This window comes from Rhipicephalus microplus, chromosome 2 (assembly GCF_043290135.1).
Source record: "Rhipicephalus microplus isolate Deutch F79 chromosome 2, USDA_Rmic, whole genome shotgun sequence".
Taxonomy (NCBI): Eukaryota; Metazoa; Arthropoda; class Arachnida; order Ixodida; family Ixodidae; genus Rhipicephalus; species Rhipicephalus microplus.
In genome coordinates, this window is record NC_134701.1 from 120421217 (window position 1) to 120493305 (window position 72089).

The 72089-nt window shown below is 46.8% G+C and overlaps 1 long non-coding RNA gene across 1 annotated transcript; it reads left to right on the forward strand.

The window, feature by feature from the left end:
- Positions 1-6121: 6121 nt before the first annotated feature.
- LOC119170769 (uncharacterized) lies at positions 6122-41636 on the forward strand. The gene is made up of 4 exons (XR_005109733.2): positions 6122-6247; positions 28710-28837; positions 31380-31491; positions 41298-41636. It is a non-coding gene; the product is annotated as an uncharacterized LOC119170769 (long non-coding RNA).
- The last annotated feature ends 30453 nt before the right edge of the window (positions 41637-72089 follow it).

The window sequence follows — 72089 nt, forward strand, 5'->3', positions numbered from 1 at the left end:
GATGGCTTGAAGTACAGCTTCAAGGCGCCGAAGGTGCTCGTCGGAACTCGAGGAAAACACGACGACGTCGTCCAAGTACACAAGGCAAGTCTGCCACTTCAATCCTGCCAGTACTGTATCCATAACGCGTTGAAACGTTGCAGGCGCTCAGCAAAGGCCGAAGGGCATCACCTTAAACTCGAAGAGGCCGTCCGGTGTTATGAACGCCGTCTTCTCTCGGTCTCTTTCGTCGACTTCGATTTGCCAATAGCCAGTCTTAAGGTCCATTGACGAAAAGTACATGGCGTTATGGAGCCGATCAAGTGCGTCGTCTATTCGTGGGAGGGGATACACGTCCTTTCTTGTGATTTTGTTCAGGCGGCGATAATCGACGCAGAAACGTAGGGTCCCATCCTTTTTCTTCACTAACACCACGGGGGATGCCCATGGACTCTTGGACGGCTGGATAATGTCATCCCGCAGCATTTCATCAACTTGTCTCTTCATGGCCTCACGTTCTCGCGTCGAAACCCTGTACGGACTCTGACGGAGTGGTCTGGCATTTTCTTCGGTTATGATGCGATGTTTCGTGATTGGGGTCTGCCGAATTTTCGATGACGACGAAAAGCAATCCTCGTATTGCAGGAGCAGGGCCTTGAGCTGTTCTTGCTTATCGTTCGGAAGTCTGGGATTGACGTCGAAAGCTATGGGAGGGGCTTGGTTCCTCTGAGCAGGTTCCGCAGAATCGGCGAGGGCGAAAGCACTGGTGGCTTCGACAATTTCTTCGATATATGCGACCGTTGTTCCTTTGTTCACATGTTTGTACTCATTGCTGAAATTCGTGAGCAAAACCGTTGCTTTGCCTCCCCGCAGCTCTGCAATTCCTCTTGCGACGCAAATATTTCGGGTGACCAACAGATGCTGACTGCCTTCAACGACGCCTTCCAAGTCAGGTGATTTAAGAGCGCCGACTGAAATAATGACGCTTGAGCGAGGCGGAATGGTGACTTGTTCTTCCAGCACATTCAAGGCATGGTGTCCTGATGGCGTGCGCGGCGGTAGTGCTTCTTCTGTGGATAACGTTATCGACTTTGTTTTTAGGTTGATGACAGCACCATGGAGGCATAAGAAGTCCATGCCAAGGATGACATCTCTCGAGCAACGCTGTAGGACTACGAAGTCTGTAGGATAAATACGGCCGTTAATGGTGACTCTCGCTGTGCAGATTCCTGCAGGCGTTACGAGATGACCTCCGGCTGTGCGGATTTCAGGGCCTTTCCAAGCTGTCCTAACTTTCTTTAACTTCGCGGCGAACGACCCACTGATGACAGAATAGTCGGCTCCAGTATCGACGAGAGCAGTCACACTGTGGCCGTCGATAAGAACGTCGAGGTCGCTAGTTCGCCGTCTCGCATTACAGTTAGGGCGTGGCGTCGGGTCACGGCTGCGTCGGCTTGTTCCGCTGCTTCCATGCTGCGTCGTCAGGCCACCTTCGGTAAATGAGCTTTCGCCGTCAGGGCTTTGCCTGGCTGGCGTTGTGTTCGGAAAGCTCCGTCGCGGCGTCGTCGTCGTCGTCGGATCTTCGGTAGTTCGTCGCACAGCAACCGCACCTCCACCGGTTGCTGCCCTTAGTTTCCTGGATACGGGCTAGGAGACCGGCCCCGCGTTGGGCCAGAGTACTGCCGGTGGTGCGGTGACGTACGGCGGCTGGGCGACGGCGAACGCGAAGGGCTTCGTGGTGTCCACCGAGTTCCTGTCAGGTAGTCGGCGATGTCACGTGGTCGTTCTCCTGGCTGTGGATGCGGTGCATTGACGGCGAAGCCACGCAGTCCCATCTGTCGGTACTGGCAACGGCGGTATGTGTGTCCGGCCTCGCCGCAGTGGTAGCAGAGCGGGCGATGGTCAGGGGTGCGCCAGACGTCAGTCTTCCTCGGTGCACTGCGCTGGGCCGCTGGCGAACGGTATGACGTCGGTGGGGGTGGTGGCGGCGGTGGCGTCTGTCGACGGAAGTGCGATGGGGCGGCGTTTTGGCGTGGACGGGGAGGAGCGTTGTGGCGCAGTGCAGCGGCGTAGCTCATAGCTTCCGGCTCGGGTAGCGGTGCGTGGGGAATTTGAAGCGATTGCCGAACTTCTTCTCGCACAATGTCGGCAATTGAATCCACTTGAGGCTGGACCGAAGGCAACAGCTTGCGCAGCTCTTCCCGCACGATCGCTCGGATCGTTTCACGCAGGTCTCCGGAGTTACTGGCTTGAGCAGCAGCGCAGTCTGCAGTCAGGCGACGATTATACTGTCTGGTGCGCATGTCCAGGGTCTTTTCGATAGTGGTCGCTTCTGCTACAAATTCTTGGACGGTTATCGGTGGGTTTCTGATCAGTCCCGCGAAGAGCTCCTGTTTGACCCCTCGCATGAGGAAACGAAATTTTTTCTCCTCAGGCATGTCTGGATCAGCGTGACGAAATAGTCGGGTCATTTCTTCTGTGAAAATGGCGACATTTTCATTTGGTAGCTGAACCCGAGTCTCTAATAAAGCAGCGGCCCTCTCTTTGCGAGCGACGCTCGCGAACGTTTGAAGGAATGCGCCGCAGAAAACATCCCACGTTCGGAGCGTGGACTCCCGATTTTCAAACCAAGTCCTTGCGGTGTCTTCCTAATAAAAGAACACACGACGCAGCTTTTCGTCATGGTCCCAGTGGTTGAGGGCGGCCACACGGTCGTATGTCTCCAGCCAGGACTCCGGGTCTTCGAACGATGACCCATGGAAAATTGGTGGTTCCCTGGGTTGATGCATGACCATCGTGGGCTGGGACGCTGCGGTTGTCGTTGTCGCTGCAGTCGCCGTCATGGCCTTTGTCTTCCGCGGCTTGTCTGGTAGAAGCCCGTACTCCGGTGGTAGCCCTTGCTGTCGGCGGCTTGTTCGCTGCTCCTGGTTGGTGTCGGTGTCTTCTCCGCGACGTGGGCTGGGTTCACGGCTTGACGGGGGCGTCCGGTACATGAACGAAGCAGCACCTCCACCAGATGTCACGGGGTCGTGACGTGGCCGAAGACAGGAGACTTCGTGTTAGGATATAACTGTTTATTTGGGCGAACCTGTGCCCGGTAAACTGAAAGTCCAATTACAGCAGCAGTCTCGCACAGATAGCAGTCTCGGACTGATAGCGGCGAACGGAGCGTCAGCCTTCGATCAACTACTGACAAGCGGCGAAGCGCGTCGGCATTTAAACTCTTGCCGTCGAATGTTCTAGCGTTATCGCTGGCGGTGGCGTAGCTTCTAGAACAATCTGTACCGTTCGCACAGTGGGCGTGATCTTATCGAAATGATCTACTACAGTCCGGAACCTTCTAGAAAACTGCAGGCGCGGTTTGCGCTGAGAATCGTGCGGTGTTTTCGGATGATAACAAAAACTTGGGAAATGGAACGTGGCAATATTTTATGTCCTGCAGTCTGTCCACATCGAATGTGGTTAGAAATAGTATGTATGCCACAATAACTGTAAATACCAAGGTGTCCATCTTCACTGTCACTACATCATATTCATTGAATGCGTCAGCTGATATGTGGTGAACATTGAAAGGTAAATTGTTGCGAACAGCTAAAACAACTCTCCTGAAATTCGTTCCTGTTGATGAGACTGTGATGGTGTATCCTGCAAGAGGTATGCCGCTGCGCAATGGGACTCTTCGATGGCGATCATCAGAAACCGGTGCTTGTATACAATATTTCTGAAGTTGGAAAGACGACGACGGAGACTGCAGGCGTTCCATTTAAATATGGTTACCTTGTCTCTAATATTCTTCAGACTGGGTGGCTGGGACGTTAACGCCATTGTGCCAGAACAGGAGACAGAATATCAAGCAGTGTCAGTATACTCTTAGCTATCGGGGAGGACATCGGAGCGAGGAAGCTGCGTACGGCGTCGACAAGGGCAGAGAGCAATGGGTATATGTTTCTATTGTCTTGTCGAGTGCTGTACTCGCGTGGTATAGTCCAAGAAGTTGACGCCTGCGACTCGTTCGACTGGCTAGACGTACGCTTCTGAGCACTTCGTGTGGAAAGAGCGGGATCTGATTGACGTACCGGTAGAAACGGGAACTCAGTTGTGTCGTCTGACCCGTGGAGGATTTTCTGATGTTCGTTTGTCTACTGTGGGCATCATTGCTTGGCCACCACTTCAACGATTCTGTTGATGGCGTATCGCATCCTTTGCCATTCAGTACACAACGTTGTTTTCCACCTTGTAGTTGTGAATGCGCTTCTCTTTGCGTAGAATGGGGCAGTGAGTAGACGTAGATTCATGCTTTTTCTTGCAGTTAGGACACTGTGGCTTCTCATTTGCACATGCAGATAGATCGTGGTTTCCACCGCAGTGAGAGCACCATGCCTGTAGCCTGCAGCCACCAGTAACATGGCTGAAACACTGACACTTGGAAACTGTCTCGGAGTCCCAATGTACTTGTACACTCGGTATCGTGTATAGCGTAAAAGTACGTGTTCAGGAGCACTTTTCGTGACAAACACAATTAGGATGTTTTCTAACGCTTCTAGCCGCCTTACAGACCTGACGGGAGCTCTTTGAAAAAGGGCAGCGAGGATGTCTGCTTGATCAAGGTCTACTGGGACTCCCTTGATGATGCCTACTGCGCAGTTGCTCGGTCGTGGCTCGTAGGCTCGTACAAGTACTTCTGCAATGCTTGAGATTTTCAGTAGACGTTCGGAAGCGATTACCTTACAATTATCTATACCTAGAAGATTCTGATGTTCATTTTGCCGTACATGCAGTACTCCATCTGCAGCTGCTTATTCGACGGCTGCTTTCAACGCAAGTGGATTGAATCGTGTGATAACATGCTCTGGGTTTTTTTGGTTTGAATATAATGGTCAAGTTCGGCTCAGGTATGTTTTCTGCTGGCAAAGAATTAGGCGGCATGTGCGATTTCTTCGATACGCGGCAGCGTTTGGTAGGTGGTACATCGACGTGTTTTCCGAGCCATTGGAAGAAGGCACGGTAGCATCCATGTACGTAATAGTGGCAGAGGATTCAGACGTGTCAGAAAAGTCATCATCTGCACCCTTAGGCAGATTTCATGGGAGGGCTTTGGCCAGGTTGTAGCAAGAGATTTGCAGAATAAGAAGTAGATCTCTCGACTGTAGCCGTTGGAGGCTGCTTCCCAGCGCCAGAGGTTGTCCCGATACGGAGTGCCACCACTTTTGTTTGATGTGCTTGGTCTGGCGTGGTACCAGGCTGAAGCTCAGGAGGCTTCGGCAGGTGCGGCCTCTGGGGCACCGCACCCATTGCTTGGATCATGTCCGACGCTCAGAAATTCAGTGTGCAGGAAGCTCAGTGGGGCAGAAAAAATGAGAAAAACAACGCCAAGACGAACGAAGCAGAACCACCACCATGCAGCTTGTTCTTAACAATCAGGGTGAAACACCTTTTTAATTACTGCAGTCCAACTCGTTTATAAAATATGTTGTATATTAAAATACCAAAACCAGCATATGATTATCAGATACGCCATAGTGCAAGGCTTTGGAAATCTCTATCACCTGGGGTATTTTAACGTGCACCTAATCCTAAGCACATGGGCCTCAACAGTCACGCCTCCAATGAAATTGCGGTGCGACCTGTGGGTCCGCAGCCGAGTGCATTGGTCATTAGACCACCGTGGTGGGGGCTGTTTCCTTGGTTGACAACAATATCAGGCTTTTATTTTTCTTGGTGATCACTTACTCTCAGTACATCTAATCACGTCTTGAGAACCCTCATTCAACAGAATAAATTTGTATTGCTAATCATCGTGATAAGGTAATGTGAAATATTACTCATTGAAAATTCCCATTCTTAATTTTAAAACCGTTATCATCACCTAACCTTCATGCGATTTTGCTTTCGGACGAACTTTTTATGCGATGTCATTAGGGGTATAACTGCTATTTTAAATCCTACTGCTCAATCACTTCCAGCTCGAGAAAGTGGAATAGCAAAAGGTTTTCTCTCCGGGGCTGCAATAATTATCCATTCTTTTTCGTTTTCCAGCTGTCAAGCCATCTCCCCGTTTTTAATGGGCAATATTAGAAGCCTCTTTCTGACGTGAAAAGCAATGATCTAATTTATCACATAGGCCTAGTATTAACGTTATGGCCTAATTGAACATAGAACTTTTGTGGCTTCTCTTGCACATCTTTCTGATGAGACACCACCAAATAATTTAAATAGCGAGCCTAGTAACCTTTGTTACAATTTGATTTTTGTAAGCTAAATATATTGGGTAAGTAACTACGTTCTCACTTGCTTTACGTAGTAGTTGCATATGAGAGGTGTTACAATGCGTGAAACCTTCATTTTCTCCACTACTTTGCGGCATCTTGCTTTGATATATCTTCTAGTGAGATCGGCCCACCCAAATATGGCCTGCAGACAACTCCGAGCGAATGTAGGCCTATAGCGTACTTGCCGAGCCGGTCATACGTGTTATCAGCGCTTCTCGGCTTAATAATTTGCAATCGCAATAAGTATAACTGACTGCACAGTACATTCCTCAATAGGTTCAACGAATAAACTATTGTTTCCTGCATAGGCGTTCGTATGCGGAGTGATGACCGTCGATGCGACGCGCTTTCAGCCAGCACATACAGGCCGCCACCAAAAACAGCCGGGTGCACTCGCCGGCATTTCGCTTACTTACACGTGAGAACATGGGGTTTTCAATACGTAAGTGCTAATAAAGTATTATGATGAGATATTATGAAAACATTCAATTGGATGGTTAACAATCAACCTTGAAGTTGCAAGTGCATATGCGAATCATTGCACTCTGACACGGCCGCATCGCTAGCATATTGTTGCGCGTAGAAGAAAATACACAAAACCAGTTGACACCCTTCCTTTTTCGCAATTTTTGGTTTAACCACAACAGGATGCACAGGAGCGTTCGTTATGATAGCTACTACGCATTTCGCGCGATCAATTTGTATTGTAGCACGTGACCAAATAGTCACAACTTACCATCAAGACATCAAAACAAACCTTCGATAACAGTCGAAATACGGCTGTTCTCCCACTCTTCGAGTGAGAAAAGTATGTAAAAAAAGGTATGCGATACCTTGTATTTCTTGAAGTACGTGCGAATAAGAAGCACCTAGAGCAAATTGCAACTCAGCAAGGACAAGGGGCGCAGCCATGTTGCCAGAAATCGCCACACTGGCTTCCGGGTGACAAGAGATCTTTTCGGGTTTTCCAGAAACGCGTGATGCAATAAGCGCTGGCTACAATTGGGCCTCCTCAACAGCAAATCTGGTTGCTTATCGCTGTTGTTTGTCGCTGTCATGAGAAAATTACGTGCGTGGGGTTAGGGCTTCACAGAGACTTCTCACAGGAGGACTCCTAGTTTTCACCGTTGGTTCAGTTTTGAACTATGGTCCAGCCGTGGCCGCCTAGGTTGTTCCCTAGCTGGAGCTTCACATCAGTGCCTCCTCATCTGTGAGACTTCATCGACGATCACAGAACTCGCTGCACTTGACCTCACCGCCGATGCCCTCCTTCAACTGAAAGTTCCGTTCGCTGCCGTACTCTCTGACTTGCGTGCTGCTCCCCAACTGCTCACGCGGGACTCCGCAAGACCTTCTATTGCCTCGCGCATCGCGTGGAAGCTCGAAGCTGCGCAAGACCTCAAGTGTGGTCTTGTGTTGCAATGAATACTAGTGCACGTCGGGATTTCTGGCATCAAAGCGGCCGACTAGCTCGCCAAGGATGCGCACTCTCCCGAGACCCCTTCGAAAACAGCGCGGCTTCGCACACGCCAATGCGTCATTGCTTGGCAGGGCAACCTCCACGTGCAATTCCTTCAATGACATTTTCAAGAGAGAGAAAAAAAAAGTTTTTTTTATAACTAAAGCATTTACGAGGACGTCGCTACAACGTTTCGACAAATAAACGATAATTCGTCCTCCCTCTTCTACTTCCCAAGGAAGATATATGAGACCAAGCGGGCTCCTTGAACCAAGTCCTGGTGGACCTCTGGAGGCCCATTCCAGAGGGCATCGTAGCAAAGTTCTTTGGTGTGGAAGGACGCAGGATAGCGGGACGAGGAGGAAATAACTGTGGAACACTTCACCATGAGATGAATTACTGTTGGAGAGGTGACACAGCCCAGGAAACAGTCTCCGTTGCAGTCAGGGTAGCTTTTGGGTGTAGAAAGAAAGCTGTAGAACGCATGTGCTTGGAGTTGGCGGAGTGCCGCCTCCTCATCTCGCGAGAACGACGGTGGAGGCGGGTGCATGGTGTGTCTAGCTGTAATGTAATATGCAAATATGTCTCAATGTGTGAGGGGAAGGCCCAGTTGATCTAGGCTCTCGGTCTCGCCATACTGCGCAGCTCGGTGGGTATACTCTCGAGTGACCACGTGAGCGTGATCATTACCCGGTAGGGAGGCGTGAACAGTCCAGATCAATTGAATACGTTGGGGCTGGATGTCTCGGTGCTTGTGGCTTTGATTATGATGTGGTTGGCCGCCCTATAAAAGCCACGTCTCGTCAAAAAGACTCGGCATGCATGGTGTGAATCAGTTGATATGTAAACCTCCCGATGAATGTGAAGAGTGTCTCGAACAGCAAGCGCAACAGCAAGGACTTGAACATCTGCAGGAGTAGAACTCTGCGAAGAGGCAGCCATAAGTAATGTTGCAATGCCATGCAGCACTACCGGGTTATACCCACAGCGGCTTCGTGTAGAATCAGTGTATGCTATATTGGTTTCAAAGATGTCTCACAGCATGCACACGCGGTACCCAGCACGGGCTCACCGGTGTCCCACGTCAAGCTCAGGAATCAAGTCCTGGGGCAGTGAATGCACCTTTAAGGCTTGATTTACTCAAAGTGAGACACTGATGGCGCTCTCCATGGGACACTGCGCACGCTCCACCAGAGGATGGCAGCGCCATCCACGTGCACAGGAATCTGAGGTGGCGGCGTGATCCGACAAGCCCAGATAATAACAAGCTCAGTCTTTTTGAGGGGAGAAGGTCAAGCCGCACTGTCACGCGCAGGCGGTAAATATGTCGGCTGACTGCTACAGGCGATTCTAAACAGCTCCGTCTGAGCCTCGGTCTGGTCATGCGACGGAGGTGAAAGAGCCCCGTTCATGAGATGTAGAACCCTTTCTTGCGTAGAGAGATGTTCTCAACATCCAAACTTTTAGTGCGAAAAGATTGTATGTCACTCAAAAAAGGCTGCAAATGCCATAAAAAACGTGTTCCATTGATTGTTTAACACATGAGATAAAGGAAATCGGCTATAGTTGTTCTATGACTATGGGATTGTCTGGTTTAATTATTAAAGAAGTGTTGGCATGAGGCCATGCCTTTGGTAGTGTACCTTTAAGGGAATGGTATTTGAAGAGATTCCTTATACGAATAAGATTTGAGTCACTGAAATTACGAAGGGCAGAATATCAAATTTGAGCAGCACCTGGTCAGCAGCATCTTGAACTACGCCAACTTCATCAACCGTTATGTTCGTGTCGAGTCCCTCGTTAGATTGCACCTCGTGTGGGTAGTCGGGATACTTTAGGATGGGGCCGATAGTGATAAAACGTCGTTCAAACTCTTTGAGGAGACCGGGTGGATTGGTTCCGTAGATATGTGTTAGGCGATATAGTTGGTGAAAAGTTCACGCTTTGCTAGAGGTTGGATTTATAAGAGCACCAAGTATCGACCATCTTTCGCAGTGCCCCGGGTGCCTGAAAGACGCTCGCAGAAACGCCGCCACTTGTTCCGGACGAGGTGATGCGCGTATTCTTAAGCCTCATGCGAGAGTTGGTCGATACGTTGGCGAAGCTTAGAATTGTGGCACTTCAAACGACACGAGAGCCCTCAAAGCGCCTCGCACTGACGCAGAAGCTTAGGGTTCACGTCCGGGTTTGCGGTTGGGGTAACGATTGAGCGTGTACACACATTTAGGTCAGCAGAAAGAGGCTATAGCCATCTCTGATTTTTTGGGAAGGTTCTGTCGACGCTCTCTGAACTACATGCCACCCATGATACGCACCTGCCACTCGGGACAGAATACATTGTGTAGTGTTACTATAGTGGACACTATACTGCGGTAACTGCCAAGATATTTGTCGAGAAGACCATGCGCTATTACTGGTCCTACGTTTTTCTAAAAGGTGAGGCCGGGACATGCGCTCCATGAGACACTGTTCAATATGCGAGTAGGGTGTCCGATATCTGAATGCAAGGTATATCGCAAGTTGCATATATAGTCATAGAGCCTAATTCTCTTAGTTTCACTTTTGAAGTACCCCCCAATATTGTGACTGCGCACAATATTGTGCGCAGTCTCCGCACGCAAAATGGGTGCACCCAACGCTCGAATTCAACTAGGAGTTGATGAAATTAATGTGTGCGTGAGTGGACACAGCTATAGACGCTGAGTTTGTAAAAGCGGCAGATTTTTAACCTTGGAGATTATTTGAAGGATCTGATGAGAAATATTGATAATTGTAGCGTGGGTGCTGCGTGAAGTGTATTTGGAACCTGAGACTCCAACGAGCGGAGAGTTAGCTGCAAACGAGTTGAAACCAGATGGAGCCTGCTCCTTCGGGATAGTTATATCAGGGGAGTAGCTGGTTATAGCAATGTACTGTGGTAGGGATCCCCTCTTTTGTAGGTATATTTGGTAGTACCGTTGTCATGCCACGATTTGCTGCTGGTTAGGGACGCCATCATTATCGTGAGAGGAAGTGGTCAGGCGTGTGTATGCGTGCGTCCGCCTTGCACTTGTGAGGGGTGGCTGTGGCCACACAACTTTAAAATTGGCAAGGGACGAACTCGAATCAGCCTTTGAGTTTAACTACGTTCTTTTTTATCTTCTCTTATAAAAGGAGCCCTTGAGTGGGAAGTTTGCACTGCGCGCCCACTTGAACTAGAAGAAAAGCACATCTTTGAATTCTTTGTACGCCGTCGTTCTCATCGGCATTGTATCCGTGACGACAGGAGAATAACTAAATGAATAGGGAGTACGTGCGCTCTTATGGTGTTTGTATGATTGCGATGATCTCCTGCAGAAGTGCTAGATACCCCTGTCTCGCACTTTTTATAGCTGCTTGAATTTCAGCGTTTGTACGCTTTCTTGCTGACTGAAACTGCACATGCATCTGTGCGTATTGTGCTTCCGTTGTCACTTCGTAGCTGTGTGAAATCGGGGAAAGGATTGGCGTTCAGAGGTGGAAGGGTACGGGACATGTTATGGGTTGAAGGTTGAGATGTATTGAGCTGTCCGGTACTCTGCCCTCAACTTACCTCCCCCTACTTACCTCCCTCCTTTACTTACTTACTGCCTTGGCATTGCTGGTCCCCGAAACCTGTGGTTGCTGATGCTCTGTGGTGCAGTTCTAGTTGCTGGCTTGCATATCAGTGCCTTTTTGTAAAGTGACGGGGGTGCCTGTGATGCCGGGATAGCAAGACGCTTCACTTGGAATGCTTCGTGAAGTTCACTGGGAGCGGGATCGAGACTTTGATCTCGTCCGTGCTTTGGAGCATAGAGTGAATAGTGCCATCGATCGGGACCACCCAGTATTTGTCAGCGGTGTTGCAGAAGCATCAGTTGTGGACAACTGTGTAGAAGCCTCATCAGTGGAATTCATCAATTGTCGCTGTTCCTCGTCTATGGCTTTTTAACGGAGTATCTGTGGCAGGTTCTTGCTGGCGTCGCGGGAACTGTGGATCAGTACTGGCATGATCACCTCAAAAGGATTCTCACCGTGGAAAGCACGGGTGCGATGGCAATCGATAATTGATGCCGAACTACTCAAAAACGGTGACATCCATAAATGGGCAATGGTCAGCTCGTCCCGATTTGAGGCGCGTTTTGCAGAGCTGGCGTGTGGGCGGGGGAGGGGGGGAGGGGTAGTGGCAAAGCTGTGCTCCAAGGAAGCGGAGAAGTAAGGCACACGAAGGACTTCGAAAATTACCAGTGCAATATTTGTCTCACCCGTCATCAGAGCCTGTGGTATTTGGATTCCAGTCCCCTAAATTTTTTATACCATTCTATGTGAAGTGGTACCTGGTTCTAGTCCTGGAACACTACCTTTGCAAGAATCGCCGAGGCTGCCAACTATGCAGATACAGGGTAGGTTTGCTGACCGAGTGTGAGCTCTAGGACCTTCAGGAGGGCGTGGGCGACGTGTTATGAGGAAGTGCTTATGACGGTCCAGTTTTTTTGTGGTCGGGTTCGTAAAGTCAGGTTTCTGTGGTCATTCAGACTCACTCTATTGGCTGCCCAAAGTGTGGTGGCCAATGTTGGTCTGGGCCATACATCCGTTCTGAAGCCTCTGAGCAGACGCAGGAGAACCTTTCCATCTCTGAATGGAAGAGAAGATAGGCGCTTTGCTGCACTCAGCCTCGGCTTGGCTTGAGAGTTCTCCGATTTGGTTGAAAGAGGTGACGCTGCTTCGAGAGCTGCAGCGTCGTGGGCACATTGCTTGTTGTAGATCAGCTTTCAGCAGCCACGAATTGTACACGTCGTCTTTGCCGTGTTCGGAACGACAGTGAGAGCGGTGGAATTTTCATCCATGCCTTTCCCAAATCGCTGCCCATTTTTATGTACTGCGATAGGAAGAATAGTAGCATTAGTGCCGGGTGATGGCCCGATAGCACCTGCCTTGTCGGTGTCAGTGAGCGTCTCCTCGGCATCACTGAGCATCATTGGCGTCGTTTGATCACAGTTGCTAGCAGAGACTGTGAAAAATAGTGGTAATTAATTCAGATGCTGCCTGCCCAAAAGGTAGCGGCGGCTGTCTCCAAGAGTGCGAGATTAAACGGTGCCCACTGCAAACGGCATGCATCAGCACCACCGCGCCTAGGCGGTACCCATACAAACTCCGTTTGTCTAAACAGCGCGTTCGCTACCTAGGGATTCTGAAGGCGTGTTATTCAGCTAGAAATTTGCTCACATTATCCACAGAGGCCTTCGGGAGTTTTGGTAGCTAGGTTTGTCAAACTGTGCTGTCGAATCGGATGCCACACTGGACTGTCATCGGAAAAAGAAGGTTCCAACAGGAGCCCGTGCGAAACACGTATACACTGTGGTATCGTGGTAGCGGATTTTTTAGAAAATAGCCCACCCCACCTCCTCCACCTGAGCATTGGCTGGTATCGCATGGCGCAGCGGTTACATCATAAGTCAGTACGGGGAGACCCAAACGGTTGCCTTTGCCCGCCACTCGAAATACTCCCTCCCATTATCTTCGAGTATGAGGAGTATTCATATGCGCGCAGATCCCTCTTCAGCGCCTACCGCAAACTGGAACTCATGATCACAAATGTTATTGCAATTCTCTTTCCCCGTGCGCACGCATGCCTGGTCAAGCGCGCGCGCACGCTGCCCTTACCATCATCTTCAAGACATTTGTGCTCTTTGAGCGCTTGTGACCATGAAAAACTTAAGCGCCTCCTCCTCTTCGAGGTCTGTAACACTCCTACTAGTTAACGCTCAGTACCTCAATTGTCGGTACAAGCACCCTGGTTGGTACATCAAGCGCTCTCTGCAATGCGCCATTCCGGCAATGTTTTCTTTGTTTTGGTGACGATACTGTTCCAGCCTACTTGGGAGTTGTCCTGGTTGGCTGCGTGTGGTGCACGGTGGCTTGTGCATTCGTTGCGAGAGGCAGATCGAATGACTGTCACCTTTGTTTTCTCTCTTGTCTATTATCATCCTTCATAGATCTCTTATTCCCCATACCCCATTCCTGTGCCGAACTGTTAAGGTGTTCTCATTGGTGTGCATATTAGAAAGAACTTTGTTGAATATTTGAATTACAAGTGACTGTGCAAAGTAAATACATCACCAGACAGGGAAAATTTGGAGCCATCATCCCAAGCAGGCCCTCCTATATTTTATAGCAGAAGACACGGAGTTGCTCCCAACGCGGCCCGCATGGCCCCGGCACCGGGCAAAGTTCAGTGTAAAGACTGTGTGCACCGCCGGGGCAGAAAGAAACTCTCCTTTCCTGCAATTGCCACCTGATAAAATCTCGAAATAGGGCCGTGATATTTCGACGAAGCTGACCTTGAGGATGAGGCGGTCGAACCTTGGCTCGGGCGAGAGGACGACGCACGCCTACTCCATCTGTACAGAACCCACATCGGCAACGCTCCGGTCTCTGGTATCAGGTCACTACCCCGGCTAGGCCTCGAGGGCTCCAGCAAATGTCAAGTGCTACTCTGGACCCCAACTGCCACAGACAAAAGTATATTCAGACTTAATTTTTTTAACGAATAGCAAAAATAGGATTTTGATTTGGACTCTAAATAAATATGTCGAATTCGAAGCAGCCACTAGAGTTGTAACATAGTTGTCATAACCTTATTTGAGTGATTTTTATTTTTTTGTTTGACTGAAACTAAATAGTTAAAGCGAAACGTGTCCGTGTGCATTCCTCTGGTCTCCATCACTTTACTGGCAGCAATCATCATCACTTTGCTGGCAACATTTTGGCAACAACACAAGCATCACTTTAGCAGCAGTATTTTGGCAAGCCTGCCACGATCCTATCTAAACAGTCACTTTGTCTTTAGGTGAATGGTGGTACGCTTCCTCTCGTATTGAGGTCAGAGTCATGGAGTTTGAAATTTTGATTATGATGTCCGGTAGTTTGAGAGTAAGCAAATAAGTGACGCTTAAGCTATGTGAGCAGGAATCACAGTGGCCTAAAGACGAGAGAGCATCAGAGCTTGAAGATGCCCGAAAAGCAGAGGAGAGAGCCGTATGAATGGCGGCATTAGAAAAAGAGAAATAAGTGTCGGAAACAGATAAGGCAGTGCATGAATAAGACAAGTCCGCACAGAAAAAAGAATTGCTTGAACTGCATTTGCGCGCAGCAGATGCAGACGTCCGAGCAGGGAGCAAAGAGAGACCCTCATCGACATCTCAAGAAGAGGTGCGGAGAGCGGCAAAGATATGTCCTAGGAAGTTGATGGCCACGTTCATTAATAAACACAATCTCGATGCGCGTTCGCATCGCTTCGAAAATTAGCATCGGGGCAAGGATGGGCATGAAGTGAATGAGCAACAGCCTTCAGTCTTTCTTTGGTTGGCAAAGCACTGACAGTGTTCGAATGAATACACGTGACGGAGAGTCGACAGACTATATTAAGATGAAGGTCACCGTGCTGCAGAGACTTCGGTTGACCCCTGAAGGATTCCGAGAAAGGTTTTGGGGAGCCCAGCGATTCACAGACGAGAAAACAGTTTGAATTCCGCTTGTCAGGCTACCTTGACAGGTGGATCGAGATGTAAGGTACAGAAAAAGGAGACGAACAAATCAGAGCCCTAATGGGGAAGGAGCACTTCTTGTCTTGTTGCCACACGTGGCTGCAATATTTCTCAAAGAAAGGAATCTGGAGACAGTAGAGAAATCGACAATCTTCACTGACAAGTTTATGGAAGCGCAGGGCTTGAGAAACCTGAGAAAAGAGAAAGAAGAGGCACCAGATTCACAAGGCACAGATACAGCGAAGCATAGATTACAGGAGAGTGGACCCAGACCCACAGCTAGGTGTTTCATTTGCAACATAACTGGGCATCACGTGGAAGACTGTCGATATGGAGGAGCAAAGAGAAGGGCCCAGCTCGTATGTCAGAATTGCAACAAAATGGGTAACAGTGCCGAAGGAAGCAGGCTCCAGACCCAATTAAAGGCTGCATGCATCATGAGTGCTACGAGAAAATGGAGGGCAAGGTTATGAATGCTGACAAGATCGAAAGCGACATTGCGAGGGTAAACGGTATGACGAAGCCAGTGATCAGTTGCGAACTAAGCATGCCGGTGGTGGACGGATATATTCGCGGCGAGCGCATCTTGGTATTGAGAGACAGTGGAGCTAATACTGCCCTTAAAAAGAAGTCTCATAAAAGACGATAAGCTTACATGTGAGCAAATCCCCGTGACTTCGGTTGATGGCACATTGAGGTGGCTGCCAAAAGCTGTTACAACTGTGTCCACGCCATACTATTCAGGAGAAGAGGCGGCGAAGTGCAGTGGCGAGCCATTGTACGAACTAATTCTTGCAAATATCAAAGGCGTAATACGGATAGATAACAAGAATCAGGAATGGAGTGCGATGTATGAAACAGAACTAAATACGCGGAGCTGCGGGCTGCTAGAAGAAACGCATGAACAACCCATTTAAGAAAACCTAGATGGAAAATGGAAGTAGACGACGGAGGTTAAACAGCCGGAAATAAGCAAGCAACTCATTTTATAGGCAGTACAACCTAGAGCGGCCATTGAAAACAGAAAAAAAATGCCGAAGCTCAAGGTAGTGGTAGTGGACCCACTCAAAGTTACACCTGTGGAGGTGGAACAACAGCTGAAAAAGATTATATCACTGGCCGACTGTTTCAGAAAGGTGGGGGAAGTTCAGAAGAGTAAGAATTGATAGCTTGATTGATATGTGGGGTTTAACGTCCCAAAACCACCATATGAATATGAGAGACGCCGTAGTGGAGGGCCCCGAAAAATTCGACCACCTGGGGTCTTTAACGTGCACCAAAATCTGAGTACACGGGCCTACAACATATCCGCCTCCATCGAAAATGCAGCCGCTGCACTCGGGATTCGAACCCACGACGTGCAGGTCAGCAGCCGAGTACCTTAGCCACTACACCACCGCGGCGGGGCAAAAGAGAAAGAAGGATCGAACAATGTTTGAGTATCTCCTCCGAGATAAGTCGTTTTACGTACCACCGGGAGTGAGATTCTGCAACTTGTAGTGCCTGAGAGTTTGAAAGCTGCTGTTTTGAGCCTCGGGCATGACGCAATCATGGATGGACACCAAGGAGCAAAAAGCACAGACACCAGAATAACAGAAATTTTTCTGGCACGTGATGCAGAGTGATGTGAAACGTTATGTCAGATCGTGCTATATGTGTCGAACGATACCATAAGGACGGGTCGGAAAAGCGCCTCTCGGAAGCACGCCAACCATGGAACTTCTATTTCAGAGAGTAGTGATCGATGTAGTTGTACCTATCTACCCTTCATCAAGGAAAGGCACACGCTATGTACTGACGTTGGTGGATATGCAGCAAGGTACTTAAATGCCGTGGTGCTGAAGACTAATAACACAGTGCAGAACGCAGAGGCACTGCTAGAAATGTTCGCTCGGTATGGAGTTCTCAGTGAAGTACTCAGTGACAAAGGGTCAAACTTTATGTTAGACCTGATGAGGGAGGTTCACCGGCTCATGTTTATTCAGCAACTGCTAATGACACCGTACCACCCCGTGTGTAAAGATCTTGTGGAAAGATTTAATGGAACATTTAAGCAGATGATTAAGAAGATGTGTCAACAAGATGTGTTTGGGGCAGGTATCTGCCTGCACTGTTGTTTGCCTAAAAGGGAGTCTCCCAACCAAGCCTCAGATTTCTCCCGTTCGAAAGGTTATATGGCAGAACCCTGAGAACAGCCATTAACCAACTTATACGAAATTGAGACCAACTAAGAGCTTGAAGCTGAACTAAGAACAACATACGCCTATGTGCTACAACTTCGAGAGAGATTGGAGGAAATGAGCAAGATAGCATATGGGAATCTTGAAAATGCCCGAGAGAAGTATAAAAAGTTCTACGACCGCAAGGGGCGGCGTACCGAAAGCTTTCTCAAAGAGAAAGAACACTTGTATTGCTCCCAAGTGGAAGAATAAACTCACCATGGAATAGACAGAATCATTTCTGGTGACACGCGAGAAAAATACTTAGACTACGAGCTAGACTTAAGGGGAAACAAAAAGCTTCTTTTACATAAACTTGCTGCAAAAAATGAAGAAGGCCCTCTCATAACCAAAAAAAATTCTTTTATGGTAATCATCGAAGAGGAAGAGGTAAAAGAAATGCGCACGTGCAACCTCATAAAAAGCATGGGATCGGAGAAAATAATCATTAGCCCCAAACTCACCACCGACAGAAAGTCGCAAGTGAAAGCTCTCCTACAAAAATGTGAAGAAATAATTTTCGGTGTACCCGGCAAGACAACGCTTCTGAAGTGCTAGCTACAACTGATCATGGAACAACCGGTACGTGTCTGGCAGTATCCACTTCCTTTATCGGCTCAAGAATCACTCGTAAACGAAGAAAGGAAATGCTAGAAATGAGAATCGTAGAGCGTACAGATTCCACCTACAACGCGCCTTTGTTGAAGGCCAGAAAGACTGATGGCTTGTACCGGATATGTGCGGACTTCAGGCGCCTAAACGGCTTTTTGATAGTAGACGCTGAGCCAATTCCGAGAACGATTGTTGTTTGCGCGCGAGTTGCTCACAGGAAGTTCTTTTCAAAGCTCGACCTGGCCAAAGGGTATTGGCATATAGCAATGGAGAAATAATCTAAAGAAAAAACAGTGTTCTGCAGTAGAATGGATTGTTCTAGTTCAGATACATGCCGTTTGGACTCAGGACAGTGGCAGCAACGTTAACTAAGCTAATGAGGCATGTGCTGGAAGGCATTGAACGTGCGATACGCTACATAGATGACATTTTTTGTGGCTACCGACACATGGGAAGAGCACCTACAGGTCCTCGAATATTTGTTTCGAAAATTTGAGCGGCTAACTTGACAGTCAAGCTCACGAAATGCGAAGTCAGCTTCGAGGCAGTCTTGGTTTTTGGCCGCAGCCTCAGCATGGGCCACATTGCAATAAAAACGATATAATAAAGAAGATACTAGCAACAGAAACACCAAAGGCGAATAAACAAGTGCAATCGATCTTTGGTTTATGTTTAACCGGGTATTACCGAGAGTTCATATCGCGATATGCCGAAGTAGCTCACGTACTGGTAGAGCAAACGAAGAAGGGAGCCCCGAACACCCTAAATGAACAGAATAGGAGGAGGCAGCATTTCGACAACTAAAGCAGAGGATGGAAGAGCCACCCGTTTTACTCGCACCAAACATGACTGAAGAGTTTGTCCTGTGTACGGACGCCACAGACAATGCTCTAGGAGCTGTACTTATACAGGAAGAAAAGGGAGTGCTTCACCTAGTATTCTACACAAGCAAAAACTAAGCTCCGGCGAGATGAACTATTCCACTATAGAAAAAGAATGCTTGACTCTCGTGTCGACGATTAAGAGATTTTATATATACCTTTACGGCACGCACTTCACCGTGAAAATAATCCCCAGCCCCTACAGTATTTAGCCAAAAGTAAAATTTCATACAGCTGGCTGATGAGGTGGAGGCTTCTACAGCAGGAGTATGAAGTCTACGTGCAGTATATCAAGGGCATGGAAAATGTAGGAGCTGGTTTCTTGAGCATAGTTGCCTGAAATCTCAGCATTTTTATTTTTAGTCGTATTTGGTCTTGTGTCAGTGGATATATACACTTATTCGTGCAATTAGTAATCAGTGTGATATTCCTTGTTGGAAAAACTATGCCTGTGCAGTGTATTTGCTGTATATAAAGGTGAGCAGTTCTTTCTCGTGGTAAAACTCTGAAGGAGGGGATATTGACGCAATAGCGTTAGAGAACTCATGCCGCAGTAATCACATCATCGGCGTCTGCCCCATTGGTTATGACCGAAAAATCATCCGGGAGCGAAAAAAGAAGTTACAGAGATCACCATGGGAGGCCGCTTATTGTCCACGAGTGCGCGCGCAATCACACTGAAGAAGCGGCGCATTTAAAGAAAAAAAGATGTGATCAAGGTCACGAGGTACGGGTAACGTAGCTTCTTTGCCCCTGCCACCCCTCTCTGCTTAGCTTCAAGCGCTTTCGTCGGGACGGCAGAAGAGATGATTCACTTGTAACGTGCGACAAACCTTTGCGACTACAGTCGCACTAGTCAAATTCTTAAATTTTTACAGCGTTGAATTCGTGAGGATATCAGCTCTTCTCGGGAACTCTATTCATGGTTACTTGAAAAAGTGTTTCAGGGCCTCTTTAACGCGTTTTGTTCGACAAGTGTCACGGCGAGAACGAGCCCATTCGGTGATTTGTAAGCGCATTTTGAAGGCTTCAAACTACGCCAAAAAGGCCGGGATAGTGCAGCCATCGCCGCAAAAAACACACAGGAACATTGAAACAGCTCTAAACTTGGACAAGTATGTCCATCAAGCGAAAAAATGTCATGCCTTTCCAGAGGTGGTGATCAAGCAAACAGCAAACGCTAGATATTGTGCTGTCATAAGTGGGGCATTGTGAGACTCTTTATGACCTCCAAAATGGTGGGGGCACAGTGCTTGTCTTGCAGGCCACGTGACAATTGCTTTAGATAAAAATCCTGTATGTATCATTACGCTAGCGCTAGTACAATTTATTGTGTGCGTGTGTAAGAAAACAAACATAATAATGAGTACGCACTTAGCGGTTGAAGGGCGCACTAGGGGCCAGACTTCGCCATCACGTTCACCTGTTCAAAGCAAAGCTTAAGGGTCCTCCACTTTTAGATGCGGAGCATCTAATACTCGAGGCTTGTAGTGCGGCGCCGTCCGCAAGCTTCCTCCTCCTTCTTCCACCATCTGTGCATCCCTTCCTCCTCTACACACCGCGCGCGCTTCACTCCTCCACCATCTGTGCACCCTTCCTCCTCTACACACCGCGGGCGCTTCTCCTCTTCACGAACATTCGCTAGCTGTATAATGTAGCGCGCAGGCGCCGTCACGCTTCGAGAACATCGACAGCTGACGTGCGCGCATGCGCCGTCGCGCTTCGAGAACATCGGCAGCTGACGCGCGCGCATGCGCCGTTGCGCTTCTCCCCCTTCTCGAACATTCGACAGCTGACAGTGCATGCGCCGTCGCGCTGTATATATACTCAAGGTCGGCGCTCGCTCGCTCAGTTGCCGCTCGTCGGTTGGTTTGTACGGCGCGTCGACGTCCAAGGTCGTGGTGAAATGAATTCCAACGAATCCACAAACACAATGATCGACGTTCCTTCGACCAGCGCCGCCCTTTCGCACACGTGTGTACGTGTTCACTCATTTAACACCTCCTCCTACAACCACGTTAACCAATTTAGCCATCGACCCAAGTAAGTCGCAATTTAACACCCCATTTCACAACCACGTTAACCAATTTAGCCATCGACCCAAGTAAGTCGCACTTTAACACCCCGTTAACCAATTATATGCTCCGCATCCTCCTCAGTGTTCCCCCGAGGGAAGCTGCGGGCAATTTTTTTGTTATGGGTGTGCATATGGGAAAGGACTTTGTTGAATAATTAAACTCAAAGTGAATTTGTGCCCAATGATTACGCCGCCAGACAATGCGAATTCGGAACCATCCCCAAAAGCGGGCCCCCAATATTGTACAGCTGAAAACATGAAGTTGTCATCAATGCGGGCTCCATGGTCCCGGCGCAGGGTAGAGTTCAGAGAAGACACAGTGTGCACCAGCGTGGCAGAAAAAATGCTCTTTTTTGCTATTGGCCCTGGAGGAACCTCGGGAAAGGGCCGCAATATTTTGACGAAGCTGACCTGGAGCTTGCGACAGTCGAACCTTAGCTCGGGAGAAAGGGAAACGCACACTGACTCTGTCTGAACCGCACCCACATTGGCTACACTCCGGTCTTTGGTGTCAAGTCACCCTTCGGCTACGCCCCGAGGGCTCAGCAAGTGTGAAGGGCTACTCGGGACCCCAACTGCCACCACAAAAGGTATAGTCGGAATGGAATGGAATGAAAAAAAAACTTTAGTTCAGTCTTGCAGGACGCGCTTAGCGCGTTGCGGGCGTCTCCCACGTAGGGACCGACAAGGAGTACCTGGTGGCCACTTCGTGGGCGTGCTGGCCGGCCCATTGATGGTCGGTGAGAAGTGAGCTCCTGAGGGACCACTCCCACTTCTTTGAGGTAGAGTCGGGAGGAGTTGTTCTAGACTCACAGAGCATGTGTGTGAGTTTCGCTCTGCGTCCACATGATGGGCTTGTATCGCTGGGATATGTATCAAGATAATAAACGTGAAGCGTGGCAAAGTTTGGGTACGTTTGTGTTTGTATTAGGCGTAGGGTTAATGTCTGTGGTCTTTTAGGTTTCGGATGTGAGGGTGGAATAATGCGGCGTTCCAAGGAAAAGTGCTTTGTTATGCCATTGTACGTAATGGGTGCATTCCGGTTGGTCTCTAACTCAGCAAGATGGGGTTGCCCAGTGGCGGTGCGGTCGGTAAGTGCACGCGCTGCGTCATGGGTGATCTCGTAGAGGTTGGATAAGGCACCCAGCACTTGACCGAGATGGGTGGGGAACCAGATGACAGTGTGGGACTTCAGGGCATTCAAGTCCGCTCTTCGCAGGATACGAAACGCCTGGTCGGAGATTACCCCGTGTTCGAAGGTTTTGATGGCCGGTCTGGAGTCGCTGTAGATGAATTCCCGTTTGCTGTCGAGCATAGCTGTAGCTACAGCTACTTGCTCCTCTACTTCAGGGTTTCAGGTGAGGATTCTGGCAGAGTTAACAAACTGCTGCGCGGATGATATCGCGACCATGGCGAAGGCTTGGTTGTTATGATAGGCAGCGGCGTCCACGAATGAGACGTTGTCCGCTTCCATGTCGATGCGCTTGAGAATGGTGGTCGCACACGTAAGGCGCCTGCCTCTCTTGTATTCGGGGTGTACATTTCGTGGAATGGGAGCGGTCGTGATGAGGTCGGGGATTTCACGGGGAATTAGAGTCAACTCTGGGGGGTCCCTGGCCCTCGACGAAAAGAAGCCGAGCTCGCGCAGAATATGGCGGCCCACCTTGGTGGTGGTGAGTCGGGTCAATTGCACGCGTTCCTGAGCTTCGGCGATCTCTTCTAGCGTGTAATGTACGCCAAGCTCGAGGAGTTTGTACGTTTGAGTGGTGATAGGAAGGCCAAGAGCTCGTTTCACCACCTTGCGAATAAGCACATTGAGTTATCGCGCTCAGCACCTAGCGATTTATGTATAGCGGCAACGTAGTTAAAATAGCACAAAACATACGCGTGTACGAGACGCAGCAGGTTGTCTTTTTTCAGGCCATGGTGCCTGTTGGCTACTCCACGTACGAGTCATGTGGCATTCTCAGTCTTAGTCCTGAGCTTGTGTACTGTTTGGATGTTGGTTTCGTTGGACTCGATGATCATGCTGACGACCTTGATGGTGTCTACCCTGGGTACAGTACGACCATCTCTGGTGTGGAGGATTATATTTCGTTCCACCGGAGGTTTCCTCCCTTTGGGTTTGGCACCCTTGCGATTGGGCAAATACATCAACAGCTCCGACTTCGCGGGTGAGCGCCTGAGACCGGTGTGGTCGAGGTAGGATTTGGCGGTGTCGATGGCCTCTTGCAGGGCGGACTCAATGAAGCCATCCGACCCTGTGGAGCACTATGTAGTTACTTCATCCGCATAGATAGTGTGGCTTAGCCCATCGATTTTCGAAAGTCGTTCGGAGAGCCCGATCATCACAAGGTTGAAGAGCGCGGGTGAGAGGATGGACCCCTGAGGAGTTCTCCGCTGTCCGAGCTCCACTTCTTCTGGCACTAGGTCTCCTACGCAAAGGAAAAGAGCGGATAAAGTAGTAAAATCGATGACCTAGGCCGAGGGCTGCGATCGCTTTCAAGATTGACGAGTGCGTTATGGTATCGAATGCCTTTTCAAAATTGAGACCAAGTATTGCACGAGTGTCCTGAGTGTTTCCGCCGTCCAGAATTTGATGCTTTAGGAGTAACATGGCGTCTTGAGTGGACAACCCTGGTCCGAAGCCAATGATGTGGTGTGGGATGCAGTCGTTATCTTCGAGGTATCGACCAACACTGTTGAGTACGACGCGCTCGGTCACCTTGCCCACGCACGACGTGAGATATATGGGGCATAGGTGATCTAGGCTCGGCGCCTTTCCCGGTTTTGGTATGAGAAATGTGTGAGCTAATTTCCAGACATCGAGTGTCTTACCCTTTTGGCATATTTCGTTGATAGTGTCGGGGAGGTAAGTGACGGAGGAATCGTCCAAGTTGCGTAGGAGATTGTTGGTGAAGCCGTAGGGGCCAGGGGCTGAGCAGCCATTGAGCTCATAGAGAGCACGGCGCACATATTCGATAGAAAAGTCGGCGTCTTAGTTGGTGTTGTCACTGCCAGAAAAATCGGGGTGAGGGGTCACAGGGCCCGTGGGAAGCGGGAGATATTTTTCCACTAGGTTCTTGACAACATCTTCTGGTTACACTGTCCGTTCAGCTTGACGAAGTATCTTCACGATCGACTGACGCTGATTTGTGCGGGTGTTGCTTTCATTGAGGAAGTGTTTGAGTAAGTTCCACGCTTTGCCATTACGAACCTGACCATCAATCGAGTTATAAACTTTGTCCCACTGCTGTTTTAAAAGGATACGGCAGTGATCCATCATGGTCTTGCTCAGCGGAGATATGCGTTTGCGTAACCTCCGATTAAGACGCTGGCCCTTCTACAGGGCCAATAGAGACTGTTTGGCCTCAAGTAGGTGGGCGAGACGACTGTCCATCTTTTCGGTTGGATGGTCTGTACTGATAGTTTTGGTTGCCTTGTTTACGTCAGCTTTGAGCTGGGCCGTCCTCGTCTCGAGGCGTGGTTGTGTATCGGGAGGAGGTCGTTCTGCGCGTGTCTTACGAAGGAGGTCCCAGTCGACCCACGTGTACGACTTCATCTTCCTGCTTGCTGTGGGGAGGTGTACGACCAATATGAAGTGGTCGCTACCGAGATCAACCACGAGGTTGGACCAGCGGGCGTCGGCGATATTTTTGACAAAGCAGAGATCCGGCGTCGGTCTTTTTGCGTGGATGTGCCGGTGCGAGTGGGGAAGACCTTGCCCGTTATGAGAATAAGGCCCATGTCATTCGCATTTTTCACAGCTCGTTACCTTTGTGTGTGTCATACGCATAGCCCCAGGCGCTATGCGCGGCGTTAAAATCGCCCTCAATCACTAGCGGGTTAGGTCCCGCGAGATGGACGGCTTTCTAGAACAAGCGTGTGAATCTTTGTCTATGATCGCTGGGACTACTTTATACATTGAGCATGTACACGCTTTGTTGTGATATGTTGCCAGGGAGAATTTCGACCATAACATGTTAAATTTCGGGCAAATTGAGATGGTGCGCTGTGCAGGTAATCTTGTTAGCGACCAGGTTGGCGGTACCGCGTCCTCCCGAGGGGTCAGGCAACCACTGGTATCCGGAAAACGTGGCGGTTGGTACTATAGTGTCTTGTGATAGCATGATGTGAGGTTTGGATTTGCTGCTACGGAGGTATTGCTATAGGAGGGCTTTCTTGTGGGAAAAGCTCGTGCAGCTCCATTGCTAGACTCCCAACTCGTCATTTGGCCTGATCATCTTAAAGCATGTAGGAGTCGGCCTGAGCACCCGGCGGGAGCGTAAAGGCCGCGTGAAGTGGTGGACTGGGCACGGATGTACGTTGTGACAACGGTTTACCCGCGGCAACGGCAGGGGTGACGACGTGATCGACATATTGCTCCACTTGGTTCAACCGATTACCATGGGCCACGAGGGTAGACTGCACGAGAGCCATGCTTTCGCCAAGAAAGCGAAGGCTTTCCTTAATCGCCGATAGCGTGCTCTTAATGTCGTCTAACTTTGCCTTTAAAGCTGGCTGGTCGGGGGCGACTGCGCGTTTCTTGGGTGCACTCTCGCCGTCATCGTTACCGGTGCCTACGGGTTGCGGCTGCAACGGGGTGACTGCATTGTCGTCGTTGTCGGTGGTGGGCGTAACAGCGCGTGCGTTTCTGTATATTTTTAGTTCTGCTTTTGTGACTGTGAGTTCGCGTATTGTTCCTTTCATCATCGCATCTTCGTGCTTTAAGATCGCAATCTCAGATGTGTTGTGTGTATCATGCTCTGGGAGTGAACCCGACGCTACCTGTGATGTAGTGTTTCCTTTTCCCCGGACGGCGTCCGCCGAAGTGAGAGTTCCCCCCCTATTCTTGTTGGCGTTGCCTGGTGATGGTGGTGCCGATGGGCTCGGCGATCGGTAACGCGAAACCCCGGTGAGATTGGGGTGAGACCTAGAACCGGCGTAAGGCCCGGAACCGGAGTAGGAGACGTAGCGTGACCCGGAGCGTGACTAGGGCCGAGAACCTGAACGGGAACCGTGACGTGAACTGGAACGGGACCTAGAGTAGCCTCGCGTTATAGATCTAATTGGGGTCCCCCTTCGGGCGCTGCAAGAATGGGTCCGAGGGTCAGGGACCCCCACCATGCGTGCATCGGAACCTCGATGCACGCATGGTGCAGTTCCTGGGACGACTCCGGGAACGGGACCGATTTAGGACCGGGATCGGCTGCCATCGAATCGACCGTCCGTAGAAAGCTTCGAGGCTTGGTCGTCGTCAGCGGTTGCGTTGAAGTCGTTCATTGCTTCGTGACTGTTGTGTTGCGCCGAGCAGGAGGCTTTGAAAGCTTTGCTGTGCTTTTTGCGGACAACTGGCCTCAGAGACAGACTTTAGTGTCTTATACTCTTTGATGTTGCCTTTCCTCTGTCGCAATTTTTTTTTGCAATTTCTCTCTCTCTTCGCAACATTTCTTTTTAACAACTTTCATTCCCCTCCCCCCTTTCCTCAGCACAGGGTAGCCAGCCGGTCTAAGAACTGGCTAACCTCCCTGTCTTTCCGTTTAAACTTTCTTCCTCCTCCTCCTCCGAGTTTGCTCGCTCCCATCGTCGTCGGCGCACCACGTATGGAATGTGGTAGCATTCTTTACATTCTTTGTCGGCAGTGAGGTGCGCTCCCCCGCAAAGCTTGCATGTTGGTGAGCAGCGGTGTTCTTTTTCGGGGTTCGGCACGCTGCAGCATCTGCAGATAAGGTCTCCAGGGTTCGGGCACACGTCCGCTCGATGGCCGAGCCGACCGCAGGCATAGCAAATATCTATCTGTCTATGGTATAGTGTACAATGAAGTAGCACCAATCCATATCGCACAAAATTGGGCACGTGATGTCCATCGAAGGCCACGATCACTGCGGTGGTACTTCCGATGCGCTTTGCAGCCAAAGCTAGTGGATTGCGGTCGTTAACAATGTTCGAATCAATGTCCACCGAACCGTCTTGGACGGGAATCCCTCGAATGACTTTGCATGTAGAATGTGGTGCCACTTCGTACGCACTAACTTCATAGGTCTTTTCAGCGATGCGGATTTCTTTAACGCGCACGTAGCGATTAGCATTTTCTCTCTTCGGCTTGCTTGCTACTAAGATATTCTGTTTAATGTTGGGGCAGAGCGTGTCTGCTTGCTGTTCTTATGGGCTGATACCTGCCCATAGGAACAGCAAGCTGACATGCTCTGCCAAGTCGAAATGGCTTCAGGGATTGTCGTTGGGCCAACCCTAGCGATGTTAAGGCCTCTCTGGGTCTAATGATAATGCGGATGTCGTTTTTTGGAGGTTGAGGCATTCGGCTTGCTCGAATAATCTTGTTCTTCACATTTTCTCTGTTGCGGGGCTTGTGCTCGTTGCGTTTAGAAGCGCTTTATGACGGCGCACGTTTGGAGCCTTCATTTTGGGCTCGGCGACACGAGGTTGTCTGCCAGCCTTGGTTTGGTGGGATTGTTTTCGGGTCAATGTCTTACCCTGTCACTTGGTACTCCATCACTCAGCGAAACAGTGCAGCTACGGGGCGCGCGAGCGAGCAGGCGCCACGTTAGAGCGAAGAAGACACTCGTCAGGGCTAGCTGTCGGTGGGAGAGCGACGATTACGGAGGCTTAATAAAATGCAAGAAACAAGCGCTCATTGCGTCCAAATTGTGTCGGCAGAGTCCTTGTGTCTTCTGGAAGTCGTTGCACTAATATAACGTTCTAGTCGCAAAGCAGCGCCGCGAAAACGTTGAATAAAGCAGAAGCCGTAGTGGAAGTGTTCGCAAATTCAACTTCGGACTTGATTGTTTTTAACAAGTAGCAAAATGAGGTTGTAATTTGGTCTCCTGATTAATGATGTCGAAATAGAAGCAGCTGTTAGAGTTGCCAAAACTATTATTGTCAGAACCTTTTGTGAGTGTAATTTATTTTCATGCTTGATCGAAAGGAAATAGTTAAAGCGACACGTGTTAATATGCATCCCTCTGATCTCCATATATTTACGGGCTGTGACAGGTGTCCTCGTAAGGAGAGACAGTAACGGGTCGGACCTTTTTTGTGCTTATATAATCATTTATAAATAGCATTCGTCAGGTAAACGCTGCCGATGTCAGGTTTTTCTTAACACTCACGCGTTAAAATCGTCCATGTATATTATCGTCTGTCGTGGGTAGATTCTAAGTACCTATCAAACGTGGCACACACCCGAATACAAGCAGTATTTACCAGCCCATGCGTATGTGCCGCACTATGGCGGAAAGGGTTTGACATCTTCCACGACAGGATTTTGACATTAATCTTGGGTTAACCAGCACGTCGTATTCGTGAAAACATCTCACCCTCCCATATCAATTGAGGTTCACGCCAAGTTGCGGGGACGACCACCTGAGCAACCAGACATAGACAGATAGATATATAGATAGATAGATAGATAGATAGATATAGACGCCAAAAGTGCTTGCACTACAGAAAGAAATGTTTCGCATTGAATGGACCCCAGAATAGCATATTGTAATATTCAAAAAGTACATGCTAATTCATCTTTCAGATGTTCACCGTAATTATGCTGTATGCAAACGATTTCGCCCTCTTTAGCACTGTAATATTTCAACCTGCACTGAGTATGCTTCTCTTGTTGTATAAGCGAATGTCGAAGATGAATGTTTTTTTGCAGGTACTGTACAATTTACATAAAAGCGGACAAAATGAAATACTCTCTGTCGTTCGGCATATCAATGATTTTTGTGGCGGCATCACATGCTTTGGATGACTGCGATAAGACGACTCTCCTAATAAGCAATGGTAAATAGACCATTATTAGTAGTACGGCTTTCAAATTTTTGCCGCGAACCTCTTAATACAGTTTGGGGGGAAATGCATTGAAGTGACACTTGGCACTCGTGCTTATCTTCAGACTACAAGGCTAGGAAGCGCTTAATATCAAATCGTTTTATTTGAGTGTCGGATATGAATTCATGCCGCATTGCTTTACATTGCGGCTGATCTACCAGTTTGTCGCGGTGTTGCGACATCGAAAATTTTAGTGGCCGAGACATTCCTTTTAGCTTTGGCGTAGTTGTTGTGCCCGGCCGAACAATAAACAAGTAAGGCACAGATGTTCAATCTCTTAAAATCTCATTTTACATGCTTGCCATTGTAACATACTAATTTCTAGTCCAACGAAGGCTCCAAAGGTTTTGGTGTAGTTATAAACACAAACTAGCGAAGCTTCCGTGTCTAAATATTATTATATAAAATTTTTCCCAAAGAAACGAATAAAATATGCAGTAAATCGCCGAATGGGCTCCTATTCCTGATAGAAGTAGGTCTGTTTTCGAGGATGCACATTAGCACTACCATGTAAGAGCATGTAGCCAGGCTACTCACAACCTAAGTGTAATTTTATCCGGTCTGTGCACCCACCCGTCAAGCGCTTTATGTGCGAAATGAGGCTTCTTGTTCCCACAAATGCTTCCCGCAAACAATGGTGGTTTTCCTCTGTATTCAATGCTTTATCCTATAGATCGCGCTGACGACATCCTGTGAGTTTTTTAGCTGCGTCCGTTCAGACTCATTCTGTATTCTTGTCTTTCAGCAGCTCGTCACAGCTTTACGCAAGAGACAGCTTCGCCGGTATAGCTCGGAAATGTCAGCCTTAAACTTCGGTGAACCTAGGGGCTTCCTTCTCTATAGGATGCAGGGTGACCTACTAATACTTTTAAGTGATTTTTAGTCGCTAAAACAATTTACGGCAGTTTTCGAGCATTTCGAGGTTACAAACTAGTATTTGAAAGCAGTGAAGGTGCCTGTTTTTTTCATTTCTTCAACCAAAAAGAATAATTTATTTGGGAATCGCCAATACTTGACCACGTATCTTAACCACGTGATTCAACCAGCTGGCCACAGATTCAGCATGGTGACAAAAACTTCGGCGGTGGCTTGCATTGGCTCTAATCGCGAACTACCCGTGCAGCACGACGAAGCTTGATGACCTCAATGAGGACGTGTTCTTCAAGGTCCTGGTTTCGATTACGTTCACCGAGAGCACTTGCGTTGATGGTACAACTGCATTGAGTCGGCATGCCCCAACATGTCTTACTTTTGTTTACAGGCGGAAGAATCCGCGCCGCCGCTGTCGGCGCGTTTGATCCTGTCGTTTCGGCTGGAATATCACCCGAAACAACGTTCGAAGAGGTGTGAGCTGTTTATTTTCATTAATTTGCGTGAATAACTAGAATTCGGTACAAACTTTAGTTCTCCGAGCGCAGGCGAAATTTTAAAAAAGTTCAAAGTAACGATGCCAGCAGCGGCAGGACGGGGAAGAACGATTTTGACCATCTTCGACGCCCGCGGTTGTGGTTTTCGGCAACGCTGGTGTTTTAAATGCGGATGCACTTCTTAGTCGGGCTATGTCAGGGATTTGGCGGTGGCGTCTCCGGTAGCGGCTGCGTGCCCGCTACCGCTCTCTGCTCTCATTCCTCTCCCAATGAAACAGCAGCGGGCGTGCCCGCTTACCGTCGCCCCTAGCAACCGGAGCACGCGGTGCGAGAAAGTGTACGAGACGACAGGCGCAGTGCTTCGCCGCTCCTTCTCTCACCAGGCACCTCTCTCTCCCTGCACCCCACCCTCCCATCCGCTCGCGCCTCACTCTCGACCGTTCGCTGGCTGAGCTATCTCAACGTGATGGCAAAAGTCGGTGAAGGTGAGTGTTTGCCGGCAATGGTGCACTCTTTCGGCGCAAGAAGTGCATTCGGATTTCATTACGATTCCCTTCGGGGATCAAATTCGCAAGGTAGTGAAGGCTGCAGAGGCAGGATGGGAAACAACTATTGTGATCATCTTCGGCGCACGTTAGTTGTGGTATTCCGGCTGCTCTGGCGTTTTTTTTTTCACATCACTTCTTAAGCGTGAACTTGCCCTAAGAGTGGTCACAACTCTACATTGACGGCAGTTCGAGAAAGCGCCATTTCATACGCTAGCGATTCTGCAACAAAGGAAGACTCAAGATATTTGATGACAGAAAAAGTGTGTCTCGCTATAATTAGGTATATTAGCTACATCAATGTTCCGCCCTTACGTATAAGGGAGGCTTTTCAATGTCCTGAGCAGCTACCACCCATGTGTTCATCTGGAAAATGGCCACAACTTGATGACCGAGGAGAAGAAAATAGCGGCAGAAGCACTGAATCACAACTAAGTAGTTTATTAGAAATAACATGTAGCTTTATACAAGAAGTGTCACGTGCACATCGATAAGCGTAAAGAGTGGCCTAAAACATGCGAAGGAATTCTCCAAATGTACATGATCATGGGTTACTTAATAGTCTTCGTTTACTTTTGGCAGGAATGTGCACTGAGGGACCGCTGCCCATTCCACCAAATGAAGTTATGCAGCTACGGTGCCCATGTGCAAACGTGATGTGTCATGACTCCATGAGGCGAGTCACAATTACCTGGTAAGCCATGGGTTTCGAATACTGTTTCGTAATGAAGCTGTCGAAACGAAATGAAAGGTTCATGTTCTAGCTAGAATAAAATATAATTGTGGGCGAACATGCTTGACCTAAAGATATTTCTCGAGCTCCAATGTGGCATAATGCATTATGCTGCAAATTTTCAGGCATTACGCATACACACGTTTTTTGAACAGGATAAATGAGTTGCCGACCCGAAGACTACAGGGAAGCCGTTCAGCCCTTCAGTATCTTCACCATATGGTGCTAAAGTCGCATATATACTCTATTGAAACATCGCGTTCATAAATAGTTAATAATTACCCCGTATGGCATTTATTTATTGATTCTACAATGCTACAGTGCCTACAGGTAATTGATATTATCACCAAAACTGCCACTCGAAAAGAAAAACGGCCAAATAATATGAAAGCATCGTTGATCTCAACTTAAAGATAAGGTGTAACGTGAAAGTGAAGTCTCCTCTCACAAAAGCAGTTGAAGATTTATTTTGCGCGTACGCTGATGTACGAGCGCCAGCACAATGTCTATTGGTGTTGTCAGCTATAGGCACTGTTTGAAGGGAATTCACTGATGTTTGTGCCTGTAGTCACATCTCAGACCCGACGCCTAACATATATCATCATAAATAAAAATCTGTGGTACACTGTGAACACGTTTTAGCCTTTAAGGAAATTCTAAGATCGTGCTCCATTGTGCATTCCAAATGTAATAAGAAAAACGCCTTTTAAAATGAGGTTTTCACAAACACCCTTGTTTGCAGTGTTTTTGTGGGGTCTCTGGGGAGTTTTTTTCTTCGTTTGAACACCATGCTGAAGTAAGAGCCGTCCTCTTCGAATCTTTCTAGTGGTCAGCCTGCTTTACTAAACTTATTTATTGACAAATATTGCTCGTATTTGATTTTTATTTGAGTAATGAAGCTTCGCTAATTGTTCTATGCTGATAAAATAGCTTAGGTTTTTAGATACACGGCGACTTTGTGTTGGCGAAAGGCTTAACAAGCTTAGTTTACGAAGAAAATGGGGTCAAAGAGGTAACTTAAGAGGTAACGTTGGTGTTTATTAAACTCGAATTGGGGGCTTGATTGGAGCGTAGTGGAAGTTTTTCTGTTTCTCTTGATGGCCTTAAAAACACCCTTTTAGACGCGACCGAGAAAACAAAGTATTTAAGGCACAAACTTATAGTTTCTAAGATATTTATTCCCATAGGTTATCGCAGAGACGTATTTGAAAATGTACATCCACGCATTCAGACACAAACATGACGCTTGCATACTAGTGCGCATGACCCAGGAATCGAACTTCGGACCCCACGCACTGGAAGCAAACACAATATCCATTACAGCAAAGCACCGCCACTAGCTTGCCTGGTTAATCACGGCAATTTTATGTACAAAGCGGCTACTAACACGTCGGCGACACTTCAAACTTTTGTTCTCGTATCAGCGGCATGTGTCAGCGCTTGTACAAGGCCCCTGTATAAACTGAAGGGTGTCATGCAGGCCACGGTAAACACCTTCGACTTCAAACTATTCGGCTCGTCATGTCATGCCACTAGACAAATGGTAAACGTGTGCCCACTTGAGCATTTCTCCATACACCGACAGTGCTTCCCTCGCCCCAAATTTTAAGATACCCGCGTGACAAAACGCATCTTCAGATGACCGAGCATATGTGCATTCTGTGGGCCTATGCTGTGGAACTATTTTCGGTATTTCTGCCTCGACCTGCACGCGTCCCATGGCAGCGGCGTGTTCTCAGCTGTTCGAGACCACCCGTATATCTATTGTAGGTATATGTGTGAGACTGCCGCCACACAAAATCCTCAGAGACAAGGACGAAGCACTGAGCGAATCATCTTTATCATTTCAAGGCTCTGCCGTCAGTGACTATGAGCGGCCAGCACGAGCATGCCATCTTTTATCGTTCTCGTCTGCCCCCGGCGCGTTCACCACCACCGCCGTTTCCCATAGCAGATAAGAAATAAAAATAAAAGTTACACACGGAGATGCGCGTAAGCGTGCACAGGATTCTTATTCAGCGGAAGAGGGGAGGGGCGAAAGTTTGTCGCAGCGCTCCCCCTGCCAATTAGATCAATGTACGGAGTGGAGTTCGCACCCCTTTCCCCTGGCGATACAAGGACACTAACGCGCCTACAATAAACCTTTACTGCGCGCGCACTGTTGCGAGCCAAACGCAGGGGAAGCAGTGCCTGCCTTCTGAGCAGCTTAACCATAATCTGAATCCGCAATTAGCACTTATTCGCAACCTGTATTTTGGCGTGGCACACGATTGAAACCTAACCCAAACTCAATATTTAGTTGATTTAGCACATAGTTGACATCCCACATTTTTACGAATCAACCTTTATTGCTGAATATTGCACAAATTAGCAGTTGACAGGTCTCCCGCTAAATAAGGAAGGTATTTCACAAGCATTTCGCCCTCATAAATGGCCATGTGTATTTGGTACTCCTGTTTTACATATGATGTAGCGCGAATCAAAAACAAGTGCAGAGTTACAGTCTTCCTCTACCCCAGACGCCCGCTTCGGCTAATTTGTATTTACGGTGTAACTGTAGTCCACAGATAACATACACGTGGATACAGTCTATCGTAAAATCCACGAAAAGATGCCCTCAGCTTGCAAACGACCAATTCTAGAATTTGATATATACTTTTTCAAAGCGTGGTCATTTACAGAGTCAAATACGAAGATGTGCGGTCTCCGGGATCAGCGTGACCAACACCTCTGCTCATGCATGGCTCAGGCAGAATTTCAGGAACACTGAAGAAGAAGTTCGCAGCTTTTACTGACTGTGAACGCCCGAAAATGTTTCATTTTGCGTCGACGTCTCGCTCGCATAAACAAAGAACCAATTTGCATGACATTCACCGTCAGTATCGACATTCGGACACTATCCCTCTGCTCTCTTTATTGCAGCCAGTTCGTTACATTTCACCCCTGAACAAGAAGCAGCAAGCGGTGGGGAAACACCATCTTATTTGGAAGCTACCGTACGTTAACTAGGAAGCGTCATATGATGACGCAAAATCTAAATTATGTAACTGCAGCTTTGCTGAAGCGAATCCCCACGGAAGTTGCATTTCGCTGGCAATTTATTTTCTAGTCATACCTTCTTGTATCTGACCTCCTTTCAGAATAACACTGTCTTCCACTAAAAGAAAGTCAGACCAGCATCCGAACCAGCGCAAAGGTCGACTTAGAGAAGCAGTCGTATGAACTTTACTAATGATGCGTCTTTTCGCTTCAATGCGTAGCTGTCAATCCCGTAGTGACAATTCGGTACCAACAGAGGGACAAAATTATGCATGTACTATCGATTAGCATGAATTGTATCAAACCAAATTCAACACCGTTGCTTTCAGCGCAATTTTCAGCGCTGCCAAGCAATCGCCTCCCGCGCTCCCACCCATCTGATCACGTGACCAGACGAAATGGTGACGCAATTTTGAGTTCACAATTCTTCTGCTCGGCACGCACATGTATAGGAATGTCCTCACGTTTGCCCCGCCACGGTGCTCTAGTGGCTAAGGTACTCGGCTGCTGACCCGCAGGTCGTGGAATCCAATCCCGGCTGTGGCGGCTGCATTTCCGATGGAGGCGGAAATGTTGTAGGCCCGTTTACTCAAATTTGGGTGCACGTTGAAGAACACCAGGTGGTCAAAATTTCTGGAGCCCTCCACTACGGCGTCTCTCATATTCATACGATGGATTTGGGACGTTAAACCCCACAAATCATGAATGTCCTCGCCAAACTCATTGTCGTTGCCGTCGTCATCAGCATCCACTATCGACGGTGACAACGCTGAAAAATATGAAATCGCGGTAACTCGTGTCGTGGCGAAGCATTTTCGCTTCGATCATTTTAAATAATTAATTCTATTAATTCTATTATCGACGCCGGACGAAGCAGTGACGAAGAAGCTCGAGGTTCGTTTTGACCATGCTGGCTGGTAAGGCATATGAGTGCTGCGTGCGTGTTACTTGTTCGTGACGACCGTAGTTTCATATAACAACATTGGCACTCACGAACCCATGACAATCATGAACTGACACAGCTAAAACACAGGATTCCCGCGAACGCGTTGCAGGAAGCAAGCTAAACAAAGCGAGAGAAGTCGTTGCCAGACAGCCAGGCGTCGCCAGCAGATAATACTACATATAGACACTGCGATGATAACACACGCAAAAAAAAATGTTGACGTCATTGCTGCTCTCTTATTGTCACTAGACACCTGAGGTGTAGCCTAGGAGCTAGGTGAACTCGTCAAAATACTGTGGATGTCTTATGGTCGCAAACGCGCCGATGAGCCTCGGACGCTCGAAATAGAATAACTTCTACGTAACTAACACGATTCATATTTCGATAAAAAGTTCATGCGTACCAAGCAATCGAATGAACGCCACATCTATAATTTTGAAATTTGGTGTCACTGCTGCTTCAACGTTACGTTCATCACAGGTACAATGATCAATAATCAGGCGTCCTTGCAAGTTAAGCACACCATAAATTTACTGTAGTTTTTATTGCTGTTACTCGTCCCGAACTTTTCGAGCACGCCACGCTAGAGTTACTCTATATGCTACTTTTAGGTAGCAGAGTTGCGCTTCTGTTTGCTGGGCGCCGCTCGCTCCGCCTACAGGAGTTCAGCGACCCTATTCGCAGAGCGCCATAACCTGGTCATAGGTGGTTGTAGTGCACTGCGGACAAGCCAACGTTACGCAGATTCCAGGAATGAAGCGGGGTTGACAACAGCTGTTGTCATTCTCGCCGCGTTTCTTCTGTAATGTAGCCATGCTACCTCATATGTGGGGTTTAACGTCCCAAAACCACCATATGATTATGAGAGATGCCGTAGTGGAGGGCTCCGGAAATTTCGACCACCTGGGGTTCTTTAACAAGCACACAAATCTGAGCACACCGGCCTACAACATTTTCGCCTCCATTGGAAATGCAGCTGCCGCAGCCGGGATTCAAACCCGCGACCTGCGGGTCAGCAGCCGAGTACCTTGGCCACTAGACAACCGTGGCGGGGCGGCCATGCTACCTGTTGGTCACGAGAAATGCGACAGCAAATCCATTCTGTGTGGAATTGTACTACGTAGAGCCCATGTGATTAGACGCTGGTGCAGCGGGTGATACTATAAAAAAGAAAGATTAGTGTTCAGTCGGAAGGAATAAACGCTTGGCTGTTGTCTTCTGCAGGATTTTCTCTTGGGGGGTGCAAACCATTGTTGCATCACGGTTTAAGGAGAGCGAGAGCACTGGTCTAGCTTGGGTGAAGGCAAGTGCTGTTGTGGCTTGAGGGGGCAAGTGCCCATTTTCCGCTTCTCTGTCGACGCCCATGCGCTTGTTTTTTTTTAATGCGAAGCATTTCTCAGCGAACGTCGGTGACTTTGAGCGTAACTATTTATCTATCTATCTGGCCACTTACGTTTGTGTGCTTTCGTGTACACCCCCTTAACTTGACGCGAACCAAAATTAGCATGGGAGAGGTAAGATAGTTTGACAAACATGCCGCGCTAGTCAAGGCATGAATAGAGCCACAATACCGTAGCGTACGTCATCGAACACTTCTCGCCAGACATTGGCACATACCCGCGGGCGGGTATGTGCCGCAGGTATGCAGGTATGTGCCACAGGTGATTAACACTTGGTATCTACCTCGGAACGACGAGGACATACATGGCTATTTTTAACGCGTGAGCGTGAAGAAATACCGGACATCGGTAGAGTCAACCCGAAGAATGCAAATAGTAAATGCCAGGGTCCCCGCAGGATTCGAACCCAAGAATTTTGCCTGGCAGTAAAGCATCTTACCACAGAGCTACGCCACGTCTTGAGAACTTCGTTTCAAATAGACGCTAATCTTCGCGAAACGTCAATAGTGGTTGCAGTGCTGCCTACCCAATTTTATAAACATTACATATGTACTCTTTTGATACAGCCGTGACGTTTGGTTAACGTCGATTGTGGTTAGTTGCCATGCGTTCAAGTTGGTTTCTGTAACAGCCAGTGTCCTGGGCCAGCATCCTCACGAGCATTAGCGCTTCATATCAGCTTCTAGTGTTGCTATTACGCATGTTCAAGGTACCATCGTTGCACAAGGGCAAATAACTAATTATGTAAGCATCTGGAAATTTTCAACATATGTCTGTGCGTGTAACATTTGTATATATTTTAGCACTATTTTATGAAGTGTCGCTCAATAAAAACTTGCAATACGGTCGCCTTCCCTCCGCCTGCCTCGCATAACGTCGATTCCCAGGTATGGGGATCTGCCAAATTTTTTCTGTCCACGGCACCGCAAAACTGGCTCTATTTGTATTAACCACAAATGCAGTAGTGAATACGTTACACATGCAGACTAGGCCAGCGTGTGTCAGCTGCATACGTCCATGTTAGTCTGGCTGTTAATTCGCTAAAAATAAAGGTAGAACGTAAACTATAACTATTCGAATTGGCAAGATGTTGCTGCTAGGTCATGAATTGAATGCAGCCTTGAAACCTTAAGTGAAAAGAATGTTGGAAACAACAGGGTTTTTGAACAACCATTCACATCAATTGTCGTGATCCGCGATTGTGATACGAGCGTAATATGAGAGCCGCTCGTAACGCGGGTGTCGCACGGCCACTTTCGATTGCTATCCAGCTCGATTCAGTTGAAGACTACAAAGCTTTAGCTGGTTAGCTCACACAGTTAACGAAGAAGCCCAACACAATGAAAATATTTCATTTCTAACTCCCTCATAGCAATCAAGAGCGAAAACCAATTTTATACTTGTAAATGGGAAAAACAGTGCAAAAGAAGCCGGAGCTAATGTGTGGTCGACTATAAATATGAATATGTATCACTGGTTTAACGAGCTGACGCACGTTTTTTTCATTATTACGTACCAAAAAGGTCAACATAAAATCAAAACTTCCAGGCGTGACCAGAGCAACTGAGTTTTTCTTGTAATTTCATAAAAAAAACGAGAGAAAAGAAAGCAAAAAGAATAAATAAAGTAACGCTAGTACTCTGAAGCGTGAGCGCTGCTCCTACGCGGGTGGTGAGTGGCTTTCCCGCAAGACATTTGAATCCAAGATAGCGTACTTTGATGCAACTCTGCTACCCAAAGGTAGCAGAGTTGCGCCAAGCGCAACTCTACACCACGAACTTTACACCACGCAGGTTCCTCGCGACGCCAAGCGGCGCACGTGCAGCAATCGCGCAGCTGCAGATTCTCAGCCCCCGACGCCATTGCGTGATTGCTGACAGAGTGTAAGAGGCCGCCACAATCAGCCATAATCTCTTACAGAGCAACATATTCATGTCAGAACGAACTACCGCGTGTCAGTGCGTTCTGCTTATGATGCAATGCGTCGCTTCATCGCACGTCTGCATAATCTGATTCCCTGACGCCATCCCATGATTGCCGAAAGAGTGTAAATAAAAGAGGCCACATCGTCTTACCCAGCCCCTTACATAAGCGGGAACATGCTAGTGATTTGATATGTGGGGTTTAACATCCCAAAACCACCATATGAATATGGGAGACGCCGTAGTGGAGGGCTCCGAAACTTTCAACCACATGGGGTTCTTTAACGTGCACTCATATTTGAGCACACGGGCCTACAGCCTTTCCGCCTCTATCGGAAATGCAGCCGCTGCAGCCAGGATTCGATCCCGCGACCTGTGGGTCAGCAGCCGAGGTGAACACGCTAGTGCGTGAGCGCGTTCTGAGCGTGCTTGAGCTGAAGCTGTTGTGCATGCACAGTAAGGGTGGCCACGGAGACCAGACAAAGCTCAACCATAAGATGCTTGACATATAAATTTTACCCAGATCGCAACGCAGACTCTTGTTCGTCGGTCGGGCTCTGGTAGTTCCCAATGGCGTGCTATATTATGGTCGTGTGCTCCACGATATTATTTTCTCCCTTCACGATTTTGCCGCTCACCCTTAAAACCAAAAAGCTGTAAGGCAACAACCTCTGCGAGAGGCCCTCTGGGGTCTACCAGGTCTTCGTTAAAGGGCCCGAGGGGTCACCTAAATAGAGCTAACTGCACAGAAGTGGGCTCTCTCCCGCCTGTTTGGTTCGTGTTTCGTTACGACAATATTTTTGCTCTCTCTGTATTTACCACACTGAGTACTGTTTAAAGTCTGACGTAACATCGGTATCCGCGCAAACTATAGCCACAGTGCAGTTACTCTAACAAATGTACGGCACCGCACAGTCAAACGCGATGCTAGAGCAACGTATCCGACATTTGCTGAAGTGATAACGCCGCAGCCGTCACTGCCCCCTGTCAGACACAGCACGACCGTGACGAAAGCTTATCAGGGGTGCGGAAGTTCTAATGCGCCAAGGTTAATTGGTATTTGTCTTAACTATCTGGCTCAGTATAGCCAGTGGATGCGTGATCAACATATTGTCGCCAACTTCTGCCGTAGCTGGCTGACGTCATCTCAACGCTTCATCGAAAGCCTCCGAGGTACTCAGACTACTTAAACACTCCCAGTCGGCGCGAGTCTGTGGGACGAAGGTGGTGTCCCCACGCAACCATAAAAAAATTTCTGGCTACGCACCTGCCACGGAGCATTTCTTGACAATACCGCATCCAGATGGCAACACCATTCCATCAACCAAAAAGAAAGTGTGAATGAAAACTGCAGAAAGTGTCGTTAAAAAGCCAGTCAAGTGTCAATAAAAGGCACGCCTGTAAAACATCATCCAGTGATAACCGCCTCCTGTTGAGCGACCGCAACTTGTTGGACTTCAATAACGATCGGTTAATGCATGCCTCTGTTTGTTTCTTCTCTTTCTCTGCTTTTGTCTGGGCCACACAGAAAATGATGAATGTTCGTGTAGCAACGTTTCTCACACGTATTACAACATATATGTAAACTGATAGCGTAACTCCCGTAGAAGACTACGAATCCAGTATTTAGTGGCTCATCGCCACCGTCATCATTTACGTATGAAAGGGGCAACTAGAAGCAAACAAAAAAACAAAATTATACATGAAGTCACAACCGGAAGTGGCAGTGATGTCGGGCATTTGCCCTACGTAATGCAAAATCAACTTTTTTCTCTTAATTGCTGAAATTTTACGTGGCGTTTTGTATAGCAGATTTCATTGTGCCTCGTGACTTGATACTTGCACGCGGGAAAGAAAACAAACAAAAAACCAAAGCTTGATGAAGCGAAGTTCTTTTATTAGCCAAATTTTAAGACCTACCTTTCTGCTCTCTTTGTCTAACTCCTTAATTATGAGTTGAAATTCGTCCCCTGAGTTACTCAGCAATGCAATGTCATCGGCGAAGCGCAGGTTACTAAGGTACTCTCCATTAACTCTTATCCCTAACTGTTCCCATTCTAGGCTTCTGAAAACCTCCTGTAAGCACGCGGTTAATAGCATTGGGGAGATTGTGTCCCCCTGCCTTACACCCTTCTTGATTGGGATTCTGTTGCTTTCTTTATGAAGCACTATGGTAGCAGTTGATCCCCCGTAGATTTCTTCCAGGATGTTTATATATACTTCATCGACGCCCTGATTCCGCAGTGTCTGCATGACGGCTGATATTTCTACTCAATCAAACGCCTTCTCGTAATCTATGAAGGCTATGTATATTGGTTGGTGATATTCTGAGCATTTCTCTATTACCTGATTGATAGTATGAACGTGGTCAATTGTTGAGTAGCCAGTTCGAAATCTTGCTTGTTCTTTTGGTTGAGTGAATTCTAATGTTTTCTTTACTGGATCACTCATATTAAAAAGGTCTGATTGCGACACGATGAGCTGGAATACACCTGTTATCCCAAGTGCACACGATCTTCGAGGGACTTACCAGAGTTTCCCTACGCAAGAAGACAATTCCAAGCGGTGCTCCAAACGTCCGTCTCCAGGAACAGAATGACTTGCGCTACCTTCGAAAGAGAATTGAATGCATCACACTTTGATCATTAGTTGAACTCATTATCAAGCAGCCTGTATTAGTTCCACGTATTCATGGACATTGCAACAACACTGCTTGTTTTGTGTTGCATATTTTTGAAAGGTCATTGATTCCTTCATAAAAATCACTCTGAAAAGTAATAAAACGTAATGAAATCCTATTGACTCGAAGCTAATATCTCCCAACCTTCATGATTGTTATAAAAACCAAAATACACAGAATTGAAGGAGGATTTGGGATTTCTGTTTAGCTCTGTCTATTTTCTTTATAATCACTATAACTAACTTTTTGACATCTTCGTTCTTAATACTTTCTGAACTCGCTACAAAGGCATCGACAGCTACACTAAAAACTCAATGAACGGATATTTAAAAATAGCGCTTGCTTTGAAATATATCTTTGCTTTGAACCTTACAACGTAGTAACGTTTTAACGACGTTCACGCTACAGTCTCGCTTATTAACATGTGCCCTGCTCATTGAACAAGTACACTTTGTGCCCTACAGGTAGATCTAGTTGAGTGAACAAACATTATGAGCGGTGTATTGCTAGCACGACTAATTCAGTAGGTTGACAGGTGTCAGTAAAATTATTAAAATAAAATCACATTCATAACTCACTAAATTTCTGTGAAGACGCACTGCAGAGAACAATACTTTAACGCATCACCGTAACAAAGAGTTTACGTGTTGAATGTTGCACTGCGGTCCGTAGCCTGCCAAAAATTAGAAGTGCTCAAAGTCAAGTCAAAACTTCATGTTTCCTTTTGAAAAAACAAAACCAATCAATTTTACAGCGTTTTCCTACATTGTACACAGCCGAATTTAGGTGATTAGTCATCAATTACAAACTGTAGGTTCGCGCTGTTAAGCAGATAAATACAAGCGTTAAAGATTCGCGGGAAGATTTATCCAGCATCCGCATCCATGCAATTCATTGAGTGTCCGCAAAGGCACTCACCGAAGACATTGATATATCAGATATTCATGTGTTATTTTAAAGTAGGGCTTTTTGACCAATGATGATTGGGTCTTTTTTACACACAGACTACGTCTGAACTCCTCACCAGCGAACGGCATGTTGATCGATGAACCTAGTATTGCTCCTGACACCATTTTCGTTAACCTAGTGACAGCTATAAAGTTCACGCAAGCAACCTAAAATGGCAGTCACTCTAGATCGAGGCTCTAAACAGACGCCTAGCGAACAGTGCAGAAGATCCGTTAGATAAACTGCTGACAACAAAACACAGTATAAAGGCTAGACACCAATCGAAGTTCGAGTCATCTGGAGGCAGCCACCACGTTACAGATCTGAGCCATTCAGTTAGGCAGCACAAGCTCTTCAACAAATCATAGCCGCTCCAAGCGTCGATCCCATCAATGACATCACCAAGGGTAAAGCTGCGAAGGACCTTGTATTCACTCCAACTTCACCACATAATAAGAGGATAAAAGCACTAACGGTGGTAACAAAGACACTTGTGAACGTTGGTCGATCATTTTTGTATATCACGGGACTCCGTAAGAGGTATGAATATATATAAAGTTCTGCTTCCAGATGGCAAACCCCAGTTCAAGCGAAGGCATCCATTCATTATGGTAAGCTACTGCAACTGACCACGAAACGGAAACAAGGTGAAACCGGTCGTGCATAAAAGCTGTCATGCAGAAGCGTAGAGGAAACCCGTGCAAATCAATGGGGCTGCGCGACACTTAAAGGCCTACTCTGTCAATTTTCGCTGAGGTGAATGGATCTCAATGAAATTCACTGTGCGCGTTCATTTGCCCATTTGCGCCGTTTATGCCTAACTGTAGGCTTGAGAGTTTCGCAAATTCATTTCAAACTGGTTTTATAGCTTTCCTCTATATGCTCATCTAGCTTGCCAGAATCAATGGAACATTTTGTTTGTCACATTGACGTTTGCAAGCGATGGAACTGACGTGCAACTTCAGTGTCTGCTTGTATACTATGAATTGTGTGGGTCTGGCAGGCACATTTTTGATTGAGCGCGTGATGTCTTTTTCCGAGTGGCAAGTGATGTTGCGTTAAGGGCCACACGTGATTTCCTATTTAGAATACCCATAACAGCGTAAGCCTTTCAACCAACCGCCGTAGGCACGGACTTGAATGACCTTGACAAGTATGGTCTGCGTCATCTTACGGCGTTCTGCGAAACTATGCAACCAAGCACGAAGATCTGTTCTGCCCCATCGAAGAGAAATTGTTGATTTCCAAATGAGTCTGAATCGTAGCTCTCACTGTTTGACATCTCCGGGGAGCTTCTGAATGAGGCGCGATCAGTCACAGACATGGTGCGGCGTTGTTGACATGCTGACCTACCCGCTGAGCGTCTGCTTTTCGCGGCTTTCACAGTTTTCATATTCCCCGCTGAAAGGACTGGCATGCCATGCATTATTTCTGATTCTGACAATGTTGTACTTGGTATCTACAGCATACATGATCTGGCGTCCCGCTGTCGTGCCCTATAGTATTTCCATTTGTGAAGTGCACTTCGCCGCAGCCATTACACTTGGCGTGTTTTGAAGTTTAAGTTGAAGCAGCAGGTGCGTGCTGGTGGACTCAGATAAACCCAGTGCCACCTTGCACACTCTGCAGATAAGGACGTTGATCTTGGTTTCTTCTGCCTTGTACCAGTTGTGAAATGCCGCAACGTACGTACGCATTATGACACACGACAAAAGAGTGTATAAGTCGCATGAGACTATCCTCTTTCACTCCGCTTCTTCTGCTAGTGACCCTTTTGAAAACTTTCATGACGTTAGAAGTCTTGTGCTTTAGTTTATTGATCGTTTCGCCGTTAGCTCCGTTTGCCTCGATTATCAAGCCGGGGACCCTTACTCTTTTTACTTTTGGGATTGTTGCTCCGTTACTCGCGCGTAGCCTGATCTCTTTGTATTCTCTTCTAGCCCCGAGTGGCCTACCCCTGTGCGTGGGGCGGTAGAGCAGGAGTTCGGACTTTTTTCGGTGAGCATCGTGGTTCCGTTCCCTCGAGATATTCCTCTACTGTGCCAATTGCTATTTGTAACGCCGTTTCAATGTCGTCATCGCTACCTCGGTGCACCCAGATAGTAATGTCTTCGGCGTAAATTGACTGCCGGATATCTTCGATTGCTTGCAGTTTTTCAGCGAGCCCAATCATGACTAGGTTAAAGAGTATGGGCGAGATTACCGATCCCTGTGGTGTGCCGGCGCTTCCGAACGTTTGCTCTTCCAGGTAAAGGTCTCCTGCCACCAGAATGGCTCGCCTGTTGGTTAATAAATGAATTACGCAGTGGTACGCACGTAGACCGAGGGTTTCTTGAGATATTTGGTGCATTATCGCCAAGTGCTCAATTTTATCAAACGCGCTCCCGAGGTTGAGGGCGAGAATAGCTCCGCTTTCTTTCATGTCGTCGTCGAGTAAGTGGTGTTTCAACTGTAGCATGGCATCTTGTGTGGACAACTGTGGGCAGAATCAGATGATAGATGATACATATGCCCCTTTTAGGCACTAGATAGCCTTGCCAGCGGTTAAGTTTAGCGTGCTGCATAGTCTTGCCGACACATGACGTAGCAATATGGGGTGAAGATTGTCGAGACTAAGCTCTTCACCAGGTTTCGATACAAGCAGCATTCTCGCAGTTTGCCACTGTTCCTGCAAGCAACCACGCTGCCATCAGCCCTTCATATATTCCGTCAACCACTGCACGGATCAGTCGTCGAGGTTTTTTAGAGCACGATTAGACACCCGATCTAGACCCGGCGTCGATATGATGTTGAGACTGTGCAGCGCCATTTTAATCTCTTTTACGCTGAGGTCCTTACCCAGTTCCATGTTCGCGTCCCCCTCGTACAGGTGGTGTGGCACAGATGAAGTGTGTGATAGATACTTCACCTGTAATCTGGTAGGCACAAAATATTTACCATGTGCTTCGATCTCCTTGTGTAAGAGACGCGCAAGGCAGTCCCTCTGATGTGGCGTGGTCTTCGTTTCGTCTAGCAGATACTTGAGCAGATGCCACCCTTTGCCATTGTATAGTTGCCCGTCCACTGAATTACCTAACAAGTTTCATTGCTGGTGGTTGGGAATGTGGCAGTGTTTCTCAATGTTGCGGTTGATCTCCGCTATTTTCTTTCTGAGTTTTTGATTGAGCCTCTGTCCCTTCCGTCTTGCTAAGATGGAGTTCTTCGCTTCAATGAGATGTCAATCTTGCCTGCTTCGATCGCCGTTTTAATTGTTTTGGTTGAAGTTTTGGTGTCCGTCTCCAATGAGTGGGTCTACGCTTCGATGTCCATGATACTATCTCCTGTAGATACTTGTTGCCTTCCTTTCTTTCTGAAATCGTCCCAATCAGTCCATTCAAATCTGCGTTTGCAGTCCCACGCTTTGCCTGACGTCTGAAATTGAATTCTGATAATCATGTGGTCCCTACCCGGGTCGGCAGATGTGTTTTCCCACGTGGTGGCTACCACCCTGGCATTTCTTACGAAGGTCAAGTCCGGAGTCGTGTCTTGGTGGTGGAGTTGCCTATTCCCGTCGGGTGTGCCGGGTCCGTTGTGAAAGTGAAGTCGAGTTCTTGCGCTTCTTGTCCTAGTTGTCTACCTTTGACCGTGCTGTATCCGTAACCACACGTTGTTTCCACAGCATTGAAATCACCCCCTTCAATAAGCGTCTGATACTCAGCAATCTTGAGCGTCTTCAGAAGCAACGCCCTTAATCGTTGATGCGGCTTCGATGGGCTGATATAAACGTTCAATAGGAATATCCTTTCTTTTCTTCGTTTAGTGGGGACCAGTTCGATGAGACCGTGTTCCGTCAAGACGCTGCTTAGTGCATGGACTCGCCCCTAGGAAACTAACGTGAGCGAATACCTGTAACTTCGGCTTCAGCAAACGGTACGTGCTACTCTTACCCAACCTTTCCTACAGTCACTAACCTCCTCGAACAGTGACATAACGGTATGAGGAATACAGAAACGACGCCCATTCTAGGCCAGCTCGGACGTTCCGTGTGCAACAGACACTTAGTGAACCGAGACGCTGAGCATCCGAGCTAAGTCGCTCTGAGGCTCCGCTCATTTATCGACACTGCCAGCGACACCTCCGGTTATCATGGAAGCAATGTTTGAGAGTAATACCATCTCTGCTAAAGAGTTTCAGGCAGGCAATGGTACACCAGTTTTCTACAAAGCCCATGCGTCTCGACGAGCCTGTTCACAAAAACCACTTTCTCAACCCAACACTCCCTATATATATATATATATATATATATATATATATATATATGGTGGTTTGAAGTTCAATGGATCCGGTGGAAAATGCGGTAGAAAAAGAGGTCGACAAACGTGCGAAAACACAAGTTTTACGTTAGTAATACTTGTGTTTTCACGCGTTTGTCGACTTCTTTTTCTACCTTCTACCGCATATATATATATATATATATATATATATATATATATATATATATATATATATATATATATATATATATATATATATATATATATATATATATATATATAAATATATATATATATATATATATATACATATATGTATATATATATATATGTATATATATATATGTATATATATATATACATATATGAACAAAAAACGTGGGTGAAAATATAACTTGCCGTGGGCAGGAACCAAATCTGAGACCATACTGTCATGGGATCTTGACGTGGCTCAAGACAGAAAACTGGATGATCAGATCAAACTGCTTATTTGGGTGAACTTGTACCCATTAAGCAAGAGGTTGCGTTACTGTAGCGCACTTGCACTGATAGCAGCGAACACAGCGTCGGCCGTCGATCAACTGACAAGCGGAGAAGCGTGTTGGCATTTATACTTTCGCCATCGAACATTCTAGCATTATTGCTAGCGGCGACAAAGATTCCAGAATAATTTCAAATGCTCATGAGCTGGGCGTGATCTCAACAAAATGATCTACTGCTGTCCTGTAGCTTCTCGAACACTGTAGGCGCGGTTTGCACTTAGAACGGCATACAGCGTAACGGGGTGATGAGAAAACTTGAGGAAGGAACGTGGTATTTACCCCCTCTAAAAAAGGCATCGCCCGATGCTTTAGGAGAAGATAAAAGAGCTATAGTAATGTAAGAAAGTACAAATAATAAAGTGTGATACAGTAATAATAACAACAAGAAAGATTCTCTTTCAGTTCATTAACTTTCATGAAACGGTTGGAGGTGCAATACATGGACGACTTAAGGTCCCAATCGAGCCGTTGAGAGTTTGTAATGCCGTCGGGGACACCTGTTAGTCGAGTGGGACGAGATGTTGTACTGCCCTGTATGGTTCGTAGTACAGTCGCAGACGTTTTTGTCTGAGTTCATGTCGGCGTATCGGCGTTCATACCCGAAAATATTCACCGGGTGGGTGTTCCACGAAATGTCGCTGAAGATTCTAATTGCGGCGGTCAGTCCCATGCTGATACGTAGTGCGCAGGTGGGCGAGTTGACGAGCTTCTTCAGCGCACTGAAGATAGAGGGTGACGTGGAGGTTTTCAAATGCGAAGAATTTTTAGCGATTTTCGGCGACTTTGAGCATATCTATCTATCTATCTATCTATCTATCTATCTATCTATCTATCTATCTATCTATCTATCTATCTATCTATCTATCTATCTATCTATCTATCTATCTATCTATCTATCTATCTATCTATCTATCTATCTATCTATCTATCTATCTATCTATCTATCTATCTATCTATCTATCTATCTATCTATCTATCTATCTATCTATCTATCTATCTATCTATCTATCTATCTATCTATCTATCTATCTATCTATCTATCTATCTATCTATCTATCTATCTATCTATCTATCTAGCCTCCTACGACTTTTAGCTCTCCAGGCCATTTCGACAATGATAGCGACACCAAACATGGTATCGCCTGATGTAACAGTATGAGAAGTATACTCGTCTAGTCCTAACATGAAAATTTTCACATGTATGTCCGGAATGTTACTATTTACACTTCAAGGTGTTGCTGCTCTTGCAGTGGTTTTGTTCACATGTCATATTGCAAAACTGGCATATTATGACATGACTACATGGCAAACATAAGTGACAGTCCCTAACATAAAAATCATAACACGCGTGTCACATAAAAACATGACTACATGCCACACTTATGATGCGCTCGTGGCCATTTCGCTAGCTTTGCATATACTAAATTTGGTATTATGAGACGTGGATGGATGATGAAGATATGTGGTTGGTGCAAACAAAATAATCATGAGATGCGTGTCAAGTCAAAACATGTGTACATGCCACGCTCATGATACGCTCGCGGCCGTTTCGCTAGCTTAACATATACAAATTTGAAAGTCACAAGTTTTATCGCCTATAGGGGGTGCATAGGGTGGTTTAATATAGTGACCACAGAGTGTCGGAGTCGCTCAGCACATACACGGCCCGCACTGCGCTGCAGTGTGTGTGTGTGTGTGTGTGTGTGTGTGTGTTTTCCTTTGCGAAGGCTCTACCCTTTTTGCAGTCAGATGATTGATTGATATGTGGGGTTTAAAGTCCCAAAACCACCATATGATTATGAGAGACGCTGTAAAGGAGGGCTCCGGAAATGTCGACCACCTGCAGTTCTTTAACGTGCACCCTTGTAGTCGGATGTTATGCGCAAGCTAGACGTTTCACAAACTCGGATACGATGCCTCATTGAAGGCGAAGAGGTTCTGAATGCTTAACACAACACTTTTGGTGCGAAAGCCTGTTGCCCATCTGTCGTTGTGCAAGGACTCTGTCTGCACACGTCTCATGCCCGCCAGAAGCCACACGAAATAGAATTCACATATGACTGGAAAGCACTAAATATTTGCTAGTGCAGCTGGCTGTTGTTGGATGGAAAGAGTCCACAGATGAATTCAGTGCTAATGCGTTACGTTGCGGCACTTCAGTTTACACGGCATCGCAGCTGCAGAGCAGGCAGTTCCCGACGCTGCGAGGAAATCGCCGCCAAGTGCATGCAGCGGCTTCTGTCAAACAAGCAAGATCAAAGGCTTTTGCATTAAAAATATAATAATACATTGTTAAAATATTATTTCTTGATTTCCGAATGCAGAAAAACTGTGCCCGCACGCATGCTCAGGTGAAATCAAATCAGTTTCTTTAGACTCAAGCCAAAAGTGATGCATTTTTTTTTCGTATTAGACATGGAGCTTCCCCCACACCAAGCATCATGAATGTATGGTGGTTTCGCATGTGAAGCTCTTAGCTATTTTGTAAGTTTCATACAATAATCACAGCACACAAGTTCTGGGAAAAGTCATTTATTGAGCATGTATGTAGCTCCAGATAAACTAAATATTACACAGTAATACCGCTAACTTATGCTCAGATTTTCACATGATACAAATCTTGAGAACGCCTCATATATGCACGAGCACTACGTTCCGCTGCGGTTTGCGTTCATGACAAGTTTTTGTGGTAGGGCCGCCTAGGCAAACATTCGGAAGGATCACCTGATGATTTTACTTGCTTCCTTACAGGCTTCCTTATCTGCGGGTCTGCATGAAAAAAAAAAGGAGTTCTAGCTTCACCAACAAATATTACTTTCAGAAATAGCTTCAAATGATTAATTATTTTTATAGCACAAGACGTCAAGTGCGTCATTCACAAACTGTTACCAATTTCTAAAGCATAACTTAAGCTCCTCATTCCAGCTACGCTGACCACAACTGTGCCCCCCGAGCTCGTTCAAGTGGTTGCATATGGGTGCAGGGCTTTGATGAGGGGAGATGTAACAGCAACCTTAAATAAATAGCACAACCTTAAATATTGTTATATAAAGGCTGCAGAAAAGTTATGATACTGCAACACACTGTCGCAAGCTTTGCTTCTTTTAATGAACGCCTAAATTGTCATCAGAAAAATAAATTGGGCAAGCACACATATAAGATATTGTTATTTTCTTGCCTACGTTACTGAATAAGAAGTTGGTGTTGACAAAGTGCGCACTACACTGTTTCATCGGCGTCATGAGCGACTTGCCGAGTCCCAACTCCACGATCCATTCTTCTTGCTTTGCTGCATCTCTTGGGAAGGCGTCGAGGCTGACTCTTGTCGGTGCTTAGTTTGTACAGCGCGGCACGCTGCACGTATGATAGCTTTTGAAGCCTTTAAATTTGGTCATTTCAAGCCAACTGACAAAATTCGAGGTGGGGGGGGGGGAGATAGTAACGGCTCGAAGAAGAAAATATCGTCTTCAAAAAGCAAACACACCCTCGGAGCGCCGCTGTCCCTCCGCTACTTTGATACTCTCTGAAAAATTAACGCTGGTGGCCGCGGGGCGAAGTGACAGTCTACGGAACTTGCGAATTACAGAAGGTGAATGAATCACGAAGATGTTATACTGGTGCAAACATAACAAGCATGAGATTCCTGTCATGTAACAACATGACTTCATGCTGCGCTCATGATGCGCTCGCGGCCGTTTGGCTAGCTTCACATGTACAGTCGAGCGCATAATTTTAGAGACCAGGGGAGCGCGTGCCGATGCGCGTCGCTGCGCCTTCTGGCGGCTGCACGGCTCTGTCCGGGAGCGCGTACGGCGCACGCTCGTCCCATATCACCCGGCCGCCTGCTCTTTCACTCGTTTCAACGGCGCGCATCTCGAAACGATGTGGTGGCGCAAGGTGCCACTTCTGCAGTCGCTGTGCAAGCATCGGTACTCCCGAGCGATAATATAACGGAGAATATGCCTCTAATGTAATAGCATGGCTCGAGCTCGCCATGCAATACGCCTTCTTCCTTGATGCAGCGCGGAAAACATGCAGTTTCTCAGCTTTTCTCAAGCGGAGTTGCGTGATATGCTCATCTCGCAGTGATGAATTTTGTGCTCTGTTTTGGGTACATTATGCCAGCTTCATTTCTTGGTGCGAATATCGCGTGTGCAGTGGTATGCACCACTGAATATCGCGCGTCCAGAATCAATGGCCTGGAAACACGATAAATAAACATTTCATTCTTATAAGCCAGAAAAAAAACGATAGTTATAACTGCTATCAAGAAAAGATCACTACTTTCAGTATTTATTCAAAAGCCCATCTGCCGCAATCGCTTGCGGCACACGAGATGGCATTTAATTGTAAAGCGCGGCCACGATCTCGTGGCGTGAACAAAGAGCTTTCCACTCCTCCTGTATGGCCGCGAATAGGGTCTCTTTCAATGAAATTCCAAGATTGCGCACCACGAATTGACGTTTCATGAGACCCCAGACGTTTCCAATGGGGTTCAGATCCGCTCCTACAGGTGGCCATTCCAACATGCGAACAGCAAGGCCCTCAAGCAAAGATTTCACACTGCTCGCAGTGTGAATCGGGCTCCTGCCATGATGGTACACGAAACAGCCATCCTTGAACGGCCCATTCAAGACATAAGAAAGCAATTTTCTCTCTATTATAAGGGAGCACGTGGAAGCTGAAAGGTTCCCGTCGATAAGAACCAGTGGTCCAAGTCCTTTCTTTGTCATGGCGGCCCAAACACTCACAGAGCATCGGCCACTGGCAAAGACCGACTTCGTGTATTGTGGTGAATACCTGGCGAGGAAGGAAATGCTGGATTGGTTACACAGGTTTATACGAACGACAATGGCACATAGTCACTTTATTCCCGAACGATTTCGTCTTACTTGAAGATACATGTAATCAAATTTTAATTATGCGAGATCGCCAAGATGGTGCGAAATATTCGACATGTTGGTAAGGCACCCTCAGTGCGTTGCAGAAGGCCTCGCAAACTCAACTGTATTTTTCTAAGGTAATGAGGTGCAATTTACAAACATTGCCTAAAGTGCTTAAGTTTGGCGAGCTGCTCACGACAAGAAGTTACACAGCTTAAAGAGAATCAAAGCTAAGCAACGGTCTACAGCAAGTTCGAAGTCAATAAAGTGCTGGGCTTTACATGCCTTGACCACAACGTAATTAAGGCGCACTGTAGTGGGTGACCAACCATTAATTTTTACCAGCTGCGGGTACTTACCCTGTGCACTACTCTTTCTAACCATTCAATGTGAAATAGTACAAGGATGACATGAATGTAGAAGACAAATCGCAAATGTTACTTCGAGTTTATTGGACGCCATACTCGCCGTTCCTGATCCCAGCAACCTGAAAACGTTGATTCATCGCTGAACACGACCTCTCCCCACTCTTCTGATCCCCATGTCTGCACAGAATGCGCAATTTGCAGTCGCATAAATCTTTCCCTGTCCGTGATGTGGGGCTTCTGGGCAGTGACGCAGTTTGCAAGCCTTGCTTCTGCCAACCTCCTACGGATAGTCATGACGGACGCGTTAAGATGCAACGCATCTTTCATGACTTCCGCTGTTATATGGGGATCAGCTACTACGGCGGCGATAATTAGCCTGTCCACTTCGTCATCTGTGCATCTTGACCTTCCAGCACGGCCTCCTTCACTGATCTCCCCTGTTTGTCGGTACGCTTGGATGGCATGACTCACCGCATTTCTTGACCTTTGAAGGAGAGGCCAGATGACCCACTGAAAAAAGCCTTGGATGCTTAACTTTACGATGCGTCTCCTTCCATCAGCTGGTACTCGTGGCGACATTTTTGAAGACGAATGTGGGGGCCTTGAAACCTCCGATCTTATACTCTTTCGAGACTGGCACTGTCCAATAGCTGTCTAATGGCTGAGCTGTGCCGCGATATGCTGCCATTCAACATTTGCTGTACGAGATAATTTCTTATCGTCACCAAACCCGAAAGACCACGAAACAAGGCAAAGAATTGACAAAAATGACAAAATGGTACTGCGCCTGCGTCGCAAGCACGCGTGAACCTTCTGAGTGCCAAATTTTTCTGAGATAGTTACAATAAAGAATCGCATTTCCACGCAGTAAGTAATGTGTACAAAAGGAGCGGTGCGCCGCCGTGCGAGGTATTTGGTCGAACAGCTTAAGGAATTAACTTTTGTTTTCTTGTGGGGCCTCCAACATTTGAGCACTTCGAACTGAAATGTGCTCGCCTGTAATTCACTACAGTATTTTACATAACAACGTGACCAGAATACCAGAATACACGCTGATGCTCGAGCGACGGTTGTTAATGGAGGCAGTCTCAATTCCCGACTACTTTGCGTTCGCGAATGTTCTGCGCATATGTAATGGGTAGAGTTCTATTGAAATACTGAAAGCGGTGACTCCCCTTTCAACCTTCGTTATTTTCTCTGGTTTTCGAAAAAGAACATTCCCAGATACCCCCAAATATGAAAATACTCGAACGTGAAAGCCTATGACATCTCTTGCACGTCTCACTCCGCATTAATTCACGCTTACTTGTTTAAATCTTCTATAATGCATCCAAATAATGGGTTGACCTAATTCAGGGTTCATGGTTCGAGTAGTAGAAGACGACACATGGATATCTGAAATTCGAATCCTAGAAACTCTTGGGTCGAGGATCGACTCCTACCAATAATAAGTGCGGGCTCTCGACATGACAGAACCACAATATAGAGAGAGAATTAAATTTTATTATATAGATATGACATCGAGCTTTACCAAGGTAATGTCTTGGGGATGTTTGCTCATTCGGGGTGCTTTAACGTCCACTCACTATACTAGTTTCAAGTATCTCCCCTCTATCGAAATACGGCATGCGCAACTAAACTTGAAGATGCATCTTTCGGGTCAGCAGCCAAGCATCGAAACCCCTGCACCACCGCAGTGACCTTAATAAAAAATTTATCCTTAAGAAACTGAGTTTGTTTACAACTATCTTCCTCGGCACTTTTCTGCAGCTGTTGGACGTTTGGTAGTTTCATGCATTTTCATAGACATATTTGGACCGATTATTACTACGTGCGTTAGTTCAGCGAATGAGATTGCAAAAGGCAACACTGCAGCTGGCTGAGCTTATTGATTGCCTGACTCGACATTCAAAATGTGATCACGCCGCTGATTGCCTATGAGTAACGTGCACTATGTGCAGCATGTCGAAACCCGCAAATGATGTGCTGTCGTCACATTGGCGCTCGGCTTTTTTCATTGTCGTCACAGCGACTATAGAAGTGACACCTCGCACCGTCCGCATCGTTTCGAGATGCGCGCCGTTCAAACGAGCGAAAGGGCAGGCTGCCGGGTGATATGGGATGAGCGTGCGCAGTACGCGCTCCCGGACAGAGCCGTGCAGCCGCCTGAAGGTGCAGTGACGCACGTGGGCAGGCGCTCCCGTGGTCTCTAAAATTATGCACTCGACTGTACGAAACTCAGTATTACGTGACACGAACGGACGACATAGGTAATTGACACATTAAAACATGCTAATCATGACATGCATGTCATGTGACAACATGACTACATTTCTTACTGATAATGCACTCAAGGCCGTTTCGCTAGCTTCCCATAGCCAAATTTTTGTATTACGTGACGCCAATGAAAGACTAAGGAATGTGACTGGTGAAAACATGATAATCATGAGTTGCGTGTCGTGTAACGACATGACTACATGTCATGCTCATGAAGCGCTCGCAGCCATTTCGCTAACCTGACATGCCACATTTCATATTACGTCATGTGAATAGATGACGAAGGTATGTGAGAGGTGCAAGCATGATAATCATTAGATGCGTGTAATGAAAAAAAATTGGCAGCATATCCATGGACTGAATGATGGAGAGTGGGGCGAAGCATTCGTCCGTCCATTCGTTCTTGCTTCCGTCCATCCATGCGTCCGTCTGTGTGAGCATCCATGCGTCCATCCACCCGTCCGTGCGTGAGCCTGGTCGTGCATCCGCCCCTGCGTCCGTTCCTGCGTCCATCCATGCATCTGCCTGTGTGTCCGTTCGTCCATCTATTCAACACTCCAAGTACCATCATCTCGCATATTTTCATCATATGTTACCCATATACAAGCACCGCCATCCAGCGAACATTCCAAAGACTAAATAAGAGGTGGCACACGCACACTTTCTTACGGCTTGCACTTCGGGTCTACGTCACACCTTTAACCACCTCGAGTTCATGGTATATACCAGTTCATTGTATTCATGGCACTGCGGCTCAACGCTCGCTAAACCTTTCTAAAACTAAGGAGGTTACACCCAGCGAGCATAACGTAGCAACTCTTTCTTGTCAGATAATGCTCAATATACATGCCAATGGCTGCTGATGGGGATCGCAGCGTGCGCGTTAACTAAAAGCCGAATGCTCCTGTCTTTAATTTCCTATTAGCAGCCAATGGCATGTACACTGCGCATTATTTTTCATTGTTCAACAATGTACAGAAGAAATCTCTCACCGGCACCACCTTGGAGGTCAAAATGTTATACTTATAACATATTACAATAGCTACGAGGGACAAACGGGTGCCGCTATAAAGAGCTTCGCATCTAAAACGTAACAATATGCCACACTCCAGGTGACATTACAATGCGACGTGACCCGCAGCACGTGCGCGCCGGCGTTCGTTTCGTCGCGTAATGGCAGCGATGCTATGCCAGGCGCCGATAAGCCTGCCGTATACTCAGTGACACACACCGTAGCGTCAACGTTACGCAGCGTCAACGTAACGTCAAAGTATATTGGGCCCTTCATGGTGCACTTACTGCCGTTTCGCTAGCTTCACATAAAGCAAATCTGGTATCACGGGAAGTGAATTTATGACGAAGGTATGTGACTAGTTCAAACATGACAATTATGAGATGCGTGTCTTCTAACAACATTACAATATTCCACGCTATTGATGCACTCGCGGTCATTTTTCTTGCTCCACAGACAGCTCATCTCGTTTAAAGAGACGTCAATAAATGAGAAAGATATATGACCTGTGCAAACATGATAACCATCATATGCGTGTTATGTAACACATGACTACATGCTACGCTTGTAGCGCGCACGCAGCCGTTTTGCCAGCTCAACATATATCAAATTGGGTACTACGTGACGTGAACAGAGGACGAAGGTAAATGACTCGTCCAAACATGATAATCATGGAATGCGTGTCATGTACGGCACAATTTACCTCCGCCTCATAACTTTGTGTTAATTCTAAAGTGATATAGCGACCTTCCTAATTTGTGCTTCGCATATCATCGATTCCAACTGTACAAGGGATCTGCGAGTTTTCTTCGTTAGCGACATTAGGTAGCATTGCGTCCAGCGTCGTTTCCGGGTTCCTTCCGTAGACCAACTATTACAGTTGCATCTGCGTCGTCTCCTGCACGGCGTGCTGTGTGCGAAGGGCATGCACGAAGGATGGCGTCCCACGTCCTGTGTTCGACGTCGACGTACTTGACCAGCATTTCGGTGATCATCTTTTTAGCCACTCGGTAAGACCATTTGTCTGTGTGTGGTAGGCGGTGGTGAGGCGGCGGCTTGTGTTCCATGTCTCGAGAACGCCTGAGTTAAATCAGCAGTAAGGCCGTACCTCTATCTGTGATGACAGCCCCAGTAGTACCTTTCTTGTGTCCTCACGAGCATGCGGGAAACACCAGAGCGTCCTGCCGTTGGATCATCGTGCAGGGCCTGGAGGAGCTCTGGTCGCAGAGCTGACAGCACCACAAGAAAATACTTGGCTTGAACCGGCGAGAAGTTCTTCTTTTGAAGAAGGTAGTTTAGCAGCGAAAATGACGTAAGTGCTCGTTTGAATATCTTCGAAACAACGGAAGTCCTGGCTTTGAAATATTGGATTAGGTTCTTAAGTTCTGGGTCAGCCCGCTGCCGTTCAGCGAAGTCGTCGGCAGTTATTGTTCCCAAGAAGCAGTCTTCATTCAGGTCTTTGGCTGGGGGTGGGTTGACAGAGGCACGCGACACGCAGTCAGTGTCGGGGTGTTCTCTGCCCAACTTGTAAATGACGGTAATGTCACATTCTTAAAGTCACAGGCTCCTTCGCGCAAGGGGACCAGAACAGTCCTTCAAGTTAGCTAGACAACACAAAGCGTGGTGGTTGCTCAGAACTTTGAAGGGCGTGCCCTAGAGGTAAGGACGAAACTTTGACTTCACCTAGAGGATGGCAAAGCTTTCGTTTTCTGTTGCGGAATAATTGCATTCGGCCTTGGCTAGATATTGGCTAGCATAACTAATCACCGTTTCTAGTCCGTGAGTTTTCTGCACAAGGACGGCGCTGAACCTATGCTGCTTGCACCAGTGTGCACTTCTGTTTCGGCGTTTTCGTCGAAATTCGCAAGTATCAGAGGCATCTGTAGGCGTCGTTTAGTTCCCCAAACGCTTTCGCCTGTGGGGTTTCCCACTCGAACTCGACGTCAGTCTTGGTAAGGTTAGTAGGAGGCTCTGTAATGCGGGCAAAGTTTCTGAAGAAGTGCCTGTTATAAGCGCACAAGCCGAGAAATTGACGCAGGGACTGTTTGTTGGTGGGTGGCGGAAATGCAGCGATGGCGGCTGTCTTCTGCGGATCAGGCCTTCCTTCAGACTTCCTTATCACGTCGCCCAAGAACAAACTTTCCTCGTACGCAAAGCGGCACTTCTCTAGCTTCAGGGTGAGTCGAGAAGTCTCAATGTCTCACGAGGCTGTTTAATGGGCAAGCTCTCGTGTAGATTCGTGTAAAGCAAAACCACCGCTGACATAACCATCATCGAGAAATGAGCCGACGAGACCATTTGCTTCCACCAAATACCTAACAGTCATTATATTTTCGAAACCCCTGAAAGACAAATAGCACACAACGAACACAACATGCATGACTAGAAAGAAGTTATCAAAAAGAACAAACGGTAAAAGACGTGAACAGTGCATGGACATAAAAGTTCAGTAGAAATTAAGCCTTGTCACGACATAGTGAGACGCAGTGCTTGCAGCGGAGGCTTTGCTACCAAGGCATGGACACACTCACGCAAATGGTGACAGTGGTGATGCGGGGTTTGTAACTGATGGGACGGAGTAACCGTAAATACGCACTCGTGCAGCAGGGGAAGACTGGCGAATAGGTAGAGACGCTCACCTCGTTGACTGGCACGGAAGGAGGCATCGGGCTGGTCAAGGTCAGTGACCTTTTGGCGTTCGGCAGCCGTAGCTCGCACCCGCAGCCGGAGACGTCTCTTGGCCAACGTCAGAAGACCAGAACAAGCCTGGTCGACGAAAAAAAGCTCTGTGTCCAGGTGGGAGACCGCTGAGACCTTAATGCAGGAGCTTTGCTGGCCGCCACTCCCACGCCCTGGCCACGTTCTTCACTCGGTCCGACTCGGCCACGTCTGCTTGGCTTCGCCGTTCTTCTTCCGTGGCTCTCCTAAATCTCCGTGGAGGCACCTTATGGGCCCAAAATGTTTACGCCCACACGTGCCGCTACCCAGCATCATCTTCATCGTCCTCTTTGGTTGAGGCTGATGGCGTGACGCACTTTTCAAACGCACACAAACACATCACACAATGGCTTGAATTGCAGCTTCGCGGTGCTGAAGAGACTCGTCGAAGCTTGTGGAAAACACGACGACGCCGTCCAAGTAAACGAGACACGTCTGCCACTTCAATCCTGCCAGCACTGTCCATAAAACGCCGAAAAGTCACCGGTGCTGAGAAAACACCGAAGGGCATGACCTTGAACTCGAAAAGGTCGTCTGGGGTTATAAACTCAATCTTTTCTCGGTCTCTATGCGTCGGAAGGTTCGGATTAGTGCTGAAAGCTGATTGAAGGATTTCAGTCGTCGGATTAGATTCAGTGGAATCAATGAGGGAGAAAGCATTGCTGACTTCCAGTATCTCTTTGATGTAGGCAACCGTTGCGCCTTTCCTCACGAGTTTTCACTCATTGCTGATGTTCGTGAGCATCACTCATGCGTTCCCTTCAAGCAGCTCGGCTGTTCCTCTAGCGACGCAAATTTCGTGATTGATCAACAGCTGTTAGTCGCCTTCAACGATGGCTTGCATGTCTATTGAGATTTTAGTGCCGACTAAAATCTTGACGCTGGAAGGAGGAGTGTTAGTGAGAGTGATACGTGCACCGCTGGATATCCGTATCCCCTTTGTTGTAGCTGGCGAGAAGATTCATAAGTGAGTTCTCAAGGCTGCTTTGAAAGATTGTCGAGAGAACTTTCAACTTGCTGTCAAACGTTAAGGTGAGGTGGCGCTCCAATTTCGCCGTGAGGATGGAACCGAAGAACCCTTCCTTGCTTGCTTGATAGTTTGCTCAAAAATAAGTGGTAACTGCTGTGCAAGTTTGGTTTGAATTGTTTGAAAGAACTGCTACTGCGCTGTGTATGCTACAGGCGAAATAGGTGCAGGAGCGACAGGAGGTGGCGGCCATCGTGTAGCTGGTGTAACATCGCGTAATATCATGTAACTAACGAACAGTGCCTGCATAGGGCAATCCCTGTGGCAAGCATGCCACTGAAAAACTATAGCTTTGCTTCGAGGGCCCCTTCGATACTAAAGCGGTATTTGGGAATCAATATTACAATCGAACAGAGCTTTTCTCGGTTGGAAGTCGAATGACATCAGCAAACGCAGCCCCAGCCGGAAAATTTGTGCCTTTTCATTGATGTCATCGCTAAATGCTACGATGAAATTGGTGACACTAACAGAGAGCCAAGTTAGGTGGTGAAAATTCAATTCGAAAGACAGGACGCGCAAATACCGACTGAAAAATAAGAAACCACGACACCCCATGGTACCAGCTAGCTGACACGCAACAGAAGGGGAAAAACAACGTACCGAAACATATCTCTGCATGCTCATTCAATAAAACCAATTGCATCAATCAGGCAAGCATCAGTCTTCTAGAAACAACGTTCGAGGCTTTGATTTTATCTTAAGGCAAGTTCAGCGCTGGTTGGCTCATGCATGTGCTACCACTGTTATTGCCATACCGCAATCAACAACGCGTTTCTGCATATCTGTGCCGGCACGAAACAGTCTTTTTAATTACTGACGATGCTTCAAACGCCGAATTTCATTCAGTGTATGAAATAATATTTAGGTGATGCGTTTCTGCGGGAATATAGCGGGCTCATTACATAATTGCTCCCCTGAAAGCACGGTTCATCAGATTTCGAAACATGAGACAGTATGCTGGGGATGCTACATTTCTCTCTCATAGAACACTTCAAAAACGATCGACACTGCAAGCACATTCTGTCCGGTGATGACACGGTTCGCTTGCTTTCCTTCACGGAATGAATTCGTTAGGGTAAGTAAAATTGAATTGCCAACTCGAACCTCTCTATATTTTTTCAAGCTACTTGGATGAGTATTTGAATGCAGAGAGGACCCACAACGTTCATGAACACTAGCAGTTCCAGAGCTCCGCCTTCGCACGTCACCGAACGTTCGCACTGGTACAGTGAAATTTGTATGTGGTATATGTCTCCAGAACCCCTGCAAATGGCAGCTTGCGCTAACTGATCGAACCACTGCTCCTGATCAACGACTGTGTCAACTTGTCCCAGCCCTTTTGCCTTATGACTGCAGCTCAATATGGGCCTGCGTGCCAATTGTTACGGCCGTCAACCGAGGCACGAGGAAAGTTTTTTGAAACCACTTCTTTTTGCGCACCACTGCGTAAAACTATAGGCGGTATATTCAAAAGGGCAGAGCTGATATGTGTGAGTTTCTGCGTAAGTAAGCCAACAATGAACATGAAAGGCAAAAATTTTGAGAGCAACGTGAATGTTAATAGGCAGTCAGAAATGTCACACTGCAATGCTGGAGGGCTTAATGAGAGTGCGAAAATTTAATATATAACTGTCCACGGTGACTCATCTGCTGCTGGTGGCTCCATCCTCAAAACTACGTATACGTAGCGGCTCCCATTAGTAGATCGCTGCTTAGAGGCTCCTGTTCTTATTTTATCGCCATGCCGAAAATGTTGGAATGCATAACCTAGGTAGAGTCAGCTTATCAACAATCTGCTGCTGCTACGTGTCTGATCATCGTGGCATTACGCGCTGCAAAACGCCAGGAAGCAGAGGGTAGTTGTAGTTATTATTTAAGACAAACATTATCATCTGTGCACGCATGACAGTAAAATATTAATTGTAGAGAGCATGACACAATGAAAAGGAAGATACACAAACGTACACTTTGTTGGAACGTTTCGTTGCGCCTTACTAGAAAATTAAAACTGAGAATACGACCTCGCTAATAATAAACCATCTTATTGTTATAAAATTTTCTGGATTTTTGCGTGCCACAAACACGATAAAATATCATCAGACGTAAAAAATGGCTGTTAAAATTTTCTACGCTTGAGGTTTTTAGTGTCAACTAAATGTGTCTACAGGAATCTCCCCATTTCCACCCCTCGTGACACGTATTGAATATAAAATAGCCTTAAGTTGTATTGATTTGTACGGATATGACTTCGGATCATTGATTGTCCCGGGAACTAACGTTAATATGAAAGATGCAGTGTTATCAATGCGCACAAAATGCATTAAAGGTACGTAGCGGGTACCAAACTTCATCGCAGATTGACGAATAATGGCGTAGTTTGTGCTTCCCTACTTTATGAAATTCAAGATGTTTTATGGTGTAGGTGGTAGCTTACATGTGTACTTGTCCACCACCGTGCATCAGTAGCTACGGTGCCCAGCTGCTCAACGAGAGGTCTCGGGATCAATGCCGGTCGCGGCAGCCGCATCTCTGTAGAGGTGGAATGGTAGAGTGCGATGTGCTGTGGAATGTCAGAGCACACAAAGCATACCAGATGATAAATGATTCCAGAGCCCTTCGACGCGGCTTCTTTCATAATCATATTCTTATTTTCATAATATTTCTCCAGCATCACTTAGTTAAAAGGATGTGTCTCTTGTGAAGACCTTCGAATGTTCCGAATGGTATCTCAGTTTTTTGTAGAAGCGAAGCTCTTTGTGGCGTGGCTTGTGCGTCCCCCGTTGTCGTTGTGCGTAACCGCCGGAGGCACAAGCCCGAAAGAGCGCGTATGTGCCTCAGGATATAGACTGATATGTGCCACAGCAGAAGGAGAGAGACGATCCTGCAAGTACGATCGCGATGAAAACATGCGTGATGGCGGTACTTTTCCTGTTCCTCAGGTGGACAAACGTGCGGACGCATAGATGAGCAGACAGACAAGTAGACAGACGGATAAACGGACGGCCGAAAGCACGGAAGAACGCAGGGATGGATGCATGAGTGGACGGTTGGATGCACAGACGGACGAATGAACAGTTAGACGGACGCATGAATGGACGCACGGATGGACTGATGGACGCTTCGCCCCACTCATCATCATTCACTCCATGGATATGCTGTGATTTTTTCGCAAAGTTTTCTATAGGTGCACTGCATAACCAGCAAACATGTCTCTCGGCAGCACCCATTTTTCATCGCTTGAATGCGGTCTTTAAAGACTCTCAAGATTTTTTTTATCTTGTTTTCTTCCTCATCCTATTGTGCAACTACTATACTAGATGATGGGGTCCGTTACAAGATAAAAAGTCAGCTCGTTTTATATACAAAATTTATTGTCGTACATACGCTATTGCCCTTCGATCGAGAGTTAATCTTATTTCTATCATTAAAAAAGGCTTCTCTGAATGAAAGTCGATGCACACAATTGAGACGAGTCCATTTAGATAGAAAACCCCTGCATGTTATTCTTTTCCACTCCCAGTTAGAGCACGTGTAAGTTACTACTAATACATGTTATGTGGTTGTTATTCTCTTCTGTGTAATTCATGTCAGATTGTTTGCGTTGCGTATGGCATGTTCGGCAAACTGAGTGAGCACAAATTCTAGTCTGTGAAGATAATGGAATTGATTGCACATTTTATATCGCTGGGGTATGTGTCCATATACCCAAAAATATTTTTTAAATAATTTTTGTAGCCGGAATAAAGTACTGCATAACGTAGATACAGGCCCATACTCAAAGTGAGGCATTGGCCATAAACCGGTAAGTTTGTAGAGGAAAGTATGAAATTTAAGTTTAAGCTTTGCTTAAGTGAGAGAGAAGTATAAATTAAAAAAAATAAGAATAGAATAAACAAAAGAGAACATATTTAAAGAGTCTTCTCCTCCTTGTGCTTTTGTCAAAAATACGCTATTCGGACATGCGATATGATGATACGCATCTTTTATTTGCTTTTAATAACTGCGGAGTATCTTGGCGTCTTCACTGTCGCTAATAGCAGCACGTTAACCCAACTCAGGGGTTCAGGAAATACGATGCTCGACTGCTGAGCCACTGGTCGCGGGATAGAATTCCAGTGGCATCGGCTGCATTTTATATAGATTGAGAGCTCAATGGCGCTCTAGACTTCGGCATCTGCTTACTCATATTATAGATTTCTGACGTAAGCCTCACCAATTATTGTAATAGTTGTATGCGAAAATAAAAAAAAAAGAGTGTGAAGGAGGAGGAACTGAGAAACAAGCTTGTTTGATTAGCCAAGCAGGATACTTGAAGTACAGTTCAATATACTCTGCAGATAAAAATATGATAAGTAGCTTACGAGCACAATAGCAACGTAGTCGAAAATATCAAGCTTCCGTATCAATAAGAACTACTGCAACGAGACAGCGAGTGTGAAATTATCACATTTCGGCCTTGCAAGGTGAAGTCTTTCTCCGTTTAGTGTACCGCATTTTCTGTCGCGAAGATCGAAGGCATGCCGAATGTGCGGCAACTAAAGTGGTCTGCAGTGAGAAGGACGGTTTTGTATAGCATCTCCTAAGACCACAATACGAAGAATTGATTGGTCCAAAATTCAGCGACTCATAGAAAATACATGCCGTGAAGACCCTGACTAGAACTTGGAGGATGTCATCAAAGAAGCAATAAGGGAAGCTTCCTGTTTCTTCCCGTTCACCGGCAAGCGTTCAGATTTCGACGTTGAACTGGAAAAATTGTGCGCGCTTCGCCGAAGGGCGGAAAGAAGATACAGGCGGACGAAATTAATATGCGACTTGAGGCTGGCACGACGCATACAGAAAAAAGTCCAACGACGTTTAGACAAACTTGAACAGAAACGCTGGAAATCATTCTGCGACTCATTGGATCCCCGAAAGCCGTTGTCACGCATCTGGAGCACTATTCGTGGCCTGCGCTGGACTCCCCAACAAAGATATCCTTTCATGGCTTTAGCCTTACATTTAGGCCACACCCAACTTTAAGTGTTGTACGCGAATCACTGGTGTGTCCGCCTTGTCCGCTAGCACCATTAGGAGTGTTATCCCTGAACCCAGCATCTCCGAAATGAAAAATCTTTTCACTATAGAAGAACTTGACGCATCTTTTGCGGCTTCCCGACGATCATCTTCACCAGGACCCGATGGCATCATCTACGCCGCTCTAGCCAACCTTCAACAGGGGGCAAGGAGACAGTTGTTAAGCTATTACAACCACTCATGGCAGGCGGGCATTGTTCCCCAGGATTGGAAGATAAGTCGACTTGTGTCATTACTCAAAGCAGGAAAGTCACCATTTGACTTGACATCATTTTGCCCTGTTGCCCTCACAAGTTGCGTAGGAAAAGTCATGGAAAGGATAATACTTACACGCCTAGAATGGTACCTCGAGCGCTACAACGTATAACCAAACTGCATGACGGATTTTTTGGCGAGGTAGGTCATCTCTTGACAACGTGATTGATCTCACAACATTTATCCAGCAACAGAAGAGCCTCAAGCGCATACCGTTGGCACTCTTACTCGACGTGAAAGGGGCTTATGATAACGTAACACATAAAGCGATCCTAGACTCGTTGAAAGCTGTTGGAATCCGTGGTCGGATGTTCCAGTGGATCCAGGATTATTTGACGAGAAGGTCCTTTTTTGTACAAACCTCAGATGGACCTACCACCAATTACTACACCTCCCGTGGCGTCCCTCAAGGTGCCGTATTAAGTCCCACTTTATTTGACCTCGTGATGGTAGGACTTCGTGAAATTTTGCCAAGTACTATCCTCATATTCATATATGCTGACGATATTTGTCTATGGACTTCGTCTGTAACTCGTCTACAAGTACGTGCAAGAGTCCAGCAGGCTACCACCCTGACATGCTCATATCTCCGCAAGCAAGGTCTTTCCGTCTCAACGGAGAAATGTGCATTGGTTGCGTTTATTCGCAGAGCCATGTCACAATGCCCCGTTACCATCAATGGGCAAAATATTCCATACCAGAAGAACCATCGCTTCCTAGGTGTAATTATTGACAGGGACCTTTCGTGGAGTGCCAACTGCAATTACCTGAAGAGAAGGCTAACTTCCATCGTCCATACAATGCGGTTCCTCTGCGGAAAACCTTGGGGCACATTGATAAGGGCATTGATGCAGCTATACAACTGTTTCTGGGATTTTTGCGCTACAGCTTGCCGTTACTGGCAAGTACGTGCAAGACGAACATCCGCACCCTAGAAAGTCTGCAAGGACAAGCACTACGCATGTGCTTAGGATTGCCGCGATGCACGTCGACCTATGGGGCAATTATGATCGCGAGAGAGCATCCAATTCAAACATACATCACCACTGACAATTTGAGAGTCCACATAAGGCACCTCTGCCGAGTTCCTGGTCACCATGTTGCAGTGTTGCCACTTAAAAAATCACAAGCGATGTTTTCAAAGATTATTTCTGCCCATAGAGAATGCTTTCCTTTCGGCTTCACTCAAGCAACAAGACCAGCGTCACCTCCGTGGTGCCTACAAGAACCACAGGTGTGCCTGACTATTCCGGGAATAACGAACAAGAGCCGTCACTTAACAGCGGTCCTACGACAGGTGACATTGTCGCTACTCAACGAAAAATACGGCCAGAGGACCCACATTTACACCGATGGATTGATCTCGGCTGACAGCTCCACAGGTGCTGTTGTCATCTCGGCGTACCAGGACACTATAAAGCTCAAACTGTCGCATAGGACAACAACCACAGCAGCGGAGCTTGCCGCCTTACGTGCTGCTGTACTTTATATCGCGGAAGCCCGACCTAAAAAATGGGCTGTGTTCTGCGACTCCAAGGCATTCCTTCAGAGCTTGCAATCGGCTTTACGACAAAGGGAGCATCAACAACTAGTGAATGAAATAAGAGAAGTGATTCACGAAGTTTTATCGAAAGGACATGACGTGGTGTTCCAGTGGTTACCGGGACATTGAGGTATTGTTGGTAATGACCTTGCTGATAATGCTGCCCGATACGCCCACGCGGACGCCCGGGCAACCCCAATTCCATTGTCGAGAACCGACGCTGCAAGGGGCCTTCACTCGTTCTCTAACACCATGCCGGAAACTTGGCTGAGTGACCCCAGTGTCAGGAACCGCCGCCTACACAAATTGGACCCATCGAGAAAGCTTCAAGTTCTATCGGACCTCTCCCGCCAGGATGCAACTTTACTGTGCCGCCTGTGGTTAGTAGTAGCTTTTACAAAGGCGTACTCCTTTCGCATAGGAATGGCGGATAGCTCTCGATGTGAATCGTGTGACACTGACGAGACAAAGGAACATCTACTTTGTTCATGTGAACGTTTTTCGAGCGAACGCAACTTGCTACGTGAAACGTTAGAGACACTAGACAGTAGACCTTTCTTTGAAGAGAAGATCCTTGGTTCATGAATGTACGCGTCGCAGGCCAGCAAAGCGACGCGAGCACTGCTAAGTTTTCTAAAGACGACCGGACTACGCGAACGCTCGTAAGCGTGCAATGGACAAGGTCACATCTACACACACGTTGACCTTCACTTCTCTCTCTCTTCTTCTTTAACTCCTCACCTCTTCCCCCAGTGCAGGGTAGCAAACCGGATGTGCGTCTGGTTGACCTCCCTGCCTTTCATTTCTTCCCTTCCTCCTCCTCCTCCGTGTTTGTGCAGCTTCTATGGAGATATATTAGGATGCTCATTTGACGTCCCAAAAGCACGCTATGATGATGAGAAATGGTGCAGTATAGAGCTCAGAAAACTTCCACCACCTAGTGTTCTTTCACACAAACAGAAGTCGCAGAGTACACGGGTCTGTAACCATTTGGGATCCATCGAAATTGAACATCCGCGACCTTCGGGTTTTCAGCCGAGCACCCTAATGGCTATGTAACCTTGAAAGGTCCCCTCGAAACCACTACTCATAAGTTAACGATACCTTGTTGATCCGACAAAGAGCCAAACTAAACGACCGGTGATACTACTAGACGGCCTACATACGCCCCCATTTATGAAGACCTTTTAAAGTTGACTAGTTGGCCAAACGTCACGCAAGACGTAAAGCGAATTGCTTCTTCACTTTGTAAGCTTTAAATAAGAAAACATTCGAAAAAGTTTACTCAGTTGATGCTTTTGGTTTTCGTTTACACCTCAAGGGGACGCGTGTCAGACTTACGCCCAGCGTTAATGCTAGTGAGAATAGGCTCTTCAACTGCTTTTAGTTCGAGCTTTCACTACAAGTTTGCATTGACCTTGGTCTCCCTTGATAGCTGTCAAAGAACGTAGTTGTTAGAAACGTGACAGTTGTTCTGGTAACGTAAGTGACGTGATGACTTCTTTTATATCTCTCCGCCAATGCTGTTGGCTTTGGTAGGTCTTCTGAGTGGACTGTCTTTGTATACTCTATTAGCCTGTTATATACCGAGCAGCACAGTGTCTTTTTCTTCTGTCCTCAGGCATTTAAATCTGATAATATTTATTTTAGACGAGTCCAAGCTGTTACACTTGTTTTTAAGGCGGTGGTTGCTCAGCATCCTTCCTTTCGTTCTATCACTGTCGCTGTAAAGAGAATATACTGTTCCTTTTTTGTTTGTAAGTGTTAGACGTCAGGTGCTTTCAAGGTTGTGGAACAGGAACTGCACCGAATATTTACATATTTCAATTTCAATGTTGAACATGTATGTTGTGTACGACTGCCTGTATCCGCTTGCTCTGGAGGAGAGGGAATATATTTTGGTGCTACAAACTAACTGCGTCAATGAAGTGATGTTACCTGGTAATTTGTTCGTAGAAGAGAAGGCACTTTATATCTTACCGGGAACCTTTCAGCTTGCTTTAAATAATGTGTGTTTTTCAATAATGAGTTTTTTCAATAGTGCAGATCACACACTTCAATGGAGGGAGAACCTTTGGGGAATTTGTAATTTCATGGTTTCAGCGCCACAGTGCTTTGAGTGGCGATACTTGTGTAGACATACATGAAGAATGCACGCAATTCTAGCTATACACCACCATGCTGTTACGCATATGTAAACAATCGGGCTTTCACTTCGTTGATCTTGTTTCCACTTTTATTCGTCATTGTAGTAACACCTATAAGGTCAAACATCAGTGGGAGCACCGCAGTTAGCTTTTACAGTTACATAAAATAAAAACGAACATGCTTAAGAAAGCGAAACCAACTCTAAAAATACCTCTTTATTCTTAAAGTTACAAAAAGTAACTATCACTAGCACGAAACGATCAACACTTCTAAAAAGCTAAGCTTTCCTAAGCGTAGGATTGGCACTGTGCTAGAAAGGTTAGGCATTTTTTGTCATTTAGAGAATTAAATATATATCTAACTCCACCTTTTACCATCAAATGTTCACGCATACTGTTTAACATTTAATAACATCGCAACATGGCAGTCATAACAACGGCATCCACCGAGCCGGTGGCACAGCGGGTGTGGCTTTCGGCTATTCACTGAAAAGACGGGGCTTGAGCCTTGTGCCGCTGTCGCGTTTAAGTGTTCATGAAGTGCTACAGACCCTGATACTGACTTTAACACGTGCACGTTAAAAAACCCCCGGTTGTCAGAATCTGTTGAACTATTAACTGCAGCATGCATGAAAATCATATCGCGATGGCGGGGTGGGAACTCGAGAAAATATTATCATATATAAATGGTTATTTTAAAATTATTTAGAAAGTTAGCATGCGGTTTTTAGTGACACGCAAGTGTCGCGAATACAGTTATACAACAAGTTATTAACTTATACAACAAGTTATTTGTAGAACACGCACGTTCTATTGTGCTCACAAAAATTAGGGCATTGGAAATAGCTATGCGTATCATCCTAATTTTGTAGTAAAACACTTGTAAAATACGTTTAAAAATTTTGGGAGTCAAATTACCTATCAATTTGTCATTACATGCCGTTACCTAGTATATTTTTGGGCTGAAATTTTCAGGTATGTTTCGTTTTACGCAGTGCTTTATATCAATAGAGCACTAGCTAAAACGAAAGCCACCCCACCGCGGTGGTCTAGTGGCTAAGGTACTCGGCTTTTCACCTGCAGGTCGCGGCATTGAATCCCGGCTGCGGTGGCTGCATTTCCGAATAAGGCGGAAATGCTGTAAGCCCGTGTGCTCAGATTTGGGTGCACGTTAAAGAACCCCATGTGGTCTAAATATCCGGAGACCTCCACTACGGTGTGTCTCATAATCATATGGTGGTTTTTGGACTTTAAGCTCCGCTTATCAATCAAAACGAAAGCTCTGTGTGATAGCTACTTCAACTTGGCGCCTTCTTTATTTTGTTGTCCGTTCATCTGGTACTTTGTACGTACCTATTTCTTTGTTTCAGTTTGAAATCAAGTTATGAGCAAAACGTTCAAATAGTTGGAAAGCGGGTACCAAAAAGCACAATGTAAATGCCGTTATTTTATGATGACATTTTCCTCAAGCGTTAAGCTTTCCATTTTACTGTGGCACTGTTCAATCACTTGAAACATCTTTTTTTCAATCTTCTATACCTCAAAAACTGATATGATATAGCTGGTGCATATTTATACTGTTGTACCAGACACCATATTCACTTCAACTCTCTAAACTGTACATAAAAATTAGCAGGATAGCTATTCTGAATCTGATAAATCGGCGCATATATTAGATGTGCGGGGGTTACCATAACACGTCCTTACTTTTACCTTGATGTAGAAAACTCCAACTTCACTAAAAAAAATTACATTCTGAGTCGCTGTAGCCGTATTAAAGAAAGGCGTACACGCTGCTGGCAAAAATATAGTTTCAATAAATAAATGAAAACTTACACATTCATACAGTGCCCGATGTCCTCGCGCGGCACTCTATTCCTACGCAAGGGTGATAGAGATACATTTTTTCTCCGTCCTGAAGTGCAAAAGCACCAGCAAAACACCATCCTCCTAATAAATTATTACAATGTACCACACAAACTGAAGTCTTCTTTTGAAAACGTTCCGCAAGATGTGTGACAGTGTACAATGAAGTCGGTATTTTGTCAGCTCTTAAATTCGCTTTCCATCCGTTTATTTCTCACGAGAGTCTTGCTCTGGCAGAATGAATACCTCTGCGAATGTGCGAGGGAGTATTGACAAGTTGCCAGCTCGTAATAGGATCACGTGCTTTGTGACGCTCACCGGCAGACTAGTGTGTTCCACGTTTTACCGTCATGGTTACTAGCGGCACTCACTAGCCGTCCCGGCTTTTAATGTCCATATATGCCACATAAAGCGGACAAAGGTATTCTTCTCAGTCTGACAGCCCCTATCATTCTTCTGGGCTTCGTCCTCCACCCATAACGACCTGAAGGCTTCCGTCCACGTAGAGAAGCACGTAAAGCGGACATTTAGGTGTGCTGCACCGTACCCACCATGACACGGAACATCACCGCCAGATGCGCTCCATGCCGCAATCAAGGCGACAGTTGCAAGTACTACTCCTGCAGCCTCTGCAGACCACATCTTGTAAACCAGTGACGGCACGTTGTGCAGGACATCGCCGATCCTTTGGAAGAAAAGGGCTCGGATATAGACCAGGCGCCCTTCATGGTTGTGTCCTGCAAAAAAAAAAGAACTACTGGCGTTCCTGTCGAATTCCGACATACCCTGGAAGAAGGAAGCTTATCAAAATTCAACCGTAGCATTGAGGCATCAGTGGTTGTATTGTCGGCCCAAGAGAAAAAAGTTCTTAACTAACGGTTCAACAAGCTGCAAAGCCGTTGGTTAAAATTATCAATCCTGCCCGCTGCCAATCGTTTGTCCACGATGACTGAACTGGCTGGCGTAGTTGTGGAATGTCAAGCTTGATACTCATACACGACGAACTAAAATAAAATACAAGATGTCCCTCCGAGCAACTCAAATGAAGAACCACAAGAGTTTCTCAGTAATCAAGGTGTCATTTCTGCGAGGAGGCTCAGCCCCTTAACACCATGAGTGAAAAATCAATGAAGTACGTCGTTGATGTGTCATTTTCGGATTCGGCAATGATGCACAACTACCTGAAAAAGTAACGCTTGGTTTCTGTAGGTACCCGGTCTCTGAATACTTTAGGGCAACTACACAGTGTTGCAAGTGCCAAAGCTGTGGTCACATAACAAGACACTGCACAGTCTTGGTGCGCTGCAGTGTTTGCTGTGCCTCACTCGCACAAGAACTGCATATAAAGAGCCCAACATTAATGTGCAAACTGTGGTGGTTCACACCATGCTTCATATGGATGATGCATTAGAAAAAGCTACAACGCACGCAAGCACGTTGGAGCAAAAAACGAAAAACCACCAATGTGCAACGAATCACCGCCTATCTCTAATGTCGTTATTCCGAGTATGAAAGACGTCTTCCAGAAACAATCGCCGCAAAGCCAAAACACATCGGGCCACCTATACACAGATTTTACTAAAAAAACATGGAAAACTGATGGGCGTGTCATCCTCATCAAAATCATCACAACGTGTTCCCAAGACGCACTAATACA